Here is a 72,089-nt window from a genome sequence, read left to right as displayed (position 1 = left end):
AGAGGAGAGCAGACAAGTCAGTGTCTGAAGTTGCATTCAGTGAGATGCTGCAGCAGCCATGTGGAACTGAGAGGAATTCTGTGAGAGGATCAGCAGCAGCCATGTGGAAGTGAAAGGAGTGCAGGTCAGTGTGTGTTGCATGTGGTACAGAAGCCAGACAAGGAGCTTGGACACTACTGAGAGTGCCTAGAGCAAAGCAAGGAGCTTGCACACAGCCTAGAATCCCCAAGGGACACCAGTCCTCTGTGATAGTGCAACTGGATTGGGACAGTCAGCAGCGCACCTTCCAGCACAGTATAGGTTAGAAAGAGGAGCAGAACTCAGAGCACACTTGGAGGAATTACAGACAGAGTCAGGGAGGTGAAGCAGGTACCACCATTTGCAATACCCTGTGATATGTTTATACTACTTAAAGACATTGCCTCTGTAACAAAAGTAACCACCAAGCATATTGTGCCCAGTAAAACTACTGTGAAAGTTTATTGAACCCTGTCTCTTGGAACATCCTTATTTCGGGGTACACCACATAACATCCCAGGAGACAGAGAACAGTGTATCCCACAAGCACCACTTATTTCACTGGTTCTGCGGCCCGAGGAGCAGGAGAGAGAAAGTGCGCCACCGTGACCAAAGGGCGTGAATACCAACTTCAGCTCAGAGAGCCCCGCCCACCGCGACTCGCCGCCCGCGTTACCACACATAGTGATGTATTCTGCAGATTATTACACCACTGACCTCTCTGGAGAGCTGCAGAACATTGCTCTGTCCTCTCTACCTCCTGACAGATACATAGTTATGTATTCTGCAGATTATTACACCACTGACCTCTCTGGAGATCTGCAGAACATTGCTCCTCTACCTCCTGACAGATACATAGTGATATATTCTGCAGATTATTACACCACTAACCTCTCTAGAGATCTGCAGAACATTGCTCCCCTACCTCCTGACAGATACATAGTGATATATTCTGCAGATTATTACACCACTGACCTCTCTAGAGATCTGCAGAACATTGCTCTGTCCTCTCTACCTGTTGATAGATACATAGTGATATATTCTGCAGATTATTACACCAATGACCTCTCTAGAGATCTGCAGAACATTGCTCTCTCTACCTCCTGACAGATAAATAGTGATATATTCTGCAGATTATTACACCACTGACCTCTCTGGAGATCTGCAGAACTTTGCTCCTCTACCTCCTGACAGATACACAGTGATATATTCTGCAGATTATTACACCACTGACCTCTCTAGAGATCTGCAGAACATTGCTCCTCTACCTCCTGACAGATATATAGTGATATATTCTGCAGATTATTACACCACTGACCTCTCTGGAGATCTGCAGAACATTGCTCCTCTACCTCCTGACAGATACATGAAAAAGGAACGGGGAGTGGGAAAAGTAGTGTGTTTTGTAATTGCAAAAAAAAATAAAAAATACTTTATTATTAAATTTATATTAAAACAATGTTAGATGAAAAATGATGTTGCGCCAAAGTCCCCTAAATTGACGCACTATGACAAATTATGTCTGATTTAGATTGCTCCGGATTGTAAAGGATATATATGTGTCTAACCTCCCCCTTATTTAGTAATAGAGAGGAAACTATAATAGTCCCTAAACCAGAAATTGGGTTGTTAAATAATTGCAAATAACTGTCCCCCTCAGTGTCAATGATGAGACAGTCTGATTGCACATGAACCCAGAGGTTCCTTCAACGGGCTGTAAGTGAAGCCCAGCGGTGGGGAAACCCATGTATTAATGTGACTGTAATGGGTTACATGTACATGTGTCTTATATGAATAGACACAGCACAGCAGAGTTGCAACTGCTGCATTCTAGGAGCTGAACAGGAGGAGGGAATAGACTGGGCCACAGTCTGTAATGGGCGGCTGGTCCGCTGAATTGCCTTGGTAGTGATCTAAAGTATCTGTAAAATTCCTATCAGGCAGTATAATCACTTCACCACAGCTGATGTACACTAACAACCTAGCTGTCAGGGTTTACAACAATTTATGTGGGCTAGCAAATAGGCTGCGGTCAGCTGAGTATATATGACTGCACACAGCAGCAAAGAAGCCCCCTGTCAAAGACAAACACTGTGTGTGTGTTGTCTTATTTGTCAAAGCTCGATGTAGCAGAGCCGTTACTGCTACATTCAGGTCTCCAGCCCTGCAAGGAGACCTGACAGGCCAGCCACGCTCCCGGGCAAACGATCACACAGGCAGCGCGCCTGGACAGCGTTCTCCAGCTCCACACAACAGTGAGTACTCTGCCTGACAGGCAGTGAGGATATTGTACCACTGTTTGTTTGTCTGTGCAAGATAAGGCTGCCTGGTGAGTCGCATATATGTGGGGAGGGCTGCAAGGAGCCGAGCTGCTGTCAGCTGTTTGAGTACGATCCTGTCTCAAACTTAGCTCAGCTCCGTGCCCTCATGCACAAAGAGCTGCTCAGGCAGCCCGGCGTGCAGTATTGCCGTGCTTGTTCCCTAACTGTAGCAGATATTCTGCCGATTTGAACATTAAACTGCTATTTAGCAGTACGGAGCAAAGTATTTGGCATCTAACATTGGTGATATTTAAAAGACACCCGACGCGCGTTTCGCCGGTACTTCCGGCTTCTTCCAGGGGCCTGTCAGGTCTCCTTGCAGGGCTGGAGACCTGAATGTAGCAGTAACGGCTCTGCTACATCGAGCTTTGACAAATAAGACAACACACACACAGTGTTTGTCTTTGACAGGGGGCTTCTTTGCTGCTGTGTGCAGTCATATATACTCAGCTGACCGCAGCCTATTTGCTAGCCCACATAAATTGTTGTAAACCCTGACAGCTAGGTTGTTAGTGTACATCAGCTGGGGGGAAGTGATTATACTGCCTGATAGGAATTTTACAGATACTTTAGATCACTACCAAGGCAATTCAGCGGACCAGCCTCCCATTACAGACTGTGGCCCAGTCTATTCCCTCCTCCTGTTCAGCTCCTAGAATGCAGCAGTTGCAACTCTGCTGTGCTGTGTCTATTCATATAAGACACATGTACATGTAACCCATTACAGTCACATTAATACATGGGTTTCTCCACCGCTGGGCTTCACTTACAGCCCGTTGAAGGAACCTCTGGGTTCATGTGCAATCAGACTGTCTCATCATTGACACTGAGGGGGACAGTTATTTGCAATTATTTAACAACCCAATTTCTGGTTTAGGGACTATTATAGTTTCCTCTCTATTACTAAATAAGGGGGAGGTTAGACACATATATATCCTTTACAATCCGGAGCAATCTAATTCAGACATAATTTGTCATAGTGCGTCAATTTAGGGGACTTTGGCGCAACATCATTTTTCATCTAACATTGTTTTAATATAAATTTAATAATAAAGTATTTTTTATTTTTTTTTGCAATTACAAAACACACTACTTTTCCCACTCCCCGTTCCTTTTTCATATATCGACAATTGGTGGTGTACACCTAGTGTGAATTACTCTAGCATATTATATATAAAATTGTAAGAGGGTAATACCTATTTAAATATATCACTCCTGACAGATACACAGTGATATATTCTGCAGATTATTACACCATTGACCTCTCTAGAGATCTGCAGAACATTGCTCCTCTACCTCCTGACAGATAGATAGTGATATATTCTGCAGATTATTACACCACTGACCTCTCTGGAGATCTGCAGAACATTGCTCCTCTACCTCCTGACAGATACATAGTGATATATTCTGCACATTATTACACCACTGACCTCTCTGGAGATCTGCAGAACATTGCTCTCTCCTCTCTACCTCCTGACAGATACACAGTGATATATTCTGCAGATTATTACACCACTGACCTCTCTAGGGATCTGCAGAACATTGCTCCTCTACCTCCTGACAGATAAATAGTGATATATTCTGCAGATTATTACACCACTGACCTCTCTAGAGATCTGCAGAACATTGCTCTGTCCTCTCTACCTGTTGATAGATACATAGTGATATGTTCTGAAGATTATTGCACCACTGACCTCCCTAGACATCTGCCGAACATTGCGCTGTCCTCTCTACCTGTTGACAGATACATAGTGATATATTCTGCAGATTATTACACCACCGACCTCTCTAGAGATCTGCAGAATATTGCTCTGTCCTCTCTACCTGTTGACAGATACATAGTGATATATTCTGCAGATTATTACACCACTGACCTCTCTAGAGATCTGCAGAACATTGCTCCTCTACCTCCTGACAGATACATAGTGATATATTCTGCAGATTATTACACCACTGATTTCTCTAGAAATCTGCAGAACATTCCTCTCTCCTCTCTACCTCCTGCCAGATATATAGTGATATATTCTGCAGATTATTACACCACTGATCTCTCTAAAGATCTGCAGAACATTCCTCTCTCCTCTCTACCTCCTGCCAGATACATAATGATATATTCTGCAGATTATTACACCACTGACTTCTCTGGAGATCTGCAGAACATTGCTCCTCTACCTCCTGACAGATACATAGTTATGTATTCTGCAGAATATTACACCACTGACCTCTCTGGAGATCTGCAGAACATTATTCCTCTACCGCCTGACAGATAAATAGTGATATATTCTGCAGATTATTACACCACTGACCTCTCTGGAGATCTGCAGAACATTGCTCCTCTACCTCCTGACAGATACATAGTGATATATTCTGCAGATTATTACACCACTGACCTCTCTGGAGATCTGCAGAACATTGCTCTGTCCTCTCTACCTCCTGACAGATACATAGTGATATATTCTGCAGATTATTACACCACTGACCTCTCTGGAGATCTGCAGAACATTGCTCTGTCCTCTCTACCTCCTGACAGATACATAGTGATATATTCTGCAGATTATTACACCACTGACCTCTCTGGAGAGCTGCAGAACATTGCTCTGTCCTCTCTACCTCCTGACAGATACATAGTGATATATTCTGCAGATTATTACACCACTGACCTCTCTGGAGATCTGCAGAACATTGCTCTGTCCTCTCTACCTCCTGACAGATACATAGTGATATATTCTGCAGATTATTACACCACTGACATCTCTGGAGATCTGCAGAACATTGCTCCTCTACCTCCTGACAGATACATAGTGATATATTCTGCAGATTATTACACCACTGACCTCTCTGGAGATCTGCAGAACTTTGCTCTGTCCTCTCTACCTACTGACAGATACACAGTGATATATTCTGCAGATTATGACACCACTGACCTCTCTAGAGATCTGCAGAACATTGCTCCTCTACCTCCTGACAGATACACAGTGATATATTCTGCAGATTATTATACCACTGACCTCTCTAGAGATCTGCAGAACATTGCTCCTCTACCTCCTGACAGATACATAGTGATATATTCTGCAGATTATTACACCAATGACCTCTCTAGAGATCTGCAGAACATTGCTCCTCTACCTCCTGACAGATATATAGTGATATATTCTGCAGATTATTACACCACTGACCTCTCTGGAGATCTGCAGAACATCGCTCCTCTACCTCCTGACAGATACACAGTGATATATTCTGCAGATTATTACACCACTGACCTCTCTAGAGATCTGCAGAACATTGCTCCTCTACCTCCTGACAGATACATAGTGATATATTCTGCGGATTATTACACCACTGACCTCTCTAGAGATCTGCAGAACATTGCTCCTCTACCTCCTGACAGATAAATAGTGATATATTCTGCAGATTATTACACCACTGACCTCTCTGGAGATCTGCAGAACATTGCTCTGTCCTCTCTACCTGTTAATAGATACATAGTGATATATTCTGCAGATTATTACACCACTGACCTCTCTGGAGATCTGCAGAATATTGCTCTGTCCTCCCTACCTGTTAATAGATACATAGTGATATATTCTGCAGATTATTACACAACTGACTTCTCTAGGGATCTGCAGAACATTGCTCCTCTACCTCCTGACAGATACACAGTGATATATTCTGCAGATTATTACACCAATGACCTTTCTGGAGATCTGCAGAATGTTGCTCTGTCCTCTCTACCTGCTGATAGATACTTATTGATATATTCTGCAGATTATTACACCTATGACTTTTCCACACCCTTATGATCCCTGTAGATAAAAGGCTCCCTGGATAAATTCCCCAATATATATGTAACACCTGCAGAGAAAGCATTGTGTATAGAGGATGCTGCAGTTAATGTCAAGCAGGGACTCACATCAACAGACATTAGCACCTCTTCTTCTGAAGTGCAGTGGACTACATGTCCCAGCAACACTTGCTTATCTATACCCCTGCAGCCTAGGAGAGGAGCAGGAGAGGGGAGCACTGATTGGCTGAGCAGGGGCTTGTGGGACAAGGCTGGGCAGGGAGGAGAGACAGTGGCCATTTTTGGGAGAGACACATAGTCAGGAGATAGGGAGACTGTGAGTGCATTGCAGAGAGTAGAGAGTCCTGCACTGGGGCACACAGCACAGAGACCCAGAGACAGTCCTGACAGCCCAGCAGCTCACTGTATGAGAGGAAGAAATGCTGCAGCAGCATCCCCTCTGCAAAACAGCCTGATTCCAGGGAGGTTCCCTGCTCTGCAGCACTGGAGGATTTTGCCTGCCACTCCATTGTCTTCCACGCGTCTGAACGCTGCGGCCCCGAGCTGGATCCCGGGGAAATATCATCTTTGCTGTAAGAAGTAGTGAGTACAAATTGCTGGAACTTATTGTGCTGATATTGAGGACTTAGTGAGAGAACTGTTCTTGAGAGGAATTAAGTGCACCAACGGTTACAGAAAAGCGCACCAACGTCCGCGGCAACAGGGCCCCAACGTTTGGACTGTGTTCATTGCATTACTGCAGCCATTAGTAACATTCTAATGTGACAGTAACAGTATAAGTGCGTGCCGGCTATTACCAGCAGTATAAGTGCGTGCCGGCTATTACCAGCAGTATAAGTGCGTGCCGGCTATTACCAGCAGTATAAGTGCGTGCCGGCTATTACCAGCAGTATAAGTGCGTGCCGGCTATTACCAGCAGTATAAGTGCGTGCCGGCTATTACCAGCAGTATAAGTGCGTGCCGGCTATTACCAGCAGTATAAGTGCGTGCCGGCTATTACCAGCAGTATAAGCGCGTGCCGGCTATCACCAGCAGTATAAGCGCGTGCCGGCTATCACCAGCGGTATAAGCGCGTGCCGGCTATCACCAGCGGTATAAGCGCGTGCCGGCTATCACCAGCGGTATAAGCGCGTGTCGGCTATCGCCAGCGGTATAAGCGTGTGCCGGCTATCACCAGCGGTATAAGCGTGTGCCGGCTATCACCAGCAGTATAAGCGAATGCCGGCTATCACCAGCGGTATAAGCGAGTGCCGGCTATCACCAGCGTTATAAGCGCGTGCCGGCTATCGCCAGCAGTATAAGCGCATGTCGGCTATCGCCAGCGGTATAAGCGCGTGCCGGCTATCACCAGCAGTATAAGCGAGTGCCGGCTATCACCAGCAGTATAAGCGCGTGCCGGCTATCACCAGCAGCATAAGCGCGTGCCGGCTATCACCAGCAGCATAAGCGCGTGCCGGCTATCACCAGCAGCATAAGCGCGTGCCGGCTATCACCAGCAGCATAAGCGCGTGCCGGCTATCACCAGCAGTATAAGCGTGTGCCGACTATCACCAGCAGTATAAGCGCGTGCCCAAGGGCATAGCTAAAGGCTCACGGGCCCCGATGCAAAAATTCTTACTGGGCCCCCCCCCCCCCGCAAACTTCTCATGGCCGACGGTCCGCAGCTTTCAGCTGCATCGCTGGGTCTCCTAAGTGACCCAACAATGCAGCACTAGCAGCCGGGGGCGTCACTAAGGCTGGGTTCACACACCCTATTTACGGACGTAATTCGGGCATTTTAGCATTGAATTACGTCCGAAAATGCGGCTCAAAAGCGTTGGCAAACATCTGCCCATTCATTTGAATGGGTCTTACGATGTTCTGTGCAGACGGTCATTTTTTTTTACGCGCCGCTGTCAAAAGGCGGCGCGTAAAAAAGACGCCCGCGTCAAAGAAGTGCCTGTCACTTCTTCATATGTAAATGGAGCCGTTTTCCATGGACTCCATAGAAAAACAGCTCCAATTACGTCCGTAATGGACGCAGCGAAAGACGCCTGCACATGCCATTACGGCTGAAATTACGGTGCTGTTTTCTCCTGAAAACAGCACCGTAATTTCAGCCGTAACAGACGCTGCCGTGTGAACATACCCTCAGGGCTTAAAATGTCAGGGAAATGGCCCCAATACATATGTGTCCGCCCAAAAAAAAGTGTGTATATGAGACAGCATAGCATATCTATAGCACTACGACCCTATAAACTATGGATAGGATTAGATACAGTGGCTCAGCAGACAGTATCACACATAATAGGATTAGATACAGTGGCCCAGCAGACAGTATCACACATGATAGGATTAGATACATTGGCTCAGCAGACAGTACCACACATGATAGGATTAGATACAGTGGCTCAGCAGACAGTACCACACATGATAGGATTAGATACAGTGGCTCAGAAGGCAGTATCACACATGATCGGATTAGATATAGGGCCCAGCAGACAGTATCACACAAGATACGATTAGATACAGGGCCCAGCAGACAGTATCACACATGATTGGATTAGATACACAGCTCAGCAGACAGTATCACACATGATTGGATTAGATACAGGGCCCAGCTCGCTGACATTGCGTTTCCAGCGCTGGACCCAGGATAGGTAAGAATAATAATTTTGCTTCTTTATGTGTTACTGATTATTTTTGTGTTTGTGTTTTTTTTACAGGTTCGGTTGTTGGACTTCGGATTTGAGGACTTCAATGACGGCGTTTTTTTTATTCTCAATAAAATGGTTAATGAGGGTTGTTTTTTTATTTCAATAAAATATTTTTTCTATGTGCTTGTATCTTTTTAAACTTTATTATCACCACCTTAGTAATGGCCGCTGGCTGATTGACAACCTCCATTACTAAGGCGAGGCTTAATGTTAGCAGGTGCAGAGGCTACACTAACCCCCATTATTACCCCGGTACCCACCACCACCAGGAGTACTGGGAAGAGCCGGGTACGAACCAGTACCCGACCATCTGTAGTGACGAGCAGGCACCGGGGTGGCCGCAGGTTGGTAGCATTAGGCTGGGGAAGGCCAAAAACAGTGGCCCTTCTCACCCTTGTAATGCTGCCTGCTGCTGCTGTGTTGTATCTGGCTGGTTATGAAAATTCGGGGGGACCCCACATCATTCTTTCCAATTATTTATTTATTTTTATTTTTTTAAATGACGTGGGGTCCCCCCCATTTTTCATAACCAGCCAGATACAATAAAGCAGCAGCAGCCTAGCATCACCAGGGTAGGAAGGGCCACTGTTTTTGGCCTTTCCCCTCCTGATACTACCAGCCTGCGGCCGCCCCAGTGGCCGACCATCACTACAGATGGTCAGGTACTGGATCGTACCCGGCTCTTCCCAGCACCCCTAATAAAGGGGGTTAGTGTTAGCCTCTGCATCGGCTAACACTAAGCCGCGCTTTAGCAATGGATGCTGTCAATCAGCCGGCGGCCATTACTAAGGCGGTAGTAATATAGTTAAAAAAAAACCACAAAGACATAGAAAAAATATTTTATTGAAATAAAAAAAAAACCCCACACAGCCCTCATTAACCATTTTATTGATAATAAAAAAAAAGTTGTCATCGAAGTAGTCCAACGACCGAACCTGTAAGAAAACACACAAGAAAAACGATTAGTAACACGTGTTAGGCTTAGATACAGGGTCCAGCAGACAGTAATCTTATACAGTATAAGATTACTGTGTGCTGGGGCCCTGTATCTAAACCTACAGTGTGGTAGGCTTAGATACAGGGCCCATAAGACAGGATCACACATGGGCCATGTATCTAAGCCTACTATGTGATTGGCTTATATACAGGGCAAATCAGACAGGATCACACATGGGCCATGTATCTAAGCCTACCATGTGATTGGCTTAGTTCCATGGCCCAGCAGACAGGATCACACAATCTGTGATCCTGTCTCATGGGCCCCCTAAGCCTGCTACATCGTAGGCTTAGGGGTTGTGCAGTCCCTAAACATTGATGGCCTATCCTCAGGATAGGCCATCAATAGCTGATGTGTCTCCCGGGACCCGCCAATCAGCTGTTTTGAAGGGGCCGCAGCACTCGTACGAGAACTGCTTCCCCTTCATTTCACTACTCGCTCACACTGTGAATCGCCGACACGGATTCACAGTGTGACCGGAATGAAGTGACAGGAATGAAGGGGAGCAGCTCTCGTACGAGTGCTGCGGCCCCTTCAAAACAGCTGATTGGCGGGTCCCGGGAGTCGGACCCCGCCAGTCAGAGCTAACCGTACCTTCCTCTTCGGCCGCGGCGGGAGTTCTGTCGTCTCAATGCTGTGCGCGGCGCATAGCGCTGTGACGTCATGCGCTGCGCACAGCGCTTGACGTCAGGACCTCCGCTGCGATCCGGAACCAGGAAGGTAAGTAAAGTATGTTACTATAGTAACGGGCCCGCGGCCCGAGTTACTATAGTAACTTTTTATTGATGTGGTGCGGGGGGCCATGGGCCCCCCTGGCTTTGGGGCCCGGTCGCAATTGCGACCGCTGCGACCCCTATAGCTACGCCAGTGCGCGTGCCGGCTATCACCAGCAGTATAAGCGCGTGCCGGCTATCACCAGCAGTATAAGTGTGGGTGAGTGAACATTATCCTGTGTGGGTCACTGATATACTGTATATGTTTGGTGAAGACAGTATCCTAACCATTTGTTATCCCCATAACCAGAGGCGTAGCTATGTTCTCCAGCACCCGGGGCAAAGATTCAGTTTGGCGCCCCCCCACCAACCTCTTTCCCGACATCTCCTTCCCCCTCGCCGTGTTTGTTTTCTCTACCAATCGCGAGCATAAAAACATTTGTACATTTTACAAGCAATATGGTTCTATACACAACACCAGAACCAAGCTCACTACATATATAAAACACCAGCACAAATACAGCTCAATTTAGTGCAACCCCTGCCGTATAGGTGTGTACGGCGTAAAACTACAGCTCCCAGCATGGCCCAAACAATGATAAGGATATGCTGGGAGATGCCGTTTCACAAAAAATAAATCCTATCATAATCATCTCACTGCAGATCATACAGCGACTACAGTACTGATTAGAGGCAGAATAAACACTTACATTAAGTGACTCACCGGTGACATCTCAGATTCTAGTTCTTTTTCTCCATCCGGTCCAGACCTCTATGATGACTTCTCCCGATCACAGCCCATTTCTGCAGTTTGCCGCTCACATGTCTTCAGCTTCTCACTTTTCCAACATTTCTGCACCTATAAATAAATATAAAGTTATCATTATACCACACACTACGCCCCTAAATATAATAGAGCCATACACTGCACCTCTAATTATAATAGCACCATACACCGTGTCACACACACACACACACACACACACACACTGTGCCCCCTGTAGATAGTGCCTGCCATAGAGCCCCCTGTAGATAGTGCCTGCCATAGAGCCCCCTGTAGATAGTGCCTGCCATAGAGCCCCTGTAGATAGTGCCCCCATATAGACCACCCCTGTATATAGTGTCCCACAAATAACTCCCCCTATAGTGCTCTACAGATAGCTCACCCCTGTATATAGCCCCCTGTAGATATAGCCCACCCCTGTATATAGTACTCTACAGATAGCCCAACCATGTATGTAGCCCCCCCTGTAGATATAGCCCACCCCTGTATATAGTGCTCCACATATAGTCCACCCCTGTATATAGTGTTTCACAGATAGCCCCCCTTGTACATATAGTCCACCCTTGTATATAGTGCTCCACTAGATAGTCCACCCCTGTATATAGTGCTCCACAGATAGCCCACCCTTGTATATAGTATATACAGGGGTGGGCTATCTGTGGAGCACTATATACAGGGGTGGGCTTTCTGTGGACCACTATAGGGGGAGCTATTTGTGGGATACTATATACAGGGGTGGGCTATATCTACAGGAGGACTATATACAGGGGTGGGCTATATCTACAGGGGGACTATATCTACAGGGGGACCATATCTACAGGGGGACCATATCTACAGGGCTGGGCTATACACAGGGGTGGGCTATACACAGGGGTGGGCTATATCTACAGGGGTGGGCTATATCTACAGGGGGACTATATCTACAGGGGGACCATATCTACAGGGGTGGGCTATCTACAGGGGGACCATATCTACAGGGGGACCATATCTACAGGGGGACCATATCTACAGGGGGACCATATCTACAGGGGGACCATATCTACAGGGGGACCATATCTACAGGGCGACCATATCTACAGGGCTGGGCTTTATCTACAGGGGTGGGCTATATCTACAGGGGTGGGCTATATCTACAGGGGTGGGCTATATCTACAGGGGGACTATATCTACAGGGGGACCATATCTACAGGGCTGGGCTATACACAGGGGTGGGCTATATCTACAGGGGTGGGCTATATCTACAGGGGTGGGCTATATCTAAAGGGGTGGGGCTATATCTAAAGGGGTGGGGCTATATCTACAGGGGTGGGCTATATCTACAGGGGGCTATATACTATATAGCCCCCCTGTAGCTATAGCCCACCCCTGTATATGGTGCTCCATAGATAGTCCACCCCAGTATATAGCCCCCCCTGTAGATATAGTCCCCCTGTATATAGCCCACCCCCTGTAGATATAGTCCACCTGTATATAGCCCATCCCCTGTAGATATGGTCCCCCTGTAGATAGCCCACCCCAGTATATAGCCCCCCTGTAGATATAGTCCACCTGTATATAGCCCACCCCCTGTAGATATGGTCCCCCTGTAGATAGCCCACCCCAGTATATAGCCCCCCTGTAGATATAGCCCACCCCCTGTAGATATAGCCCCCTGTAGATATAGTCCCCCTGTAGATATAGTCCCCCCGCAGATAGAGACACACACGTCTATTACAGTTAAAAAAAAATAATAAAATATTCAAACTCACCTTATTCCCGCTCCCACGCCGTCCGGCAGCCAGGGGGTTGAACACAGCATCTATGAAAGGCGCTGATTGGCTGGGAAGGATGACTTTCCCTGTCAGTCAGTCAGCGTCTTTCATCGACGGAAGCTTCACTGGTACAAAAGGTACCAGTTGCTTCATTCGTGGAAAGGCGCTGAATGGCCGGGCACGGAACGTGCCCGGTCATTCATTGCTTCTAATTGTACCTGTGTCCTTGCGACACAGGTACAATTATAGTGCAGGAGGAGGTGGCGCTGGCGCCCCCCTCTGAGCTGCGCCCGGGACACGTGCCCCGCCTGCCCCCCCTAGCTACGCCCCTGCCCATAACATTTCTGGGAATATTGATATGTGTTGTACCAGCCAGGCCTGGCATATAGCCCATGCCCACCACTAGGGGGTCAATCACACAGAACTGTAACTGTTATGTCATTTGTGCTTTATTTCTTTATTTGCATCATTCTTATTTAGATCGCCCTTGTTTACCTTTCCCTAAATAAAACGGTTGAGTAGTTTCACCATAACCGCTTGTGAGTGTGTACTGAGCAAATGTGGGGGTTTCCTGCGTCGACCCCTGGCAGAAGAGGAAGACCCTCCTGCTTTCGTATAGAGCTCCTAGCAAGATTTGGGTGGAGGTACTGCGCCATAGTGAGGTGATAACTACAATACACCCTGCCTACAGAGGTCGGCCCAAAGGGGTGTTACACATATATTGTAATTGACAGATTTTGACATGATATTGATCACTTTTTAGCCCAACGTTTAGTTGATCTGTCCCAATCTCCACAGTAAAGTGTCCATAGGTCTCCACTAGACCGACAGGGGTAAAAATAAAGTGTCCTTTTGGCCTAAGTCAGGCTGGTATACGTTATTCCATACAACGGAATCCCTCAAGAAATTTACAATGCGTGGTATATGTTTTTAAGCATGGAAGACTATGGGTGACGTATACCACTATATAGTATACGTCACAGGCCTCCGTTTCATGTATACGTCATAGGATTTACAATAGATTTTCATGACATGTATATGTTAAATTGATCCGTCGATGGGAGTCAGATGCCTGTGACAGATGCCTAACCGTGTCATCCCTCACCTATAGGCTATTATGGCATCCGTTTAACGTATATGTCTTGAAAGGGGTCATGAGAGATAATGACGCATACATTTAACGTACGCTATTGTAGTCTATGCTTGGCAGATGCCACTGTTTAGTATCGGTCACTGTCTATGTTTAACGTATATGTCGGGAGCTGTTCCTGGCATATACATTAAGTGGAGGCTAAAAACGTGATGTGATGGGGACTTATAGACTTTTCTAGACTGATATTCGTTGGAAACACAGTAAAATGTGACTTCTCGTGATCTAGTCCCCTGCAGGCCGTCTTCATCTCCGATAAAGGAGTTTCTAAGTACATTCTTTTCTCTGACAATTAGCTGAAACAAAATAAAACATAATACTGTCCTCACTGTATGTCTTATATTCCCTGTATACAGTCCTCACTATATGTCTTATATTCCCTGTATACAGTCCTCACTATATGTCTTATATTCCCTGTATATTGTCCTCACTATATGTACTAAATTCCCAGTATCCTGTCCTCACTGTATCTCCTATATTCCCTGTATACTGTCCTCACTACATGTACTATATTCCCAGTATACTTTCCTCACTGTATCTCCTATATTCACTGTATACTGTACTCACTATATGTATTTTTGCCATGTATACTGTCCTCACTATACATACTAAATTCCCACTATCCTGTCCCCACTGTATGTCCTATATTTCCAGTATATTGTTCTTACTGTATGTACTATATTCTCTGTATATTCTCCTCACTGTATATAGTATAATCTCTGTATATTATCCTTACTGTATGTTCTATATTCCCAGTATACTGTCCTCCCTGGATGTCCTATATTCCCTGTATACTTTCCTCACACTATGTACTTTTTTCCCAGTATACTGTCCTCACTGTATGTATTATATTCCCTGTATACTGTCCTCACTATATGTATTATATTCCCTGTATACTGTCCTCACTATATGTATTATATTCCCAGTATACTGTCCTCCCTGGATGTCCTATATTCCTTGTATACTTTCCTCACGCTATGTACTTTTCTCCCAGTATACTGTCCTCGCTATATGTATTATATTCCCAGTATACTGTCCTCACTATATGTAGTAAATTCGCAGTATCCTGTCCCCACTGTATGTCCTATATTGCCTCTATACTGTCCTCACTACATGTACTATATTCCCAGTATACTTTCCTCACAGTATGTCCTATATTTTCTGTATACTGTCTGCACTGTATGTCCTATATTCCCTGTATACTGTCTTCATTATATGTACTAAATTCCCAGTATCCTGACATTACTGTATGTACTATATTCCTTGTATACTGTCCTCACTACATGTACTAAATTCCCAGTATACTTTCCTCAAGTATGTCCTATATTTTCTGTATACTATCCTCACTGTATGTCATATATTCCCAGTATTCTGTCCTCACTGTATGTCCTATATTCCCTGTATACTAGGCTCATTGTATGTCCTATATTCCCTGTATGCTGTCCTTACTGTATGTACTATATACTCTGTATATTATATTCTCTGTATGTCTTATATACCCTATATACTGTCCTCACTATATGTACCATATTCTCTGTATACTGTCCTCACTGTATGTCCTATATTCCCAGTATACTGTCCTCACTATATGTACTATATTCTCTGTATACTGTCCTCACTGTATGTCCTATACTCCCAGTATACTGTCCTCACTATATGTACTATATTTCCAGTATACTGTCCTCACTATATGTACTATATGCCTGTATACTGTCCTTACTGTATGTCCTATATACTTTGTATATTGCCCCCACTGTATGTCCTATATTCCCTGTATACTGTCCTCACGCTATGTACTTTTTCCCAGTATACTGTCCTCACTGTATGTCTTATATTCTCCGTATATTGTCCTCACTGTATGTCTTATATTCCCTGTATTCTGTCCTCACTGTATGTCCTATATTCCCTGTATACTGTCCTCACTACATGTACTATATTCCCAGTATACTTTCCTCACAGTATGTCCTACATTTTCTGTATACTATCCTCACTGTATGTCCTATATTCCCAGTATACTGTCCTCACTGTATGTCCTATATTCCCTGTATACTAGGCTCATTGTATGTCCTATATTCCCAGCATACTGTCCTCACTGTATGTCCTATATTCCCTGTATACTAGGCATATTGTATGTCCTATATTCCATGTATATTGTCCTCACTGTATGTCCTATATTCCCTGTATACTGTCCTCACTGTATGTCCTTAATACTGTCCTCACTATATGTATTATACTCCCAGTATACTTTCCTCACAGTATGTCCTACATTTTCTGTATACTATCCTCACTGTATGTCCTATATTCCCAGTATACTGTCCTCACTGTATGTCCTATATTCCCTGTATACTAGGCTCATTGCATGTCCTATATTCCCAGCATACTGTCCTCACTGTATGTCCTATATTCCCTGTATACTAGGCTCATTGTATGTCCTATATTCCATGTATATTGTCCTCATTTAATGTCCTATATGCCTTGTATACTGTCCTCACTGTATGTCCTATATTCCCTGTATATTGTCCTCACTGTATGTACTATATTATACTCCCAGTATATTGTCCTCATTTAATGTCCTATATGCCTTGTATACTGTCCTCACTGTATGTCTTATATTCCCTGTATACTAGCCTCATCGTATGTCCTATATTCCCTGTATACAGTCCTCACTATATGTACTATATTCCCTGTATACTGTTCTCACTATATGTACTATATTCCCTGTATACTGTCCTCACTGTATGTCCTATATTCCCTGTATACTGTTCTCACTGTCTGTCCTACATTCCCTGTATACAGTCCTCACTATATGTACTATATTCCCTGTATAATGTCCTCACTGTATGTCCTATATTCCCTGTATACTGTTCTCACTGTCTATCCGAGGGGTCTCAAACTCGGCCGGGTAAGTGGGCCGCATATAGAAAAAATGGGAAGTTGACGGGCCGCATTACTTTCAAATTTGATACAATACAAAATTGTCAATCAATTAGTTATTTGATCTACTATAACACTATATTACTATCATAATAATACTACATTACTATAATAATAGTACATTACTATAATAATAATACTACATTACTATAATAATACCGCTAGGTTTAAAATTTTTAGATATTTCTCCACGTGCTTATTTCAACAATTCAGTTTTCCAGTTTGTTTGGCAGACACATGTCAAGATTGGGCAGTCCCTTTTTAGACCGTGCCACAGTGCCCTCTGTAGATAATGCCACAGTGCCCTCTGTAGATAATGCCACAGTGCCCTCTGTAGATAATGCCACAGTGCCCTCTGTAGATAACGCCACAGTGCCCTCTGTAGATAACGCCACAGTGCCCTCTGTAGATAACGCCACAGTGCCCTCTGTAGATAACGCCACAGTGCCCTCTGTAGATAACGCCACAGTGCCCTCTGTAGATAACGCCACAGTGCCCTCTGTAGATAACGCCACAGTGCCCTCTGTAGATAACGCCACAGTGCCCTCTGTAGATAACGTCACAGTGCCCTCTGTAGATAACGCCACAGTGCCCTCTGTAGATAACGCCACAGTGCCCTCTGTAGATAACGCCACAGTGCCCTCTGTAGATAACGCCACAGTGCCCTCTGTAGATAACGCCACAGTGCCGTCTGTAGATAACGCCACAGTGCCGTCTGTAGATAACGCCACAGTGCCGTCTGTAGATAACGCCACAGTGCCGTCTGTAGATAATGCCACAGTGCCGTCTGTAGATACTGGACAGCGATGTCAGAGGCTTCCCCAGAGTCCCGGAGCAGAGCCTATACTAGCGTTTTGCCCGGGACTCCAGCTCTGGGGAAGCCCCAGACATACTAACGCTCTGCCCGGGACTCTGCATATATGGACAGCGATGTCAGGGAATTCCGCAGAGTCCCGGAGCAGAGGCTATACTAGCGCTCTGCGTGGGACTCTGGCTTTGGGGAAGCCCCAGACATCGCTGTCCATATGTGGACATCGATGTCAGGGAATTCCACAGAATCCCGGAGCAGAGCCTGCACTAGCGGCTCTGTGTCCCACGGGCCGCAGATGACAGCGTCAGGGGCCACATGCGGGCCGCTTGCTTGAAACCCCTGCTTTAGAGGGTAATTTATTTATTTTTTAACTTAAAAATAAACCTTTGTTTTACATCCCCTTAGGGGACTTGACCCAGCAATCATTGCATCGCTTGCATGATACTATTGCACTACTAATGTACTGAAGTATATCGTGATCCCTGCCGGAGGCAAGTCTTAATAGGAGTGCAGAGATGGCAGACCTGGGGCCCCTCATTAGGGCCCCAGGTTGCCATGCCAATCATCGGCAGCCTGCGATCACGCCGTTGAGTTGGGCGATGGACTATTAGAGGGGGTCACCCCTGTTCTTAACACCTCAGATGCCACAGTCGCTATTGTGAGCCCAGAGCTAAGCAAAGCTGGACAGAGGGCGGTCATGATGGTTCTGGGCCTGCAAGGGGTCAAGTAGAGGGGCATTGTGATTATAGATTGGTGGGTGGGTTTAAGTTAGGAACGTTACTGGGGGGCTGGGGGTATTGGGGGTGGAGTTAGGGAATATATATATATATATATATAGGTAGTAGGCAAGGAAGCCATTTTATGGCTTGAAAAAGTTTGTGAGGAGGTGTGTGCAGCCAGTGTCAGGGTAGCCATCAGTTTTTGTGTCAGTTTAGGGCCTAGACTATAGATGGAGGGCTTAGAGCAGTTGCTGGAGAGGATTAGGGTACAGGCAGTGGAGAAGGGGCTAGGGTGGGTGCAGGAGCAGTTAGGGGCCCTTGTGGGTGTCCCCCCAGGGCTCTGCTTTCCAGGCCGCCTGAGCGCCTCAGCCCTACATCGCCGGTTCCACGGCGCAGACGGAGTGTGACCCCCCCCTTACCTGCTGTGGAGGTTCCGGAGGCCGGGAGCAGTGGCGTGGACGGTCCGAGGCCGGTGGGAGAGATGGCGGCAGTTTCCGGTGTGTGGGTGAGGGCAGCAGGAAGGAGCGGTCGGGCCCCTGGCATCCAGAGCAGCGTGCGGTGGGCAGTCGGCCTGTGTGACCGCAGTCGAATGAAGAGGCCGATAGAGCAACATGGGCCCGGTCGGCAAGAAAGGCTTCCTTCATTGGCGGTTCAGCAGACGGAGGCGTCTTCTTCTGCCTCCAGCGCGGCAAGCTCACCTGGAGAGCCCGCCTGGAGCTCTTCCAGGGGACCCGAGGCAGGTCAGGATGGTGCGGCTGCAGGGGTGAGTGTTCATGGCGCTCCCGCGGTGCCATCTGCTGGATGGGAGGCATGAGACAATATTACACCAGAGGCGTAGCTAGGTTCTCCAGTACCCGGGGCAAAGATTCAGTTTGGCGCCCCCCCCCCAACCTCTTTCCCGACATCTCCTTCCCCCTCGCAATGTTTGTTTTCTCTACCAGTCGACGTGTCATTTATTTTCCACATTTCTTTTTATGTAACTCGAGCATAAAAACATTTGTACATTTTACAAGCAATATAGTTCTATACACAACACCAGAATAGTGCTCAGTACATAAATACAGCCCCAGAACCAAGCTCAGTACATATATAAAGCACCAGCACAAATACAGCTCAATTTAGTGGAACCCCTGACGTATAGGTTCACACTAAATTGTTTCCAGCTCCCAGCATGGTCCGAACAATGGTAAGGATATGGGAGATGCTGTTTCACAAAAAAAAAAAAATCACACCACCCATCATCTCGCTGCAAATCATACAGTGACTACAGTGCTGATTAGAGGCAGAATGAACATTTACATTAAGTGACTCGCCGGTGACGTCTCAGATTCTAGATCTTTTTCTCCATCCGGTCCAGACCTCTATGATGACTTCTCCCGGCCACAACCCATTTCTGCAGTTTGCTTCTCAGATGTCTTCAGCTTCTCACTTTTCCTACATTTCTACACCTATAAACAAAGATAAAGTTCTCATTATACCACACACTACGCCCCTAAATATAATAGCGCCATACACTGCACCTCTAATTATAATAGCACCATACACCATGTCCCACACACACACACTGTGCCCCCTGTAGATGGTGCCTGCCATAGAGCACCCTGTAGATAGTGCCCCCCATAGAGCCCCCTGTAGATAGTGCCCCCATATAGCCCACCTCTGTATAGTGTCCCACATATAGCTCCCCCTATAGTGCTCTACAGATAGCCCACCCCTGTATATAGTGCTCCACGTATAGCCCAACCCTGTATATAGCCCCCCTGTAGATATAGCCCACCCCTGTATATAGTGCTCCACAGATAGCCCCCTGTAGATATAGCCTCCTGTAGATATAGCCCACCCTGTGTATAGTGCTCCACAGATAGCCCACACCAGTATATAGCCCCCCCTGTAGATAAATCCACACCCGTAGATAATGCCACACACTTTTTTATTACGATAAAATAACAAACTATTCAAACTCACCTTAATCCCGTTCCCACGCCGTCCGGCAGCAATGGAGACCTGCTCTCTTCTGCGCAGGTCTCCTGGGGTTGAACGCTTCTCTGCCAATCAGCGCCTTTCAACGATGCAAGCGGCGCAAAGTATCGAGCAGCTTCACTTGTAGAAAGGCGCTGGCTGAATGGCCGGCAGTGGTGGATTAAGTAGACCATAGGCCATGGGCTGTTCCACAAACTTGGGCCCCCCTTCCCTACCGCCGCTCTGCCGTGTCTATAGTGAACACCACCTTTTTGTGTGAGCATTGACAAATGGTTGTTACGATTCCCCTTGTTAAAGGGCTGTGTCCCTACATACTGACAGTCTCCAACCATCGCTGACAGTATCACACGGTGTAGGGACACCTCCTTCTGACAATGGGAATGGTAACACGCATTTGTCTATTAGCTCTGGGTACACAGAAATATGTAGAATACAAGAATTACCTGCAACAGACATGTCAGGAGAGGAGATCCCCTATAGATCCAGTGACGTCTTCTCTGATGGGTGCCGTTTTCTTTTCTTCTCCATCTGGCACAGACCGTTATGGCGACTTCTCCTGATTAGACATCTTTGCCCATCACTTCTGCAGCCATTTCCAGCCCCTATAGAAACACACAAATTTAGACACCAAGGCCCAGGACCATACATTAAAGGGGTGGTGCGGGCACAGACCGTTTTTTATACTGATGACCTATCCACGTGCCTGGACAACCCCTTTTACTCATACTAATAAAATTGGACCACAGACTAGATTATAGAATACCTACAGACCCCAGACCTTCTAAGCTATTGCAGTCCCCAGACCAGACCCCCTAAACAAATACAGACCCCCATCACAAGCACCCTGAATAAATACAGACCTCAGACCGGACCCCTAAATACGGACACCAGACCTGACCCCCTACACTAATAATAACCCCAGACCTGACTCCCTTAATACAGACCTCAGACCAGACCCCCTAAACTAATACAGACCCCTAAATAAAAACCCCAAAACTAATACAGACCCCTAAATACAGACCCCATAAACAAATACAGATCACACCCCCAAATACAGACCCCCTAAATACCGACACAGACCTCAAACTAAAACAGACCCCCTAAATACCGACCCCAGATCACTTAAACTAACACAGACCCCTAAATATACAGACCCTAAATCCCTTAATCTGATACAGACCCCAGACCAGACCCCCTAAATACAGACCCCTTAAACTAATAGACACCAAACCTCCTAAATACAGTCCCCAAACCAGGCCCCCTAAATACAGACCCCACACCAGACCCCCTAAATACAGACCCCACACCAGCCCCCCTAAATACAGACCCCACACCAGACCCCTAAATACAGTCCCCACACCAGACCCCTAAATACAGTCCCATTAAACAAATCAATCCCCTTATACTTACATAGTCAGTCTTCTCTGTGGATTCGCTGTTGCTGCTGAAGTCCTGCGGTCATGTGACCAGCAGGTCTCTAAGCAATAGTAAGAACTTCAGAGATGAGGTCATGTGACCAGCAGGTCTCTAAGCAATAGTAAGAACTTCAGAGATGAGGTCATGTGACCAGCAGGTCTCTAAGCAATAGTAAGAACTTCAGAGATGAGGTCATGTGACCTTATGTCTAAAGGTCCTTTTGCAGGACATACACAATGCTGTTTCATCGCGTTTTTTTGCCGCGATTTGCGGCAAAATCGCGTCAAAACTACAATGTACCATGATAATCCGCCATTGATGGCCGGGCACATGCCCCCCCCCCCCCTGCCATCCCCAGCTACGCTCCTGATTACACCCTGTAGTAAAAAAAACGCTTTGTGAAAAAAAAAGCTCATGTCACTTCCTTTTTGGAGCCGTTTTTCATTGTGTCAATAAAACAGCTTAAAAAAACATCCGCATTTTACAGCCGATTTTACTTTAGCGTGTGAACATACCCTCAGAGTAAACACTGTTGATTTTCGAAAACTGATTTAATTGCGTATTATAGTAACCGCAGAGTGGATGAAATTTTAACAAATATGCTGAGAAACCGTTTCATAAATTGACCTGCGGTGCGTTTTTTTAATCCGCATCCTGTCACTTTATGCTGCGGAATCGCTGCTCTTCTCTTTCAGGTTTTTTCCATTGAATTTAATGGGGGGTAAAACTCGCAACAAATAGGCAAATGTTGTGATTTTTGCAATGGAAAAGCTGCGATTCCGCCTGCAAAAATCACGAATCTGAAAAAAGTGTTTATTTTTCTAGCATTATTTCCGCAGTGGAGATTCCAAACGAAAAACTGCACCACAATTCTGTGCAGTTTTTCTGGCGAAATTCCCTGCGGCTCCCATGGCGGATACGCTGTGTACTTTTACGCAGCGTATCCCCCCTGTGTGCCCTTACCCTATACGTTACATACATCCACTATTCAGGAGGGGAGGCCTCGCAGCAATTCATTAATAATGTGAGAGGCCAATGTGGTTACTGTTGTGATACCGCCATAAATAGGGAAACCGCCGCTTATCTTCTATCAATCACATTATCTCCCCCGTCCAGTATGATGAAGACACTAACAGAACATTAAAACGTGGATATTGGGCGAATCTTTATCTTTACAATTAACTCGCTGACAGAAATAAAAAGACTTAAAGCGCTGCCGTTTCAAAGAAACCAAATCACCCCATAAGGCCCCATGCACATGACCGTATTTTTGTCCACACGTAAATACTGGCATAAATACGGGTCCTTGGTCACACGTATTCAACCCGTATTCCACCCGTATTTACGGGCACGTTTTTGGCTGCAAAATTGCACTGCACTAATCGGCAGCCCCTTCTCTCTATCAGTGCAGGATAGAGAGAAGGTACAGCCCTTTCCGTAATAAAAGTAAAAGAAATTCATACTTACTTGGCCGTTGTCTTGGTGACGCGTCCCTTTCTTGACATCCAGTCCGACCTCCCTGGATGACGCGGCAGTCCATGTGACCACTGCAGCCAGTTACTGCCGATCGTTTAACTCTTTCAGCACCCTGGACAGTGACTATTTACTGACGTCCCCTAGCAACGCTCCCGTAATTACGGGTGCACACACGTAGTCACCCGTAATTACGGGAGCCCCATAGACTTCTATTGGCTGCCCGTGCCGTAATTACGGCCTGAAATAGGACATGTTCTATGTTTTTCTACAGCACGGGCACCTTCCCGTAAGCATACGGGAAGGTACCCGTGACCAATAGAAGTCTATGGGCCGTAATTACGGGAGTTTTTACGGTCATGTGCATGGGGCCTAAATCTGTAATGTCAATATTTTTCTGTGTGTATAAAAGCAGAGGATTGGAGCAGCACTGTGAACAAATGCCTGACTAGGCTGGTGCAAAGCTTCAAAAATAAAGGCGTGACCTCTCCTTATGTGTTAGATATCCAAAAAAGAGAACGTGAAGCAGCACTCAAATAAAGTGACTTGAAAATGCCTTCATAGAGGAGATGAAACGTTGTGGTTCCATGTTGGATGAATAAATTCACTTTATTTGAGTGCTGCTTCACGTTCTCTTTTTTGGATATATATATATAAAATGTATAACATATAACCGCTTGTTGCTTTATTAAAACAAACACAAAAACTGTCATTGGTTTGGTCCGAGCCTACCCTTGTAGTTTACCTAGTGGTACAAACCAGTTGGCAGCTTCTGATTGGACGCTTTGAATGATCCCATCCTCAGAGCTCCTCTGCACCAGCCGTCTCCATGGAACTGCAGGTGTCAGTTGAGCGGATAATAGACAGTGAGAGACTTGAGATCTGTGTAAGAGACGATGTTTAGGGATGGTCTTAGGTGTGTGTGACCTGTACGAGGGCACGGGGCGCTGCACCCTCCCAGCATGTAGGGGGCAACACTGGGCTCTGCCCCTATTCTGTCCTCTCCTCCTCGTTACACAAGAGCCGAGGAGCAAGAGCCGAGGAGGAAGCTCCGTCACAGCCCGTCCTGCAAGAAACCTGTGATCCTGTCAGCAAGAAGAGATGTAAGTGTGTATGTGTCTCTGTGTTTGTGTGTGTATATGTTCCAGTATGTGTGTGTGTGTATATATGTCTCTATGTGAGTGTGTATATATGTTTGCCTCTGTGTGTGTATATATGTGTGGGTATAGTTATCAGAGTGTGATATCTGTGGTGTTACATAGGACTGCAGGTGACATCTACTACATTATCTGCACAGTGTATATATGGGTATGTATGTGAATGTGTGTTTGTGTTTGTATATATGTTCCTGTGTGTGTGTGTCTGTGTGTATATATATATTTGCCTGTTTGTCTAAATATGTCCCTCCTATGTATGTGCAGTATATATGTTCCAGTATGTGTCTATATATGTGGTTAATTTTGTGGAGGGCGGCAATAGAGAATCCCGCACAGGGCGCCATCCAACCTAAGGCCGGCCCTGACGGTGTTTATATATAAGTGAGCGCAAATATGGCAGCTAAGAGCTTTTATAATGTGACATCTAGTCATGAAATCCATGAAATCTGGACAGAACCGGAGGAAAGTCTCTCAGCTTATGTGAAGCAGTAAATGACTCTACAACTTGTAATGTTTATACAAGGACCTTCCCAAGAAACGTTCCTCATCCTCTGTTGTAATATTATAGAATGAGCGGACCTGACGTTCTATCTGGTAATGATTGTTACTTCACGGTCCAGTCACTAGTACAGCTGTAAGGAAGGCGAGGACTACAGGCAGGAGAAGAACACAGAGACATAAGACACTAAGGGGGGGGGGGGCATTTATCAACTCTTCTACGCCAGGCGTAGAAAAGTCGCAAAAGGGATTAAAAGTCGCATTTTTGATGCAAATTGCAATTTTTGCCCTTTTTTTTGCGCCACTTTCCACACTTTTGTAGAAATGGGGCGTGGTCATGGGGAAAGGGGCGTGGCCACTGAGCCAACAAATTTATTAGGATTCTCCCAGAAAAGTGGCATAAATTATAGTGGAAATCTACGCCAGCTCCTCGCTAACGTATATTTCACTCCATGGGGCATAGCAAGGTAGAGGCCCGCGCTGGACCTCGCAGATCTGGCACAGTTTAGAGTTTTCTGTAAAAGCAGAATGAGCCATTACAGAAGAGAGAAAGCAGAATACATTGGGACCCTAAAGAGGTCAGGAGCTTTAAATTGTTTGGGTTTTCCGGAAAAAATCATCTTCTGTGCGTGAATATAACCTTAAAGAACCAGTTCCTGTTGTTCAACCCCTTAACTGCTTCCCGCAAAATGTTGTGTCAGATATGTCATAGTGCGAGGGGTGATGTATGGAGCGCTCACGCGCTGTGCGTGCACCATACGCTGCGGCTGTCAGCCGTGTATTACAGATGACACCCGGGACTAACGGCCAGAAACAGTGATCGCGCTGATTTCTGGCTGTTTAACCCCTCAAATGCTGTGGTCAATCACGACGGCAGCATCTGAGGTGTTAAAAAGAGGGGGCGGCCCCCTCTGACAGCTCGTCACCCCCACCCGCAATGAGATCGCTGGGTCACTATGGTTGTCATGGCAGCCCAGGGCCTAATGAAGGCCCCCAAGACTGCCTTCACTCTGCCTCTCCTAAGTCCTGCATGTGGCAGGGCTTAAAGTGTAGCTAAACGTTTAAGAAACTTCTGACATGTCATAGTGACATGTCAGAGGTTTTGATTGGTGGGGGTCCGAGCACTGAGACCCCCACTAATCGCTAGAATGAAGCTTCTGAAGTTCTCGTGTGAGCGCTCAGCCGCTTCGTGTCTGTTCGGCTTTTTCCTGAAACCAATGTATCGGAGAAAGTCTAAGAGCCCGTACCGAGCGCTTCAGCTCCGTACTTTTAGCGATAGGTGGGGTCTCGGTGCTTGGACCTCCACCAATCAAAACTTCTGACATGTTACTATGACATGTCAGAAGTTTGTTAAACGTTTAGCTGCACTTTAACAGAAGCCTGTGGAAATGACAATATACTAGTACATTAGTATTGCAGTGTATTGTACCAGCGATCTAACAATCGCTGCTTCATGTCCCCTAGCAAAAAAAAGGGAAATATCGTTTTTAGTAAGGAAAAAAGAACAAATTAAAAGTAAAAAAAAACACCTTTTCCCAGTTTTCCTCTAAAGTAATGTAAAAAATAAAAAAAAGTTAACAAAATTGGTATAGCTGTTTCTGAACTATTCAAATATAGCGTTATTTAACGTGCATGGTGAACCCAAAAATATTTAAAACCCCAAAATTGCTGTTTTTTGGTCAACTTAGCTCTTAAAAAAAATGTAATAAAAAGTGATCAAAAAATTGCATGTACCAAAAAATGGTACCTATAAAAACTAGAGCTCGTCCCACAAAAAATACGCATCACACCGCTCAATCGATGAAAAAATAAAAACCGTATGGCTCTTAGAATGTGGCTACACCAATAAAAAAATGTTACCAAAAAGTTTTTTTCTTTGAAAGTAGTATCATTAAAGAAAACCTATATAAACTGGTATCTCCGCAATCGTATTGAGCCACAGCATGTAGTTCCCTTTTCATTTTTACCGCACGGTGAAATCTGTAAGAACGAAACCCAAAAAGCCATGAAGGGATCGCAGTTTTTTCCAATTTCAGCACGCAAATAATTTTTTTCCCGTTTACCAGTGCATTGTATGGTACTTTAGATGCTACTAATAGAAACTACAACTCCTCCCGTAAAAAATAAGCCCTCAAAGTCTATTAAAATGGCTTCGGCCTGAAGAGGTTATACAAGCCATTTTTCATTTGTCACTCACCTTCCTAGAGTCATAACTTTTTTATTTTTACGTCAATGGAGTGGTGTGTGAAGGATTATTTTTTTGCGAGAGGAGTTGTAGTTTTTTAGGCACCATTTAAAGTACCATGTAATGGTTGAATTTGAGAAAACTGAGCTTCCTCCATGTTTTTTGGGTTTAGTTTTTACTGTACACACTTACCTTCTCTTAAAGGAACAGTGTCATCACCCAAAATTTTTTTCATATGTTCAAGATGTTAGTGCTTTATTAAAAACGTTTATATTTATTTGTGTGTTTGTGTTTTACTTTTTCTTATTTTTACACTTTTTCTTCCCTATGGGGGCTGCCATTTTTTGTTCCATTTCTGTCTGTGTCGATTAACGACACATACAGACATGGAATACGGCAGCCACAGTCCCATAGGGACTGCGAACGGCTCCCATCCCATTGACTTCAGTGTACGGCGTCTGTGTGGGAACTGCGCATGCGCCGCTCCCACACAGTCCAATTCGAAATTGGCGCCGTCCGGCGCCATTTTCCTGTGGACCGGAAGTCGCGGCCGGACAGTAATATTACTACTTCCGGTCGCGGCTTCCGGATTTGTGCACTTGGACCAGCGGCAGCAAACGGAGCGGACGGGCCGGAGGGAGCCGCGGCGGCAGGAGCAGGTAAGAGATTTCAATGTATGTTCGTGTTTGTGTGTGTTTACTACTGTATGTAAACCTACTACACTGTGTGTTAGCTCAAAAAATGGCGACACACAGTGTAGGAGGTTACACCGTTCAAACCCCTCGTTTATCCCGGCACTAGCCAGGATAAAGGAGGGGGGGATGCTGAGAGCTCACTAGAGCGAGGGCTTTTAACCCAATGTTGCAATGCTGCAATTTTGGAAATAGCTCCATCTAGTGACCAAAAATGGGTAGTATTATAAATTAGAATTAATTTATAATATTTCCTGACTATTTCCTGACTCGTGAAAAAAATAAAAAATTTTTTAACAATGTTTAATCACCCACACACTAAATGTTTAATTTTTTAAAAAAAAAACATGTTTTTCTGGCAACACATTCCCTTTAAGGGAAAAGTAGATTTAACATCTACTTTTACCTTAACCCCTTCCCGACATTTGCCGTACATGTACGTCATGGAAAGTACTGACTTCCCGCATCTTGCCGTACATGTACGCCAAATGTTTGGGACCGGCTCAGAAGCTGAGCCGGTCCCATCATCACCGGATCTCAGCTGTATCTTACAGCTGACATCCGGCTGTAACGGCGGGGACCGAAATTAGCTTCGATCCCCGCCATTAACCCCTTAAATGCAGCGCTCAAACGCGATCGCTGCACTTAAGGTGTTTGCAGCTCATCGGAACCCCAGTAATGAAATTGCCGGGGTTCCGGTGGCTGCAATGGCAACCGGAGGCCTAATACTGGCCTCCCGGTCTGCCTAGCACCGAAGCCGGTCAAGATCCGCCCGGCGGCGGAGCCTGATCGGCTTCCGTAGCTGTCGGCAAGATGGCGCCGGGTCAGGAGCTGATCCGGCGTCATCAGCGGTGGAAGTCAGCTGTACTGTACAGCTGACATCCACCTGTAACGGCAGGAACCGGAGCTAGCTCCGATCCTTGCCATTAACCCCTTCGATGCAGCAATCGAAAGCGATTGCTGCATCGTAGCGGTTACTAGCAGATCGCCAGCCCTGACAGGCAATCGGGACTGGCGACTGCTGTTATGGCAACAGGAGACACAATGGTCTCCTGCTCTGCCATTATGGAAGCCGATTTAGGCCCCGCCGGGAGGCGAAGCCTAATCGGCTTGCTGTCAGTGAATGACTGACAGATCTAATACATTGCACTACATAGGTAGTGCAATGTATTAGAAAAAAAAAAATCTGACCGTTGGACCTTCAAGTCCCCTAGTGGGACTTGAGAAAAAGTGTAAAAAAAGTATAAAAAAGTGTAAAAAAAAGTGCACAAAATAAAAGTTTGAAAACAATAAAAGTTTCAAGTAATCAAATAAAACACAATCCCCCTTTTACTCTTATCAAGTCCTTTATTATAGAAAAATAATAATAAACCATATGTATTTGGTATCGCCACGACCGTAACGACCGGAGGTATCAAAATATTATATTATTTATTGCACGCGGTGAACAGCGTAAAAAAAAACGTAAAAAACGTTACCAGAGTTTCTGTTTTTTGGTCACTTTGCCCTACAAATATTAGAATAAAAAGTGATCAAAAAGTCGCACGTATCCAAAAATGGTACCTATAAAAACTATAGCTCGTCCCGCAAAAAACAAGCCCTCATACACCTCCGTCGACAAAAAAATTAAAAAGTTATGGTTCTCACAACTTGGCGACAGAAAAAATACATTCTTTTTACAAAAGTAATTTTATTGTGCAAAAAGTTGTAAAACATGAAAAAGTTCTATAAATTAGGTATCGCCAGAATCGTACGGACCCGCAGAATAAAGTTAACATGTAATTTATAATGCGTGGTGAACGCTGTATAAAAAAAAAACGAAAACAGCTGTGCCAGAATTGCATTTTTTTGTTTACCTGGCATCCCAAAAAATAGGATAAAAGGTGATCAAAAAGTCACATGTACCCCAAAATGGTACCAATAATAACTACAGCTCGTCCCGCAACAAACCAGCCCTCATACCGCTACGTCTATGAAAAATAAAATTAGTTATGGCTCCAATAAGTCAGGAAATAAAAAAATATGCAGTTGTGCCCGAGGGGAACATTTCTTCTGTTTGAAGAGGCGATTTTTCAAGGACCTAAAATTAGGGAACCAGGAAGGGGAGGGCCCAAACATATCCGCTGGAAGCGACGGTGCCCGTATTATACCAGGACAACAATTCACAGCAAAATTCCCCAAACTGCAAAGGTGCCGAGTGCGGACCAAAAGGGGGATAAGAAATGACACCATTTATCAGTGCGACACCGGCCGGTGCGGAAAGGATTGCTTCACAGCGTAACACACATCTATGGATTATTTTATTGTTTTTTTTTACCCCGTTATTATACCACCTGACTATGCCCCTTATATACTCCGCCCGGCTTACATATGCCCTACATTATAAACGGAAACACCAATAAGACTCCAAACAAAACTACTACCAAGCAAAATCCACGCTCCAAAAGCCAAATGGCATTTCCTCCCATCTGAACCCTACAGCGTGCCCAAACAGCAGTTTCCTTCCACATATATGGCACCGTCATACCCGGGAGAACCCTTTTAGCAATTTTTGGGGTGTGTGTCTCCAGTGGCATAAGCTGGGCACGACATATTTGCCACTGAATGGCATATCTAGGGAAAAATATAAATTTTTAATTTGCACCATCCACAGCGCATTCATTTATGGAAAAGATCTGTGGGGTGAAAATGCTCACTACACCCCTTAATAAATGCCTTGAGGGGTGCAGTTTCCATAATGGGGTCACTTCCCAGGGGTTTATTTTTATTATTTCACATCTGAGCCTCTGCAGTTGTGAACCAATACTTGGTAAATCGCCAAATTAGGCCTCAATTTTACATGGTACGCTTTCACTCCTGAGCCTGGTCGACTGTCCAGGCAAGAGATTAGGGCCACATGTAGGGTGTTTCTAAAACCAGGAAACCCAGCATAATAATTAGAGAGCTGTCTCGTTATGGTGGCACAAGCTGGGCAGCACATATTGTCCACATATCTGTGGAAAAAATCCCATTTTCACTCTGCAACATCGAGTTCACACTAATTTCTACAAAACACCTGCAGGGTTAACATGCTCACTACACCCGTAGGTAAATGCATTGAGGGGTGTAGTTTCCAAAATGGGGTCACTTCTGGGGGGTTTCCACTGTTTTGGGCCCACAGGCGCCCAGAAACCAATCCAGAAACATCTGCACTCCAAATGGCGGTCCTTCCCTTCTGAGCCCTGCCGTGTGCCCAAACAGCAGTTTATGACCACATATGGGGTATTGCCGTACTCGGTAGAAATTGCTTTACAAATGTTGGGTTCTTTTTTTCCTTTATTTGTTGCGAAAATGAAAAAATTTGCGCTAAAGCTACGTCTTATTGAAGAAAAAGGATTGTTTTTATTTTCACTGCCCAATTCTAATAAAATCTATGAAACATCTGTGGGGTCAAAATGCTCACTACGCCCCTAGATGAATTCCTCAAGAGGTGTAGTTTCCTAAATGGTGTCACTTTTTGGGCGTTTTCATTGTTTTTTCCCCTCAGGGGCTTTGCAAATGTGACATGGCCGCCGCAGACCATTCCTGCTCGATGTGATCTCCAAAAGCCAAATAGCGCTCTTTCCCTTCTAAGCCAAGCCGTGTCTCCAAACAGCCGTTTATTACCACATGTGGGGTATTGTTTTACTCGGGAGAAATTGCTTTACAAATTTTGTGGTGCTTTTTCTCCTTCAGTCCTTGTGGAAATGAGTAAAAATAAGCTAAACCTACATTTTCTTTGAAAAAATTTAGATTGTCATTTTCAGGGCCTATTTCCAATAATTTCTGCAAAAAACCTGTTGGGTCAAAACGCTCACTATACCCCTAGATAATTTCCTCAATGGGCGCAGTTTCCGAAATGGGGTCACTTGTGGGGGGTTTCCACTGTTTTGTCCCCTCAGGGGCTTTGTAAATGTGACATGGCCTCCGCAAACCATTCCTGCTAAACTTGAGCTCCAAAAGCCAAATAGCGCTCTTTCCCTTCTCAGCCTCGCCGTGTCTCCAAACAACCCGTTATTACCACATGTGGGGTATTGTTTTACTCGGGAGAAATTGCTTTACAAATTTTACGGTGCTTTTTCTCCTTTAGTCTTTGTGAAAATGAGAAAAAAAATCGCTAAAACTACATTTTCTTTGAAGAAATGTTGATTTTAATTTTCACGGCCTACTTCTAATAATTTCTGTAAAAAAGCTGTGCGGTCAAAATGCTCACTGTACCCCTAGATAATTTCCTTGAGGTGTGTAGTTTCCCAGATGGGGTCACTTTTGGGGGATTTTGACTGTTTTGGCACCGCAAGAGCCCTTCAAACCTGACATGGTGCCTAAAATTTATTCTAACAAAAATAAGGCCCCAAAATCCACTAGGTGTTCCTTTGCTTCTGAGGCCGGTGCTTCAGTCTATTAGCACGCTACGGCCACATGTGGGATATTTCCTAAAACTGCATAAACTGGGCAACAAATATTGAGTTGCATTTCTCTGGTAAAACCTTCTGTGTTATAAAAAAAATTGTACTAAAAATTTATTTCTGCAAAAAAATATGAAATTTGTCAAATTCACCTCTACATTGCTTTAATTCCTGTGATATGTGTAAAGGGTTAAGACATTTTCTAAATGCTGTTTTGAATACTTTGAGGGGTGAAGTTTTTAAAATGGGGTGACTTTTTGGGGGTTTCTAATATATAAGGCCCTCAAAGCCACTTCACAACTGAACTGGCCCCTGTAAAAATGGCCTTTTGAAATTTTCTTGAAAATGTGAGAAATTGCTGCTAAAGTTCTAAGCCTTGTGAGGTCATAGAAAAATAAAAGGATGTTCAAAAAACAATGCCAATCTAAAGTAGACATATGGGGGATGTTAATTAGCAACAATTTTGGGTGGTATAACTGCCTGTCTTACAAGCAGATACATTTAAATTGAGAAAAATGCTAATTTTTGCAATTTTTCGCTACATTTTGGTGTTTTTCACAATTAAATACTGAACATATCGAGCAAATTTTGCCAGTAACATAAAGTCCAATGTGTCACGAGAAAACAATCTCAGAATCGCTTGGATAGGTGAAAGCATTCCGGAGTTATTACCACATAAAGTGACACATGTCAGATTTGAAAAATGAGGCTCTGTCAGGAAGGTCAAAAGTGGCTAAAGAGGGAAGGGGTTAAAGAGGCTCTGTCACCAGATTTTGCAACCCCTATCTGCTATTGCAGCAGATCGGCGCTGCAATGTAGATTACAGTAACGTTTTTATTTTTAAAAAACAAGCATTTTTGGCCAAGTTATGACCATTTTTGTATTTATGCAAATGAGGCTTGCAAAAGTACAACTGGGCGTGTATTATGTGTGTACATCGGGGCGTTTTTACTTCTTTTACTAGCTGGGTGTTGGGAATGGGAGTGTATGATGCTGACGAATCAGCATCATCCACTTCTCTTCAGAACGCCCATCTTCTGGCAGTGCAGACACAGCATGTTCTCGAGAGATCACGCTGTGACGTCACTCACTTCCTGCCCCAAGTCCTGCAACGTGTCGGACGAGCGAGGACACATCGGCACCAGAGGCTACAGTTGATTCTGCAGCAGCATCGGCGTTTGCAGGTAAGTCGATGTAGCTACTTACCTGCAAACGCTAATGCTGCTGCAGAATAAACTGTAGCCTCTGGTGCCGATGTGGCCGACACGATGCAGGACCTGGGGCAGGAAGTGACGTCACAGCGTGATCTCTCGAGAACACGATGTGTCTGCACTGCCAGAAGCTGGGTGGTAACGAAGAGAAGTGGATGATGCTGATTCGTCAGCATCATACACTCCCATTCCCAACGCCCAGCTAGTAAAAGAAGTAAACACGCCCCGATGTAACACACATAATACACGCCCAGAAGTAACACATAATACACGCCCAGTTGTACTTTTACTGTAAACACGCCCAGTTGGACTTTAGAAAGCCTCATTTGCATAAATACAAAAATGGTCATAACTTGGCCAAAAATGCTCGTTTTTTAAAAATAAAACGTTACTGTAATCTACATTGCAGCGCCGATCTGCTGCAATAGCAGATAGGGGTTGCAAAATCTGGTGACAGAGCCTCTTTAACTCCTTAACGCCGAAGGACGGATATATCCGTCCTCAGCAGCTGCTAGTTCGCGCAGGAGGACGGATATGTCCGTCCTGTGATGGCGCGGGTACTGAGACTGTACCCACGCGATCAGCGGCAGGAGCCCGGTTGTTATACACAGCCTGGCTCCTGCTGCAACTGCCGGAATTGAAGCGCACGCCGATTCCGGCAGTTTAACCCATTAAATGCCGCTGTCAATAGTGACAGCGGCATCTAATGTGTTTGACAGAGGGAGGGAGCTCCCTCTGTCACCCGATCGGCGCCCCCGCAAACAAATCGCGGGTCGCCCTCGGGTTTCCATGACAGCCGGGGGTTTAACAAAGACCCCCAGGTCTGCCTTCAGCATCTGCCTGTTAGGCGATGCCAGAGGCATGACCTAATAGGTTGCCTGTCAGTTTTACACTGACAGGCAATAATGCTTCGGTATACTAAGTATACCAAAGCATTATATATGCGATCGGCACATCGCATAGTGAAGTGTCCTGATGGGACTTTAAAAAAAAATTACAGTCAAAGTCAAATAAAACTACTTTTTTGGCCCAAAAAGTGGTTTTATTTAGTAAAACTGTCAAAACAAATCACACATACACATATATGGTATCCCCGCGATCGTAACAACTTGACCAATAAAATGAACACATTAGTTAAACCGCCGAATGAACGGCGTCCAAAGAAAACGCAAAAAACAACGGCAAAATTCTCTCTTTTCTCCCATTCCTCCCATAAAAAATAAAATAAAAGTTAATCTATAAGTCCTATGTACCCCAAAATAGTACTAATGAAAACTACACATTGGCCCGCAAAAATCAAGCCCACATAAGACCACATCGACGGAAAAATAAAAACGTTACGTCTCTTGGAATGCGGCGATGCAAAAACAAGTAATTTTTTTCTAAAAGGGTTTTTATTGTGCAAACATAGGAAAACATATAAAACCTTTACATATTTGGTATCCCCGTAATCGTGCCGACCCATAGAATAAAGTTAACATGTTATTTACGCTGCATAGTAAACGGTGTAAATTTATAACGTGAAAATCAATGCTGGAATAGCTGCTTATTTTCAATTCTCTACTAAAATAAAGTTAATAAAAGTTAATCAATATATTATAAGCATCTAAAAATGGTGCAATTACAAAATACAACTCGTCCCGCAAAAAACAAGCCCTTGTAGGGCTATATAGACGGAATACAAAAACAGTTACGACTCTTGGAATGCGACCGTGAAAAAACAAAAAATAATCCTTGGTCATTAACGTGCAAAATGGCCCGGTCATTAAGGGGTTAAAGGGGTTGTCCGAGATACCAATTTTTTTTCAAAAACTGTGTCATACATTACCCCTTATACAGACAACCTAAATAAAGCATTATTTTTTTTAAAAATTCTACTTCGCACATTTCTGCTTTGAGTTTAGCACGGCTTGTTTACATGCAGTTCAGCTCTGGTTTGTTGATCTTTCCTTGTGAGGAAACTTTTTTCCCGTGCACGCCCCTTGCAGGCTGCAATGAGCGTGCACGTACCTTCCAAGAGTTCACGTGAGCTGTCCCTGCTCCTCCCGCTGACATCCTTCACTGGACTTGTCTTCTTGCTGACATTCTTGAAGGATGGTGACCGTTCTCCCCCCATTATGTTTTCACATTTATGTTTTCTTTCTCTTTTCAGGTCTATAAATCTCTTCGTGTCTCCCTCACCCTCGCCCACCCTCACCCTCGCCCACCCTCACCCTCGTCCACCCCCACCCTCGTCCACCCTCACCCTCGTCCACCCTCACCCTCGCCCACCCTCTTCTATCTCATGTCTCTCTCCACTAAGGCCATGTTCACACACAGTTTTTTTGCAGGAAGAATATCTGCCTCAAAATTCCGTCTTGAAGTTTGCGGCAGATTTACCTCTCCCTGCACGTTGATTTTTGCGTCATTTTTCCCGGAGTTTTTTGTGCGCTGTTTGCGGCTTTGTTTGCGTTTTTGTTTGCCGCTTTGTTCGGGGCGTTTTTCGCTTAGTTTATCTTGGCGTTTTTTGCTTGTTTGTTTGCGTCTTTTTTTGCAATATTTTTTGCTGTGTTTTCCGTTGCGTTTATCGTAGCCTTTTTCACGTCGTTTATCGTTTCTTTTTTTGTGTCGTTGTTTGCGGCTATTTTTGCTGCTTTTTTCATTGCGTCTTTCGTGGCGTTTTCCCAGTTGTTTTTCGCGGCGTTCTTTGCCTCTTTGTTTGCAGTCTTTTTCGCAGCGTTTTCCGTGGCGTTTATCGTAGCCTTTTTGGCGTCGTTTTTCGCGTCTGTTTTTTGTGGCATTTTTCGCCCGCGGCAATTGAGCGCCGCGGGCATAAAACAACGCGAAATACGCTTTCTCTGCCTCCCATTAAAGTCAATGGGAGGTCAGAGGCGTAAATGCCCGAAGATAGAGCATGTCGCTTCTTTTTCCCGCAAGGCAGTTTTACTGCTCGTGGGAAAAAGACGCCGACGCCTCCCATTGAAATCAATGGTACGCATTTTCGGGCCGTTTTTGACGAGTTTTGCAACGCTGTTTCCGCTTAAAAAAAACTCGTCAAAATACTCTGTGTGAACTTAGCCTAATGCTGCCTCCGTTATTGTACTTCATGTACCATTCCTCCTCCTGCACTTTGTGTTGTGAGGAGGAGTCATTTTATTACATAGATGACACACTACCCCTCCCCCCACCTGTACCTAGCGCTATTGTAACTTATCGGAGTAGTGGAATCCCACTATGGTCGGGGATTCCGCTCCTGCACGCTTTGCTTGGACATAGACCTAGGCAGAGACATGAAGCAATCCGTTGTGGACCGGAATCATAGTGGCGCTGTCTACCTAAGGGCGGATTTATACGAACGCCATATACGTCCGTGCAACCCGCGTGTTTTTCACACGTGTGGCACGGACCTATGCAAGTCTATGGAGCAGTGCAGACTGTCATTGATTTTTGCGCAGCGTGATTCCGCTGCGTATAACTCACGACATGTTCTATATTCCGGCGTTTTGCGCGAATCACGCACCCATTGAAGTCAATGGGCGCGTGAAAACCACGCATTGCCGCACGGAAGCACCTCCGTGCGAACTGGCTGTTTTGCACAACAGCTGTCAAAAGGATGAATGTAAACAGAAAAGCACCACGTGCTTTTCTGTTTACAAACATCCAAATGGCGTGTCATAATGATGGCGGCTGCGCAAAAACCACGCATATGACGCTGCCTCACGGAGCAGGTAAGTGGCTTTTGCGCAGGCAAAATGCCACGTGTTTTGCCTGCGCAAAAACGCCACGTTCGTCTGAATCAGGCCTTCTACACATTTTTAGGCAAGTTAGTTCAGACATTGATGGGAACTCCGCTGCGGACGATAGGCAGCGGTGCAGAAATTTCAGGCCGCAGCATGCGCTGTCTGTTGCGGAGAAGTGGAATGGCACAAAGTATTTCAGCCTTTGCAATGCAAAAACCGAAATCAGTGGCAGGTCCGCTGTGTTTTCTGCAACGTCTGAATTACCTGTCAAAACTGCAAATATTGGTGCAGATTCGTTGCGTACTTTCCCCTAAATCTGCAACAACATTTGAACCATAAAAACTCTGCCACGTCTGAACGTGCCCTAAGGGTAGATTCAGACGAACGTTGCGTTTTTGCGCGCGCAAACAACGCTGCGTTTTGCGCGCGCAAAAACCATTTGACAGCTGCGTGTATCATCCGTGTCTGATGCGCGGCTGCGTGATTTTCGCGCAGCCGCCATCATAAAGATGAGGCTTGTCGACACCCGTCACTGTCCAAGGTGCTGAAAGAGCTAACTCTTTCAGCACCCTCGACAGTGAATGCCGAACACAATATCGAAAAACCTGTTGAAAAAAAGAATAAGTTCGTACTTACCGAGAACTTCCCGGCCATTGCCTTGGTGACGCGTCCTTGGTGACGCGTCCTTGGTGACGCGCCTCTCGACATCGGCCCCCACCTCCCTGGATGACGCGCCAGTCCATGTGACCGCTGCAGCCTGTGCTTGGCCTGTGATTGGCTGGAGCTGTCACTTGGCCTGAATTGTCATCCCGGGAGGTCAGACTGGAGGAAGAAGCCGGGAGTTCTCGGTAAGTCAGAACTTAGTTTTTTTTTTTTACAGGTTCATGTTTATTGGGATCGGAAGTCACTGTCCATGGTGCTGAAACAGTTTAACTTTTTCAGCACCATGGACAGTGACTATCTACTGACGTCGCGTACCGATAATTATTTTGCCGGGTTCGGCCAAAACGAGTTCGGCCGAACCCGGTGAAGTTCGGTTCACTTGTCCGGCTTCGCTAATCGCAAAGACACTCCGTTTGGATGTTCGGAAACAGAAAAGCACGTGGTGCTTTTCTGTTTACATGAATCCTTTTGACAGCTGTTGCGCAAACACGCAGTTCGCACGGAAGTGCTTCCGTGCAACCTGCGTGGTTTTCACGCACCCATTGACTTCAATGGGTGCGTGATGCGCGAAATACGCAGAGTTATTGAACCTGTCGCGCTTTTTGCGCAGCAGACAAACGCTGCGCAAAAAGCACGGACTGTCTGTACTGCCCCATAGACTTGTATTGGTCCATGCGTGCAGCGTGAAAACCACGCGGCCCGCACGGACCGAATACACGCTCGTATGAATCCCCCCTAATAATAACAGCCAGCGCTGTGGCCACCACAGTATTAGCGATGGTCAGCTACTGGATGTTACCCAGGTATGCTATTCCCGGTGCCCCTGGTGGCGGAGGGTAACAGGGTCATAGTGATGGTTAGTGTTCGTCCAGCCCCGTCTTATGCCTCATGCACACTTGCGTGTAAGATTGACGCCCGTGAGAAACGCGTATGAATGGGGTCAGTTTGTGTGCGTTCTGCATCAGTGTGCTTAGCAAGTGGCATGCGTTATTCACGCACTCAGAAAGGCCATTTTTTTGTTACAACAAATTGCAGCATAAATCACGCAGCAAACACGCTTGTTTGGTTCATGGTTTTCACGCATGCGTCTACTTTAATGTGAGTGTAGGTGCATGATAACGCGCCAATAGAGGACATGCAGTATGTTTCACGCAGCGGACTCTCGCTGCGTGAAAACGGCCCCATTGAAATAAATGGGTCGCGTGTGCTATGCGTGGTTTCGACGATCAGCACACGGACGAGATTCACCCTGGTGTGAATGGGGCCTTAGGCACGATTTACACAAGTGTGAATCACGTCCGTGTGCTGTGCTTTGAAAAAACGCACAACGCACGCGACCCGTTTATTTCAATGGGGCCGTTGACACATGCGTGACTTTTCACGCAGCGAGAGTCCGCTGCGTGAAACATACTGCATGTCCTCTATTGGTGCGTTATCATGCACCTACACTCACATTGAAGTCAATGCATGCGTGAAAACCACGCACCGCACACGTGTTTGGTGCGTGATTTACACAGCAATTTGTTGTAAAAAAGAAGAAAAAAATGGGCTGGCTTTGTGAGTGCGTGAATAACACATGACAATCGAAAAGCACACTGATGCATAAGGGCGGATTTACACGAGCGTGTGCGTTTTGCGCACACAAATACGGTGGCGTTTTGCGTGCGCAAAATGCACTTGACCGCTCCGTGTCATGTTCATACGGATGCGCGGCTGCGGTTTTCGCGCAGCCGTCATCATTATGACACTCCGTTTGGATGTTTGTAAACAGAAAAGCACGTGGTGCTTTTCTGTTTACATTCATTATTTTACTGCTGTTGCGCGAATTACGCGCATCACACGGAAGTGCTTCCATGGGGTGCGCCTGATTTTCACGCACCTATTGACTTCAATGGGTGCGTGATGCTCGAAAAACGCAGAAATATAAAACATGTCGCGAGTTTTACGCAGCGGACTCATGCTGCGTAAAATTCACGGACTGTCTGCACTGCCCCATAGACTTGCATAGGTCCGTGCCACAAGCGTGAAAAGCACGCGGGTTGCACGGACGTATAGCACGTTCGTGTTAATCCGCCCTAACGCAAACACACGGATGGGATTGACGCAAGATTTTCACGCGCGGAAAATACACACGCTAGTGTGCATGAAGCCTTACTAATGGACGCTGTTAGACAGAGGCCATTAATAATGCACTAGTAATACATTTTTAAATAAATGAGAAGGACATAGAAAAAATATTGTAATAAAATAACACACACAACACTGGTTAACGATTTTATTACAAATAAAAAAGGTGTCATTGAAGTCGTCCTTGAACTTGATGTAGTACCAAGGACCCAACCTGTAAAAAACACCTAATAACTAAGAAAAGAGGGATGCTTAGATACACTGCTCATGTGTGATACTGTTAGACCATGTATCTAAGCCTACAACAAGGTAGCCTTAGTAACATTACCCAAGCAGACAGTGTCACACATGGGCCATGTATCTAAGAATACCACATGTTAGGCTTAGATACAGGGCCCCAAAACACGAATCTTAGGGTATGTTCACACGGCAGCGTCCGTAACGGCCGAAATTAAGGGGCTGTTTTCAGGAGAAAACAGCCCCGTCATTTCAGCCGTAACGGCATGTGCAGGCGCTTGAACGCCGCGTCCATTACGGACGTAACTGTAGCTGGTTTTCCATGTAGTCCATGGAAAACGGCTCCATTTACGTCTGAAGAAGTGACATGACACTTCTTTGGCGCGGGCGTCTATTTACGCGCCGTCTTTTGACAGCGACGCGTAAATATACGCCTCGTGTGAACAGACAAACGTCAGCCCATTGTTTTCAATGGGCAGATGTTTGCCAACGCTTTCAAGCCGTAATTTCGGACGTAATTCGGGGGTTAATACGCCCGAATTACGTCCGTAAATAGGCCGTGTGAACATACCCTTATACAGGAATAAAAAGAATGTCATCTGGGGTCCTGTATCTAAGCCTACATTGTGTTAGGCTTAGATACAGGCTCCATGTGTGACACTGTTTGTTAGACCCCGTATCTAAGCCTAACAATGTAGGCTTAGATACAGGACCCCAGAAGATCTTATCCAGTTCAGGACCGGGCTATTTTGCGCCTTCAGGACCAGACACCGTTTAGCCCTTTTTAGCACGTGTTAGTTAAATGGCTATAACGTTTTTATTTGTTGGGCTAACGACGTTATTTTTGCTACGTTTTTTTCCGTAGACAATGGAGGTTTATTTTTTTATCGTTTTTATACCCACCTTTTTGCCATTTTAGAATTTTCATTCATAAAGTTTGAAAATAATAGTAAAAAAATAAGCTTTTTACGTTTCAGCTATTTTTTTTTTGGTAATAACATAGTTTTACCCTAAAATAGACCTTTTTTTTGTGATCGTCATTGTTAACCGTAAATTGTAATATATTATATGTCTATATTAGGGTAATTGGGTCAGCGCTAGCGTTACAACAATGATTGGCGGTGGGGAACAGTATTTTTTTGGGGTGTGTATTTTATGTGTATTTATTATTTAATTTTTTTTGTACTTTACTATTTTTTTATTATTATGGTCTGTCCCTCAAAGGTCAAAAAAGACCTTTGGGGAACATTATATATTTTTTTTCTTTCTTTTACACCATCTTTTCCACTGTAACTGGAGTTGCACAACAGCCCCAGTTACAGGGGAAATCAGCCCTCTCATAGTGACGATTGTCACTAACTGGGCTGTGCTGGGTCTAGTAAGACTAACGGCACCCGGCGATCATGTGACCAGTCACATGATCACCGGGAGGAATAGAGACAGCGCCGCTGCTGCTGCTGTCTCTATTCCTATACACAGCGTTCATTGAAACACCACACACACTAACAATGCCCCCTGTAGATAGTGCCAGTGACAATGCCCCCTGTAGATAGCGCCAGTCACAATGCCCTCTGTAAATAATGACCGTCACAATAACCTCTGTGGATAGCACCAGTCACAATACCCTCTGTAAATAGTGGCAGTCACACTGCCCCCTGTAGATCGCGCCAGTCAAAATGCCCCCTGTAGATATTGCCCAGTGTAAATAGAGTGCCCTGTAGATATTGCCCCAATGCTGCCCACAGAAAAAAAAGCCAGTGCAATAGTAATCAGTTGTATCTGCGTCCTAAGGACACGGATACAATTGGGTAAAAAGTCCTGTTTCACCCCGGTTCTCTGAACCAGCTGTAATTTTAACAACCAGTTCGGGAAAACCGGGGCGAACTGGTCCCCCTTCAGCCTCGGGACCTGGGCAAGTGCCCACATTGCACTCATTGTAATCCGCTCCTGCATATATGGCTCTGACACTTCTCGGCATCCACTATGTATGAGCGGCGCTGAAATGATGACGAGATGGAGGGGAGAAGAAGAGCGGTGAGGTGAGTATGTGTTTCTTTATGTTATGGGAGACGTGGGAGGGATGCTATGGTGCATGGTGTGGTCATTGCTGCACAATTTTACCGCACGGCCCAGCAGAAAAATGCAACACATTTATTAAAATGCTTTTGCCTCTTAATAAATGTGTCGCACTTTACGTTCATTTTTTTTTCTATTAAGACTTGAGTATAAAACACCAGTGTTAATAAATTGCCCCCTTTATGATTAGTATCAGCGACTGGTAAGTATCAGGATAGATTGTAGTTGTAGGATCACACGCTGCAGTAACATCTTATTTCATGGATTTCTTACAGACATCGGCGTTATATGGAAATCGATAACATTTACCAGGAATTTATTCTCACACCTCCTCCTTCTTTTCAGGTGTCTATTTCCAAGTTCAGAGAATCAAGATGGTGAATGCTCCACAGGTCGGTTCACACGGAAACCGCAACGGAATCAGCGCCAAAAAAATGCCCCAAATCACTTTCCTGGAGCGGTTTCCGCCTCTGACCCCTCATTGAAATCAATGGGTGGCAGAAAAAAACGCGGAACTGATTAATTTGATTAATTTATAGGACTTTGTGGCTGGCGTTGGAGCCGTTTAGGTATTGTGATTGTCATGGGGCAGTTGGGTAAAGGTATGTTTTTAGTCTTGTGTGAGGCTGATAAAGTGTAACTAAACTTTTAACATATCAAAGTGACATAGCAGAAGTTTTGATCAGTGGGGGTCAGAGCACTGAGACCCCCCCCCCCCCCCCCCCGACTGCTACAGCGAAGCGGCAGAAGCGCTTGGGTGAGTGCTGTGCCGCATGGTTTCTGATTGGCTTTTCACGGAAAACTGAGTGAGCGTTGTACGGACTAAATGTAAACTCTCAGTCTGTACACCGTTTGCTCAACTTTCCGAGGGAAGACGATCAGAAACAAAGCAGTACATCGCTCACCCTGCCGCTTCTGCTGCTTCATTTTAGCAATAAGTGGGGGTCTCAGTGCTAGGACTCCCACCGATCAAAACTTCTGGCATGTCACTATGTTTAGTAACAATTTAAGGCCCCATGCACATGACTGTAAAAAAACAGAACTGCCTGGTTCTATTGGCCGCAGAAACCTTTCCGTATCGCTACGGATAGCTGTCTGTGCCGTAGAACCGTGCCGTGAATTATGGAGCATGTCCTACTTTTCGTTTTTTATGGGCCGTGCTCCCATACTTTGTATGAGAGCACGGCCCGAAACTGTGGCCCGCGGCCATCGGCAGCTGGCCGTGCCCACAATCACAGGCCGTGATTATGGGCACAGCCGTGTGAATGGGGCCGAAATGTTGATAAAATTCCTATAGAAAGTATTATGACTAAGTAAAGTAGCTGTGATAGAAATAATTCATACAGTTCTGGTAATAAAGTGATTTTGAGTTGGATTTCCCCGGTCAGATGCGGTTTGGTTGCTGTTTGCAGAAGAGTTTTCTTCTGGAGTTCTTGTTCTTGGAGGATATTCTTGAGGACATTTGGACGTTCTAACAGTCAGTTGTCTACCTCTGGCCATAGAGTAGTGTTTCATCTCTTACAGACGAGTGTGCAGCTTAAAGGGGTTTTTCCATCTTAGACATTTATGGCGGGTCCAGCTCTGATGTATGCCATAAATGTCTAAGATGGGAAGAACTCCTATAAAATGCTCCATTTGTGGCAGGGTAAGGAAGGAAACTCTACTTGCCGTCAGATCCACCAAATTAAAGGTAGCGATGAATGGGGTGATAAATGTTGCAGCCAGACGCCCCTTACATCCCGGCTAGTAACAAGATATCATCATTATTTGAGGTGTTCCTGATGTAGAAATCCCTATGTGTAATGACAATGACGTTATCGAGCCCAGTATATTTTGTTTGTCAGTATGTTACACAATCGTTCTGGTTATCAGCAGTGTCCATGAAAGTCTCCCCTGAAATAAGGCTCATTTTTGTAGGGTTTGTGTGGGCAGGGTTTTAATATTTTTGCTGTGAGTGGCGCAGTTTAGTTGACGCGTCTCCTTTTCTTCTCTAGTGATTTGGCCAGAAGTCACAAGTCAGTGTCCGGCTATTTTCTCTACTAGTGATATCACTTTGTGTCATAACTTGGCGCATGTGAGGTCTCTATTGAATGTGTAATATTTTTCCTGATGGATGATATTAGATATACGGTGTCCTCTCTAGGCCACACTTAGGCCCATGTTATAAATGAGATGTAAATGGTCCACTGAATAGATTGTAGAATGGTTTTCTGTTATACAGATGTGAAGGAGAGCGCTATTTCTTCTAGACATCTGATCTTTGGTGTGATTGGTGAATAATTTAGGGGCTGTGGTCAGAGACAATTCCATGATACTTGTGGCTTATAGTCAGGGTGGGGTGGTCGGTGCGACCTCTTGGATAGGAAGACTTGAGGTGGGATCTCTAGTTTGGCTCCGCAGAATGTACCCCAGAACGGATTTAATTGCCCCTTAAAAATGATTTGAGCTTTATCAGAAACCAGGCACACTAACATCTCTTTACTGATCCAGTACATCTATAGCATATACCAGGAACGTATTATAGCACCTCTTTCTTTTCTAGATGTCTATAAGTGAAGAGAAGCAAAATATAGAATCCTCCAGTCAGCGGCAATGGAGGAATCAGAGGACTGGTAATTAATATTATTATTAATTACTGATAATTATCAGGCTGGTTTCTAGCTCTGGATTACTCAGAGGTGTAATTCCCAAGTGACGGCTAAGATTTGAACAGCGAAGCTACTGCAGTCCTAGTACTTGTAGCAGACGCTGAAATAGTAAATTAGAATCACTCGGAAACAACCGCCGATTCCCGGGTGCATACCGTCTTCTACAGCGCTGTGACTGCGCATGAGCAGTAGCGCACGCTAAAATACAGGTTTAGAATAAGCACTTGGGAACAGTCGCCGGTTCCCGGGTACATACCGTCCTCTACAGCGATTTGACTGCGCATGAGCAGTAGCGCACACTGAAATACAGGTTTAGAATAAGCACTTGGGAACAGTCGCCGGTTCCCGAGTACATACAGTCTTCTACAGCGATGTGACTGAGCATGAGCAGTAGCGCACGCTGAAATACAGGTTTAGAATAAGCACTTGGGAACAGTCGCCGGTTCCCGGGTACATACCGTCTTCTACAGCGATGTGACTGCGCATGAGCAGTAGCGCACGCTGAAATACAGGTTTAGAATAAGCTCTTGGGAACAGTCGCCGGTTCCCGGGTACATACAGTCTTCTACAGCGATGTGACTGCGCATGAGCAGTAGCGCACGCTGAAATACAGGTTTAGAATAAGCACTTGGGAACAGTCGCCAGTTCCCGGGTACATACCGTCTTCTACAGCGATGTGACTGCGCATGAGCAGTAGCGCACGCTGAAATACAGGTTTAGAATAAGCACTTGGGAACAGTCGCCGGTTCCCGGGTACATACAGTCTTCTACAGCGATGTGACTGCGCATGAGCAGTAGCGCACGCTGAAATACAGGTTTAGAATAAGCACTTGGGAACAGTTGCCGGTTCCCGAGTACATACCGTCCTCTACAGCGATGTGACTGCGCATGAGCAGTAGCGCACGCTGAAATACAGGTTTAGAATAAGCACTTGAGAACAGTCGCCGGTTCCCGGGTACATACCGTCCTCTACAGCGATGTGACTGCGCATGAGCAGTAGCGCACACTGAAATACAGGTTTAGAATAAGCACTTGGGAACAGTCGCCAGTTCCCGGGTACATACCGTCTTCTACAGCGCTGTGACTGCGCATGAGCAGTAGCGCACGCTAAAATACAGGTTTAGAATAAGCACTTGGGAACAGTCGCCGGTTCCCGGGTACATACCGTCCTCTACAGCGATTTGACTGCGCATGAGCAGTAGCGCACACTGAAATACAGGTTTAGAATAAGCACTTGGGAACAGTCGCCGGTTCCCGAGTACATACAGTCTTCTACAGCGATGTGACTGAGCATGAGCAGTAGCGCACGCTGAAATACAGGTTTAGAATAAGCACTTGGGAACAGTCGCCGGTTCCCGGGTACATACCGTCTTCTACAGCGATGTGACTGCGCATGAGCAGTAGCGCACGCTGAAATACAGGTTTAGAATAAGCACTTGGGAACAGTCGCCGGTTCCCGGGTACATACCGTCCTCTACAGCGATGTGACTGCGCATGAGCAGTAGCGCACACTGAAATACAGGTTTAGAATAAGCACTTGGGAACAGTCGCCAGTTCCCGGGTACATACAGTCCTCTACAGCGATGTGACTGCGCATGAGCAGTAGCGCACGCTGAAATACAGGTTTAGAATAAGCACTTGGGAACAGTCGCCAGTTCCCGGGTACATACCGTCTTCTACAGCGATGTGACTGCGCATGAGCAGTAGCACATGCTGAAATACAGGTTTAGAATAAGCACTTGGGAACAGTCGCCGGTTCCCGGGTACATACAGTCATATATACTGTATATAAAGTACTGTTCAGTTATATGTATATATAGGATGTGTCCTCACTGTATATACTGTACTCCCTCTTTACTGTCCTCATATATACTCTATATAATGTACTGTTCAGTTATATGTATATATGGGACGTGTCCTCACTGTATATACTGTACTCCCTCTTTACTGTCCTCATATATACTATATATAAAGTACTGTTCAGTTATATGTATATATGGGACAGGGTCCGCTCTCTAATCAGGATTTTTAAGGTGCTATGGATAAAACATTATCCCCTACTATACCTTTTCCTGTAATATTATAATAAATATTGGATTTCTCTCTTTCTAAACAGACTCCGCTCCCACTGGACAACATGCAGGGCTCCCATGTTACGTCATCGCCATAGAAACTGTTCGGTTTCCAACCATCGTAGAACGGACAACTAACCGGCAACTGAAAGCTCCTCCCAATGTATTAATGTCACTTCTGTATGGACAGGTAAGATTTGTCTATCCCCTTCAATGGGTTTTCCCATGAAGGACATTAATGACATCTCCACAGGATATGTCATAAATGTCAGATAGATGGGAGTCCCACCTCTGTGACCGGCGCCTATCTCCAGAACGAGGCCCCCTAAACAGTGGCGGATTAAGTAGGCCATAGGCCCTGGGCTGTTACCCAAACATGGGGCCCCCCTACTCCTCCGCCGCCCTGCCACTACCTTTTTGTGCAAGCATTAACAGATGGATGTTACGATTCCCCTTGTCAAAGGGCTGCGTCCCTACATACTGACAGTATCACACTGTGCAGGGACACATCCTCCTGACAAGGGGAATGGTAACACGCAATTGTCTATCAGTCCTGAACTGCACAAAGATATTTTGTGAAATACAAGGATTTCCTATAAAAAACATGTCAGGAGAGGAGACAGATTCTCTATAAATCTAGTGACTCACAGAAGGTAAAGTAAAGCACCACACACACAGCCCCCGTAGAAAGCGCCACACACAGCACCTGTCGATAGCGCCACAAACACAGCCCCTGTAGATAGCATCACACACACAGCCCCTGTAGATAGCTTCACACACATCCCCCCTCCCCTTGTATATAGTGCCACACAGCCCCCTCTCCCCTTGTATATAGTGCCACATATCCCCGCTCCCCTTGTATGTAGTGCTACACAGCAATCACCCCCCTGTATATTGCCACATATATTGCCTCCAAAACAAAACATTGTACTTACCTTGCCCCGTTCCCGCGACGGACGGTGCGCTGCACTGTCTCCAGGCAGAACGCATGCTCATATCAGCGTGATGCAGTTACGTCATCACGGCGGCCTGCCCAGGGAGTCTTCCCAGCACCTTATAGGCTGCAGTCCTAACTTGGCCTGAAGCCTATATCATTAATTCATATCTGCGTCCTGAGGATGCAGATACAAGTGAATGTGGCTGTCGCTAGTATCGGGGCCCCCTCCAGTGCTAGGCGCCAATGGGCTTGAGGGGGCCCGTGCAGCCCAGCCAATAAATGTTATGGGCTTGGCAGCCATGGGCCCCCTGGGAGCCTTGGTCGGCTGCCCGAGCCTTCCTAACGATGATCCGCCGCGGCCCCCAAACCCAGTTATAGCTTTTTGTGCTCATGCTGCTTCCTGGTCACTTCTTGATGACATGGTCGGAAGTTACAGAAACAGCGGTGAGTGCCTCGAATTTCTACCTTCTATACATATATATATATTGATGTGCTCAGGACATCACCCTAGGATCCCCCCTTACTAGTAATAAAGGCCGTGCACCTGCATTTGGGATTTCAGATCCTCGCTGTCTTTTTGGATTATTTATCAGTTTGTTTTCTGTGTTTTTACAGATAGTGCCAGAAACCCAACTATGGATTTTAGAGCCAGAGAACAGTCATGGCTGGTTAAAGATGACTCCGCAGCCACAGGTGTTGGCAGTCAGAGAAATATTAGGGAGCCACAGAACTCCTTCAAAAGCCTTGTAAACCGAGCATTCCTAGCAAATTATCTCCAACGGAACCTTATACCGAGGGGGTTACACATACAAGTTTTCCCATCATTTCCAACTGAAGATGTGAATATTCCATCTAAATGGGAGGAGAACTGCAGTGCGTGTTCATTTAAAGTGATGGAGCTTCTTATTGGACTCAATAACACATCATTAGAAAACAGGGATAACGAGCTGGAAAAGATCCAGCAAAAATTAAAAGCAGAGATGTCTAAAGAGGACTTAGAAACATTTAAAACACAATTGGATCAACAATGCCTCGTCTGGAGAAAAGAAATGGAGAGCAGAAAAACAAAGAAATTGATATGTGATAATAATGATTTTCAACAGAAGAAAATATATTGATGGAATGGGAGACAAAATGGTGAATCACTGAGTCTTTCCTCTTCTATGTGATCTTTGTCATCACAGAGCGGTCACCATGATATGACATTATGTAGTAGCGTGAGGTCTACACGTGACTTACCAAGATACAAAAGAAAACAGAACTAAAATCAGTCGTCCAACAGTAGGAGAAAAATGAATAAGGGATTGGAACAAAATCCAAGACATCACAAGAAGGTCATTAACATTTCTATGCATCAATTATCTATAGGTGACATCACACTGTTGGACAAAGTCTTGACCTTTTCTCCCGCCTCCTGTTTTGATCTTTTCTCAGCAGTAAAAGATCTGCAATTTTTTGCACAATCTTTGATCTTTAAGAAATGGTATTTTAAAGAGGAAGGCGATTTATTTGTGACAGTTGAGGAACGAGAAACATTGCGAATATTTGAGAAACTCCTTCACCAAGAAGGGGGAATATCCCAACTCATGGCTTGGAGGCACTTTACTCTATCATTTTTAGGTAGGGCTAATCTATTAAAAATGGTTGTCTTCCCTAAATTGTTATACTTACTACAATCCTTGCCGATATACTTGAGACCAGTTGACGTTAGGCGGCTGAATACTATCTTTTGAGGCTACATTTGGAACCAAAAGAGACCAAGAGTGAGCCTATGCATATTGCAGCAACATCATGAAAATGGAGGGATTAATTTTCCACAGATTCACTTATACAATATGGCAGCTCAACTACGAGTGATTGGAGATGGGATAACCGGCAGCTCCTGCTTTTCTGATTCTACATTGGACCAACAATTTTCAAAACCCATTTCCTTAACATGCCTCTTACACACTCCCTACTCGGCTCTATCACCTGATGAACGGGCTAACCCCCTAGTCATGTCCTCCTGGAAACATGGACCAAGGTCAGGCAACACTTAGGTTTAAACCCTAGATTTTTCCTACTTCTTCCTTGGGTCCATAACTTTGACTTCCAAAATGCCAACCCCCATGTGGTTTTTCGTGGATGGGTTGGGGGGGAGGGGTTGACATGTATTAATCAGATAACTAACATGCTCACTCGTCGTCCATACTCATTTAATGAACTACGTATACAATATGATTTTTTGGGCCAACACCCATTTTATTACATGCAGGCCTGTAGCTATGCTCACAAGGTCATTAGACACTTACAAGACCAAGACTGGGATGACTTCTTCTGTCACTAAACTCCATCTCATCAATGCCGAAAAAGACTAATCACTACCTATTATAACGTTTTAAGACAGCCATTGGACTACACTAAATCGAGATCAGGCGTATCTTACTGGGTTGACCACTTAGATCAAACAACTCATGACGATGTCCTATCATCTGTAACTATGGCTGCCAAATACCTCCCATCAGCCATGTCCTGGGAGATGTCTTTTACAATAGCCCATAGGGCTGACGTGTCCGCTTATAGGGGCTTTCTCATGGGTAACTCCTCTGACCATTCATGTTTAAAGTGTGGAGCACCGCAATTAGAATGTCTCTGGTTATACCCAACTATTGTTGACTTTTGGCGAAAGATACAATATTTTGTGTCGAACACCCTGTCCATACCATGCCACTCAACCCAAAAGTGGGGTCTCTTTGGGATATTGCCACCTTCCATGCTCTTTATCCCGAAACATCACAAACAACTGTTATACTATGTCTCTGCGGCTGCTAGGAAGGCCATTCTCCAGGTTTGGATAAATAATACACACCCCACACATCGTATTTCCCTAGAAAAAATATCTTCTATTTTCCGAATGGATTGGGTGGAAACCTCCCATCGAAAAGAGCACAAAACTGAAGCCTTTTTTAAGTTGTGGGAGAACTTTATACCTCTCTTACCACTTCATATAAAACAAAAACTGATTGCATGCTTTGTCTCCACAACTTGGTATCTGGAGCATCAGCTGTCTGGCGTGACACCAATCATGATCTGATTCCTTAAATATCTGTATTGAATTGTGGTAACGATGGGGATACACGTGTCCATCCTCTTCCCCCCCTCCCCCTCTATACTTCCCTTCCCCCTTCTTTATGGTTTATTTAGTGTGTTTCATCTCCTATGAATATTGACACTTTTTCAATTTGTCTTTGGGCTAAAATCTCTAATTCTGTCCTCGCTCCAACTAGGATAATTTGAAGTAATTTATACAAATTGTAGATTATATAATATGCAAAATAATGATATGTGTTCAGAGATGCTATTGCCATGGGAAATATTGTTGAATTGTTGTTCGCTTGTTTGTTATGTTTGGAAAAATAAAAAATACATCAATTTAAAAAAAAACTAAATAAAAAAAAACTCTGCTTGTTGTAGAAGGTTAACATACAATTCTTTATTATCCTTTAGAGCAAAGATGATCCACATTCTACAAGATGGTATGGATGCCGGAGTCCTCTCCAAGTCCCTAATGGAGGCACTGATTGTGACTGAGCCAACAATACAGACGCCTTTTCTACTACCCAAAATTCATAAGGACCCTCCAGGTAGGCCAATTATATTGTGTACCGGGGGGTTAACTCAGAAGGTGTGCAAATGGGTCGACCACCATTTAAAACCATTAGTGGAATGTCTACCTTCGTATCTGTGCGACTCTGCAGATTTGTTGTTTAAAATTGAAGAGATTCATTTAGATGACAGACATATTTTGGTAACTTGTGACATTGAGTCACTATATATCGGCATCCAGCCTTCGGATGGGTTGCATGCAGTGGCCACCTTTTTGCATATGAGCAATATAGGAAAGACTTTTCAGAATTGTTGCTAACCCTATCGGACATTGTTCTCAAACACAATTTTTATCACGTTCAATGGGTCCTTCTACCTGCAACTCCAGGGCACGGCAATGGGGGCAGCCTGTGCACCCACATACGCCAACCTGTTCCTGGGGCTGTGGGAGAGGGACCTATTCCTGCCAGATCATGAGATATCAATGAACCAGCTCCTTTTCTGGGCCCGTTCATTGATGACATCTTCATGATCTGGCAGGGGACTTCGGATGAATTAATGGAATTCATCAGTGTATTTAACTATAATACACGTAACATTAAATTAACATGCAAGTGGAATCACGTTGAGATAGATTTTTTTGGACATACTAACTAAAAGGAACCATAATGGTTGTCTCCAGACAGATTTGCATCGTAAAGAGACATCAACAAACTCATTTCTTCACGCCACGTCTTCACATCCCCGCCACACCATCGAAGCTATACCAACTGGACGATTACTGCGTGTTAAGAAAATTTGTTCAACTCATGAAGATTTGAAATTCCGCACGACTGAGTTAAGAAAGAGACTTGCTCAACAGGGCTGCAGCCGCTGCCGCAATGTTAATAAAGCCCATTGACGACCACGTGCACAGCTCCCCCTCGTGCACAGCTCCCCCTCGTGCACAGCTATTACAAACTGTAACTAAAAATAAGGAATTTCTCCTAAGGTAAGATTTACGAACACGTATCATTTGGTCAGAAATGAGGGACACCTCAAACACATTTTGGCCGATGCTCCTCAATGATCCAATTCTACAGAAATTACTACCAAATTATCTTGCTGTTGCACCATGTAGAGTGCGTTCTTTACGTGACGCAATAGTTCACAGTTACCGAACAGTGGAAAAACCGGGTAAATGTTTTGGAAAAATTGGTCCTAAGTGGGGTTGTAACCCTTGCGGCGATTGTATTAGTTGCCCTAATATTGAACGCTCTCAAGGTTTTGTTGACTCAAGTGGGTTGAAAAATGTTAAGATCACATGGCCAATTACATGTGGCACTACAGGTGTGATCTATCATGCAACTTACCCTTGCCCTAAAATGTATATTGGCATGAGAACCCGAGAATTGCGCTTTCGCGTAAGAAAACATGTTAGAGACATTGAAAATGCCAAAACAGTAGAGTATATGGAACAGCTGAAGACGATTCCACAACATTTTCACCTACATCATGCATGTAACTCTAGACTTGTGAGAGTGAAGGGAATAGATCACATCAATACTGATATGCGAGGACGAGATGTAAACAGAGTCTTTTGCAATCAGAATGCAAGTGGATATGGAGGCTTAAGACAACACAACCAAGGGGTCTCAATGAGAACATTGGTGTTGCTGCATTTCTCTGACTGCTACCAAAGCTTTTAGTCGGGTATTTTGATTTTATGTTCTTATTTTGATTTTAATCTACATTTCTTTATTTATGTATACAGATTAGATATATGGTTTACGCTGCCTGTGTTGACTATATCAACTGTGCAATTTTCGGGTTGTCATGATCTTCATCCTCAACAATGATGCCCTACTGATGATCTTCACAAACAATAGAAAAGCCGGCTCTGTCTGCAGATCACTGCATATTATATTCTGCACCTTTGAGGCTTGTTGTATTAGATATATCGACATGTAACTAAAATCTGCTTTGTGCATGGCACTTGTAGTCCATTTTATTTTTTGATGCATAATACACACGTTGTTTTTTTCTTCTTTTTTCATCGCACACGCCTATTCACACTATTTTATTTTTCGTTTTTTATTTCTTTTATTTTGTCACCATACATTTATTACCTTTTCACTCTTTTACTTACACATGTTCTATATAAACAACACTTTATTGTGTTTAATATCATTTCTTACCTGTCACTTACCTACTATGTTCAGGTTGTGCACTGGATTATTCCTTTTGGCACGTATATATTGGTCTTTTTTCACACATTATAATTGATAATAATGTTCCACACTTGATTACTCCCTACACGTTGACGCTCTTCATCACACATCACTTTGTGGCCATATATTTATATGTATTTGTATGATACATGTGCGATATATCTGTATAACTATCTTGTCTCTCTGTATTTTGGGTTTAGACTTGCAGACATGAAGTGTATCGCTATTGGACTGCCCGTACAGGGTTAATATCCTTCTGAATGCTTTTCATGCCTTCAATCACTGGTTGCATTCTGATTGGTTGTGACTGACCGGCCTCCGATTCGTCACCCATGACACGCTGGGTTGCTGACACACGTGACCGCGTCAGGTGACGCGCTGATGTGTTTCCGCCCCAGTGTCTCGTTGTTGCAGTTTCTGGAGTCTGGCCATGTACTCGACCACATATTGCCACCAATAGTAAACAGTGAGTGCACTGATCTGATTTATGGGCATATATATATATATATATCACCTGGATATATTTAAGTACCATTGGCTAGCGTTCATTTAAATACTGTGTGTGTACTATCAGCGCCACCCCCTGATGAAGACATTTAGCGCTGAAACGTGCGTCTGGGTGGGCACTCCCTGTGTTGGTGCTCCTGAACAACCTTATTATGGGTATGTTCTATCCCTCCATACTTGTTTAATAGTTGATTCATTTTTGCTCTTACTTATGCGCTGACTGCTTTTTTGCACTGTATAGTTGTTTATTCCATACCATTTGGTATTTATATATGACCTACATTACGCAGGTCTGTGCAGCCATGGGGTCTTATCTAATTATTATTTTCTTTGTGAGTCACACAATGAGCTGTCCTTTTCTTCTGTAGAGTCTTGTGGAGTCTTTTTAATTTAATTGTATTGACATGTAGCTTTTCATTGTTATTCCAATAAATTTTTTTCCATGTTCTACACTTTTTTTGGTAGCATCAATTTCTTTGTAGGTTATATATTTGTAGTTTTTTGTCTCAAAATATTTTTCTTGTTTCCTGACAACACGTAGACCCCAGTTAGCAGCTAGAAGATTCCTGCATATACCTAGAAGATGACCACCTTCAACATCTAGAAGACACCAACCAGCACAGAGAAGGAGATCCTGGCTACAAGAACATTCCTACAAACATCTAGAAGAAGAGACACATTGTAAATACTGGTGTGTCCATCCTAGCAGAAAACCCATGACGTCTGAACAGTGAGGAGAGAACTTATATGTTACTTCTGACTATATGATCGCAGGGTAAAGGAGCAGAAAATGCTGAGAAATAGGGAGAGGCTTAGTAATAGTCAGTGCGCAGGATGCTCCATATGTGGTGATAGTCATGAGATGGTCACAGCTAGAGAAATACTCAATTCATTATTCATTTATAAATGATATCATATTAAAACATGTACTGAGACTACTATAGAAAAGAGGCAGGGATATTATCATCATCATCATCATCATCGGTATTGTTGTTAAGCTGAACGTAGAGAAAAAGTATTCACTGGCCGACCCCCAGATCTATTGTAGAAAGAGTCCTGTTGAGACACTATCATGTAATGGAAGTTGGCACTTGAGTTGTACGCTACTAAAGAAGGAGAAAACATGAGGGTATAATGGTTCCACTACGTATGTGATATGACCTTTCTAGATTCGTTTTCTGCCTCAAAAAACCCTATTGAAATCAATGAGAGACGGAAAAATGCTGTGAACGGCCGCGACCGTTTTTGACGCGTTTTTAAGCGGTTTTAGGCAAAGAAAAAATGCTTGCGTTTTTTTTTTCCTTTGCCTGTTGAAGAAGGAGATAAAAATAACGCTTTAAAATGGGCATAAAGAACCACGTAGGAAAACGCATCAAAAACTGTGTCAAAAAACGTGTGTGGTAAAAAAAAAACACTTAAAAAAAGGCGGAGCTGATTTTTCCAGGCAGAATTTTTTGCCTGCAAAATACTCCACATGAACAGAACCTTAAAAGCAAACAGGCTGGGAGGGTAAAACACTGACTGCATATTAAAAAGGCCAATTTCTCCCGGTTGAGGGCTGCACAAGAGGAAATAGACTGGGAGCAACTATTGTCAAATAAATATACAGACACTACATGGGAATGCTTTACATGTACTTTAAGTAATTACACTGTACAATATAACCTTATAAGTAACAAGTATTAAAAAAACCTAAAATGAAACTAAAAAAAGCTTGCTTCTAATGTTAAAAAGACAATAAATGACAAGATAAGAGGACTTATAACAAATACAAATCTGAAGGGGCAGCATTAGTCTTTAAAGATCACACACACACACACGCACACACACACCTACATACTTCCATACACACACACGACATACACACACACACACGATATACACACACACACATACATACACACACACACACATACATACACACACACACACACATACATACTTCCATACACACACACATACATACTTCCATACACACACACATATACACACACACACACCCCCATACACACCCCCATACACACCCACACACACCTACATACTTCCATACACACACACCTACATACTTCAATACTTGCACACACACCTACATACTTCCATACACACACCTACATACCTCCACACACACACACACACACACACACACACACACACACACACACACCTACATACTTCCATACACACACACCTACATACTTCCATACACACATGACACACACACGACACACACACACACACACACGACATACACATACATACACGCATACATACTTCCATACACACACACATATACACACACACACACACACACACACCCATAAACACCCCCATACACACACACACCTACATACTTCCATACACACACACCTACATACTTCCATACACACACACACACCTACATACTTCCATACACACACGACACACACACACGACACACACACACGACATACACACACACATACATACATAGTTCCATACACACACACATACATACTTCCATACACACACACATATACACACACACCCATACACACCCCCACAGCCACACACACCCCCATACACACACCCACATACACACACACCCACACACACACACCTACATACTTCCATACACACACACCTACATACTTCCATACACACACGACACACACACACACGACATACACACACACACACATACATACTTCCATACACACACACACATACATACTTCCATACACACACACACACACATATACACACACACACCCCCATACACACACACCTACATACTTTCATACACGCACACACCTACATACTTTCATACACGCACACACCTACATACTTCCATACACGCACACACCTACATACTTCCATACACGCACACACCTACATAATTCCATACACACACACACCTACATACTTCCATACACACACACCTACCTACATACTTACATACACACACGACACACACACACGACATACACACACATACATACACACACACACACACACATACATACTTCCATACACACACACACATATACACACACACACACACCCATACACACCCCCATACACACACACACACACACACACACACCTACATACTTCCATACACACACACACCTACATACTTCCATACACACACACACCTACATACTTCCATACACACACACAGGGTTACAGCTTTTCCAGAAGCGGAATCCCCAGCCAGAGCATTTTCCGATGCTTTGGCTGAAATTTCCGGCATCTTAAAGTCCCCAACATCGCTGTTTATATATGGACAGTGACATAAAGGTCTTTCTCAAGAGAGGAGTCCTCGACATGACCATTTGCTGCAAAGCGCTTGGTTAGGGGGTTAGGCATTAGGGTTAAGGGGTTGGGATTTAGGGGATAGGGTTTTTTCAAGAGCGGAATCCCCGGCCAGAGCATTGCCTTGGATTCTCGCATTACAAAGCCCTTGACGCCACACTCCATATATGAATACTGACGTCAAGTTCTTTCTCAAGCCAGGAAGGAGTCCACCGCCAGAGTGCTTGCTGTAAAGCTCTCGGTTAGGGGATAGAGGGTTAGAGTTGGGGTTACGGTGAGGTGGTTTGAGTTAGGGTTGGGGTTATAGTTAGGGGGTTAGGAATAGTGTTAGGGTTAGGGGCTTAGGGTGCTTGGGTTAAGGGGTTTGGGTTCTAGGTTTAGGGGTTAGGATTGGGGGATAGGATTAGGATTTAGAGTTTAGTGGTTAGGGTCAGAAATAGGGTTAGGTTTAGGGTTGGAGTTAGAGTTAGAAGGTTAGGGTAAGAGGGCTAGGTTTAAGGTTAGGAGCAGAATCCCCAGCCATAGTGTTTCCGACGCTCTGGCTGAGGAATCCGGCATCTTATAGCCCCTGCCGTCACTGTCCATTTATGGACATTGACTTCAGGGGCTCATTCTAGGAGTGGAATCCCCGGCAAGAGTTTTGCCGACGCTCTGTCAAGGGATTCTCGCATTACAGAGCACTTAACGTTACTCTCCATATATCAACAGGGATGCCAAAGTCTTTCTCAAAATGGGAATCCCCGGCCAGAGTACTTGCTGTAAAGTTCTTGGTTTGGGGCTACATTTAGGGATAGGGTTTTAGGGGTTAGGGTTAGAGCTTTTCCAGGAGCGAAATCCCCGGCCAGAGCATTGCTGACGCTCTGGTTGGGGATTCCAGCATCTTAAAGCCCCTAATGTTACTGTACATGTATGGACAGGGACGTCAGGGGCTTCCTCTAGGAGCGTAATCCCCAGCCAGAGTGTTGCCTACGTTGGGGTTATTTTTTAAGTTAGTGGGTTAGGAAGTTAGTGTGTTAGGGGTTGTGGATAGGGGGTTGGGGTTAGGATTAGAGTCAGGGTTAAGGTAAAAGGGTTAAGGGGTTAGGGTGCTAGGGTTAAGGGGTTAGGTTTTGGGGATTAGGGTTTGTGTTAGGGTTTAGAGGATAGTGTTAGAAATAGGGTTGGGGCAAGGGTTGGGGTAGGATTGGGGTTAGGGGTTGGGTTTAGGTTTTGGGTTAGCGGGTTAGGAAATTAGAATGTTAGGAGTTGGGGTTAGGAACAGGGTTAGAATCGGTGTAGGGTTGGGGTTAGGGGTTAAGGTTCGAAAAGGGTTAGGAATACGGTGAGGGTAGTGGGTTGGGGTTAGGAATAGGTTTGGGGTTAAGGGATAGGGTTTAGAGGTTAGGGGCTATGGTTGCGGGTTAGGGTTAGGAATATGGTTAAGTTTAAATGGGTAGGGTGTTAGGGTTAAAGAGGCTCTGTCACCAGATTTTGCAACCCCTATCTGCTATTGCAGCAGATCGGCGCTGCAATGTAGATTACAGTAACGTTTTTATTTTTAAAAAACGAGCATTTTTGGCCAAGTTATGACCATTTTCGTATTTATGCAAATGAGGCTTGCAAAAGTACAACTGGGCGTGTTGAAAAGTAAAAGTACAACTGGGCGTGTATTATGTGCGTACATCGGGGCGTGTTTACTACTTTTACTAGCTGGGCGTTCTGATGAGAAGTATCATCCACTTCTCTTCAGAACGCCCAGCTTCTGGCAGTGCAGACACAGCCGTGTTCTCCAGAGATCACGCTGTGACGTCACTCACAGGTCCTGCATCGTGTCAGACGAGCGGGGACACATCGGCACCAGAGGCTACAGATGATTCTGCAGCAGCATCGGCGTTTGCAGGTAAATCGATGTAGCTACTTACCTGCAAATGCTGATGCTGCTGCAGAATCAACTGTAGCCTCTGGTGCCGACACGATGCAGGACCTGTGAGTGACGTCACAGATCTGCACTGCCAGAAGCTGGGCGTTCTGAAGAGAAGTGGATGATACTTCTCATCAGAATGCCCAGCTAGTAAAAGAAGTAAACACGCCCAGATGTAAGACACATAATACACGCCCAGTTGTACTTTTACTTTTCAACACGCCCAGTTGTACTTTTGCAAGCCTCATTTGCATAAATATACGAAAATGGTCATAACTTGGCCAAAAATGCTCGTTTTTTAAAAATAAAAACGTTACTGTAATCTACATTGCAGCGCCTATCTGCTGCAATAGCAGATAGGGGTTGCAAAATCTGGTGACAGAGCCTCTTTAAGGGGTGGGGGTTAGGGAGTTGGAGTTAGGATGCTAGGGTTAGGGGATAGGGTTAGGGTTTAGAGGTTAGTTGTTAGCGTGAGGAATAGGGTTGGTGTTAGGATTTAGAGGTTAGGGGCTAGGGTTGGGGATTAGGATTATGGTTAGGGTTACAGTGTTAGGGGGTTTGGGTGCAATTTTAAAGGGGTTAGGATAAGGGTTAGGGTTTAGCAGTTAGGGTTGGGGATTAGGGGTAGGAATAGGGTTAGTGGTTAGGGTTAGAAGATCAGGGTTGGGATTTAGGGTAAGAGTTAGGGTAAGAATTATGGGGTTAGGGTGCTAGGGTTAAGTGGTAAGGTTTAGTGGGTTAGGGGATAGGGTTAGTTGTTAGGGTTTAGAGGTTTGTGTGGTTAGGGTTGGGGTGTTAGAGTTTGGGTTAAGGGGTTAGGGGCTATGGTTAGAGTTAAGGGATAGGATTAGGGCTTTTCCTGACGCTCTGGTTAGGGATTCTTAAAGCCCCTAATGTTACTGTTTATATATGGACTGCGACATCAGGGGCTCCCTCTTGGAGAGGAATCCCGGGCCAGAGTGTTGACTACGCTCTGGCCGGGGATGCTCGCATTACAAATCCCTTAATGTCACTCTCCATATATGAACAGGGATGTCAAGGTCTTCCTCAAGACAGTCCCAGGAGTCCCTGGACAGAGCCCTTGCTGTAAAGCGATTTGTGAGGGTGTTAGGGTTGGGGTTAAGAATAGAGTAAGAGGGTAGGGTTTGGGTTAGGGGGTTAGTAAAAGGGTTGGCGTTAGCAGATAGGGTTTAGAGTTCAGGGTCGGGGTTAGGAATATTTTTAAAGGTTAGGGGTTAGAGGTTGGGGTTAGGGTTAGAGTTTTAGGACGTTGGGGTATGGGTTAGGATGTTAGGGCTAAGGGGTTGGGGTTAGGGGATTATGCTTAGGGAATAGGGTTAGGTTTATAGTTAAGATGTTGGGTTAGGGGTAGGGTTAGATGTTAGGGTTTGGGCAAAGGTTTAGGGGGTTAGGAATAGGGTTAGGGTTTAGAGGCTAGTGGTTGGGGGTTAGGATTAGTGGTTTAGGGTTAGCGTTTGGATTAGAATTCAGGATGGAATTCGGGTTAGGAGTTAGGGCTCCTCCAGGAGCGAAATCCCCAGCCAGAGCCATAATGGGTTAGGAATAGGGTTAGGGGGTTAGGATGTTAGCGTTTGGGGTTAGGGTTAGGAATAGGGTTAGAGTGAAAGGATGGGGTTGAATTTAGGGAGTTAGGGGCTAGGGTTTAGAGATTAGGTTTGGGGGGTTTGGAATAGGGTTGGGTATGGAATGAGGCGAAGGGGTTAGAGTGTTAGGGTTTAGGAATAGGGTAGGGGGTTAGGGCTAGGGGTTATGAAAAGGTTAAGGTGAGGGGTTAAGGAGTTAGAGTTAGGGTTTTTAGGTTAGGAGTGGGGGTTAGGAATAGGGTGAGGGTATGTGGTTAGGGGTAGGGTTTTGGATAGGGGGTTGGGGTAGGGTTATAAATTAGAGTTGGGTGGTTAGAGTTAGGAATACGTTTGAGGTAAAAGGGTTAGGGGGTTGAGGGCTAGGGTGCTAGGGTTAGGGTTTGGGGATTAGGGGGTAGGGTTTGTGTTAGAGTTTAGAGGTTAGGGTTTAGGAATAGGGTGAGAGTGTTATGGTTGGGCTTAGGTTTAGGGGGTTATGGTTTTAGGGCGAAGGTTAGGGGGTAGGGTTACAGGGTTGCGGTTAGGGTTAGCAGGTTAGGGTTAGAAAGTTAAGGAGTTAACGTTATGTGTTAGGGTTTGTATTAGGGGGGTTAGTATTAGTGGATAGGGTTGGAGTGAAGGTGTTAGGGGTTGGGGTTAGGGGGATAAATTTGGGTTAGTGTTAGGGGAATAGGGTTTGGGTGATTGGCTTAAGGAGTTAGGGGTTGAGGTTAGGCAATAGGGTTGGGGTTAAGGTTAAGAATAGGTTTAGAGGCTTAGGGTAAAAACTAGTGTTAGACTTAGGGGGTTAGGTGGCTAGGGTTAAGGGGTTAGGGGTTTGAGTTATGGGATTAGGGTTAGAGTGTTAGGGTTTTTGGTTTAGGGGGTTTGGGGTGTTAGGTTTAGGGGGTTAGGAATAGTGTGAGGGTAAGTGGTTAGGTGTAGTTTTGGTTTTAGGAATAGGGTCGGAGTTAGGGAATAGGCTTTAGGGGTTAGGGTTGGAGGTTAGGAATAGGGTTAAGGCTAAAGGGTTAGAAGGTTGGAGTTTGGATTAACGGGTTAGAGTTAGGGGATACGGTTAGGGGGTTTGGAATAGGGTTAGTAAAGTTTAGAGGTTAGGGATGGGGGTTAGGGTTAGGGTTGTAGTTAGGGGTTTAGGATTAGAGTTTGGGTTAGAACTAGGGGTAGGGTTAGTGGGTTAGGGCTTTTCCGAGAGCAAGATTCCTGGCCAGAGCCATAATTGGTTAGGAATAGGGGTTGGGGTTAGTATTATGGGCTTAGGAATAGGGTGAGGGGTTAGGGTTGAGGTAAGTGCTGTAGTGAGGGGCTAGGGTTAGAGTTTAGATTTTGGGATTAAGAATAGTGTTAGGATTTTGAGGGGGGTAAATGTTGAGGTTAGGCGTTTAGGTTAGGGAGTTAGTGTTTTGATGTTAGGGTTGAGGGTTAGGATTAGGTTTGGGGTTATCAATAAGGTGAGAGAAAGTCATTAGTGGGTAGGGTTTTGGCTAAGGTTTTGGGATTAGGTATAGAATTAGGCGACATGGTAACGGGTAAGGGTTGGGGGTTAGAGTTAGTAATAGAGTTAAAGGGTTAGGGTGCTAGGGTTAAGGGGTTGGATTTAGAGTTTAATTGTTTAGGGGTTTGGGTTAGGATTAGGGGTTAGGGTATAGAGGTTAGTGGATTAGGAGTATTAATAGAGTTAACGGTTAGAGTATTAGGGTTGGGGTGTTGGGGGTTAGGTTTAGTTCTTAGGGCTAGGGGGGGCTAGGGTTTGGGTTAAAGTTAGGAGATAGGGTTGGGGGTTAGGAATAAAGTTGGAAGGTTAAGGTTAGGTTAGAGGGTTAGGATTTAGGGTGAGTTAGAATTAGGGTGATAGGGTTTGGGGGTTAGCATTAGGGGCTAGGGTTAGAGTTAGGGATTTTCCAGAAGCTAAATCTCTGGCCAGGGCGTTGCTGATGCTTTGGTTGGAGATTCCGGCATCTTAAAGCCCCTAATATTACTTTTTTTTTATGTGAACAGTAACCTCAGGGGCTCCCTCTAGGAGCGGAATCCCTAGCCAGAGTGTTGCCTACACTCTAGCCGGGTATTCTCGCATTACAAATCCCTTCATGTAACTCTCTATCAATGAACAGTGATGTCAAGGTCTTTCTCAAGACAGGAGTACCTGGCCAGAGCGCATGCTGTAAAGCGCTTGGGTGAGTGGATTAGGGTTGGGGATAGGGTTGGGTTGTTAGGGTTGGAGTTAGGAGTTTAGGGTTAGAATTATGGATACGGTTAGTGGGTTAGGGAATTAGGGGTTACGGTTAGGGCTTTTCCAGGAGTGAAATCCCTGGCCAGAGCCATAATGGCTTAGGAATAGGGTTAAGGTGTTAGGGGTTGGAGTTAGGATTCGGGGGTTCTAATACGGTTAGGTTGATGGGGTAGGGTTGGGGTAAGTGTGGTTAGGGAGTTAGGGGCTAGGATTTAGAGGTTAGGTTGAGGGTTAGGAATAGGGTTGGGGTTACGAATGGGGTGAGGGGGTTAGAGTATTAGGGGTTAGTAATAGGGTAGGGGGTAAGGGCTAGGGGTTATGAATTGGGTTAAGGTAAGGGTGATGGTGTAGGGTTGGGGTAAGTGTTGGGGTTAGGCGGTTAGGGTTAGGGAGTTAGGGTTTTGAGGTTAGAGTTGGGTTTAGGAATAGGGTGAAGGTTAGTGGTTAGGGGGTAGGGTAGTGGATAGGGGGTTAGGGGTAGGGATTAGGAATAGAGTCAGGGGTTAGGGTTTAGAGGTTAGGGGGTAGAGTTAGGAATAGGGTTAAGGTTAAAGGGTTAGGTTTAGGGGGTTGGGTTTAGGGTGCTAGGGTTAAGTTGTTTGGGGATTAGGGGATAGGGTTTGTGTTAGGGTTTAGAGGTTAGTGGTTAGAAATAGTGTTAGGGAGAGAGTGTTAGGGTTGGATTTAGGTGTCAGGGGGTTGGTGTTAGGGGATTAAGAATAGGGTTAGGGGGGTAGGGTTGGGGTTAGGATTTAGATATCAAGGGTTAAGGTTGGGGGTTAGGAATTGGGTTAGGAATAGTTTGAGTGTAGGGGGTGGGGGTTAGGAATGGGGTTGTGGTTAAGGGATAGGGTTTAGAGGATATGGGCTAGTGTTGGGGGTTAGGAATAGGGTTAGGGAGTTAGAGGTTGGGGCTAGGGTTAGAGTGGTAGGGGGTTGGGGTGCTATTTTAAAGGGGTTTGGGTTAGGCGGTTAGGATTAGGGGTTAGTTGTTGGGGTTGAGGGTAGGAACAGGGTTAGGCTGGGGGTTAGGGTTAGTTGTTAAGTGCCATATATGAGGTTGGAGTTGGGATAGGGATTATAGTAAGGGGATACGGATATGGAATAAGTTTAGAGGTTAATGGTTAGGGTAGGGTTGGGGTTAGGAGTTTAGGGTTAGAGATTGGTTTAGAATTAGGGATACGGTCAGTGGGTTAGGGAATGAGGGGTTAAGGCTTTTCCAGGAGTTAGGGTGTTAGGGGTTTGGGTTAGGATTAATGAGTTCAGAATAGGGTTAGGTTGATGGGGTAATGTTGTGGTAAGTGTTGTGGTTAGGGAGTTACGGGCTATGGTTTAGAAGTTAGGTTGAGGGTTTAGGAATAGTGCTAGGGTTGGAGTTAGGAATGGGGTGAGGGGGTTAGAGTGTTAGGGGTTAGTAATAGGTTAACTAGGGGTTATGAATAGGGTTAAGGTGAGGGTGATGGTGTAGGGTTGGAGTAAGGGTTGGAGTTAGGCGGTTAGGTTTAGGGAGTTAGAGTTTTGAGGTTAGGGTTGGGGGTTAGGAATAGGGGTAGGGTTGGGGTTAGGATTTAGATATCGGATTATGGTTGGGGGTTAGAAATTGTGTTAGGCGGTTAGGAATAGTGTGAGTGTAGGGGGTGGGGGTTAGGAATGGGGTTGTGGTTAAGAGATATGGTTTAGAGGATAGGGGCTAGTCTTAGGGGTTAGGAATAGGGTTAGGGAGTTAGAGGTTGGGGCTAGGGATAGAATGGTAGGGGTTTGGGGATAGGTTGCTATTTTAAAGGGGTTTGGGTTAGGGGGTTAGAAGTTAGTTGTTAGGGTGGGGGTTGAGGTTAGTTGTTAGGGGGCCATATATGTAAGGGGGTTAGGAGATAGGGATTAGAGTAAGGGGATAGGTTAGGTTTAAGTTTAGAGGTTAGTGGTTAGGGTTGTGGTTAGGGTTGGGTTGTTAGGGTTGGAGTTAGGAGTTTAGGGTTAGAGATTGCGTTAGAATTAGGGATAAGGTCAGTGGGTTAGGGAATTAGGGGTTAGGGCTTTTCCAGGAGTGAAATCCTTGGTCATAGCCATAATGGTTTAGGAATAGGGTTAGGGTGTTAATGGTTGGGATTAGGATTAGGGGGTTCAGAATAGGGTTAGGTTGAGGGGGTAGGGTTGGGGTAAGTGTTGTGATCAGGGAGTTAGGGGCTAGGGTTTAGAGGTTAGGTTGAGGGGTTAGGAATAGTGTTAGGGTTGGAGTTAGGAATGGGGTGAGTGGGTTAGAGTATTAGGGGTTAGTAATAGGGTAGGGGTACGGGCTAGGGGTTATGAATATGGTTAAGGTGATGGTGTAGGGTTGGGGTAAATGTTGGAGTTAGGCGGTTAGGGAGTTAGAGTTAGGGTTTTGAGGTTAGGGTTAGGAATAGGTTTAGGGTTTGGGTTAGAAATAGGGTGAAGGTTAGGGGGTAGGGTAGTAAATAGGGGGTTGGCGTTAGGATTAGGGGTTAGGAATAGAGTCAGGGCATAGGTTTAGGATTTAGAGGTTAGAGGGTAGAATTAGGAATAGGGTTAAGTTTAAAGGGTTAGGTTTAGGGGGTTGAGAATTGGGTTTGGGGCGCTAGAGTTAAGGGGTTAGGGTTTGTAGATTAGGGGATAGGTGGTGTGTGTTAGGGTTTAGAGGTTAGTGGTTAGAAATAGGGTTAGGGGAAAGGGTGAGAGTGTTGGGGTTAGGTGTTAGGGTATTGGGATTAGGGGGTCAAGAACAGGGTTAGTGAGGGGGTAGGATTGGGGTTAGGATTTAGAGATCAGGGGTTAAGGTTGGGGGTTGGGAATTGGGTTAGGGGGTTAGGAATAGTCTGAGGGTAGGGGGTTGGGTTTAGAGGGTTAGGAATGGGGTTGTGGATAAGCGATAGGGTTTATAGGATACGGGCTAGTGTTGGGAGTTAGGAATAGAGTTAGGGAGTTACAGTTTGGGGCTAGGGTTAGGGTGTTGGGTTGGGGCTAGGGTGCTATTTTAAAGGGGTATTGGTTAGCGGGTTAGGATTAGGTGTTGGGGTTCAGAGGTTAGTGGTAAGGGTTGGGGGTTAAGGGTAGGGTTAGGGTGGGGGTTAGGGTTAGTTGTTAGGGGGCTATATATGTACAGTAACGTCAGGTGCTCCCTCTAGAAGCGAAATCCAAAAGTTTTGTCAATGCTCTGGCCGGGGAATCTCGCATTACAAAGCCCTTCTCACATCACTCTCCATATATGAACATTGACGTCAAGGTCTTTCTCAAGACAGGCGTCCCCGGCGAGAGCGCTTTCTGTAAAGAACTTGGTTAGTGTTAGGGTTAGAGGGTTTGGGTTAGGGGTTTAGGAGTTGGGGTTAAAGGGGTTGGAGTTAAGGTTAGGGACTCGGGAGTAAGAGGGTTAGGAGTTTAGGGTTGTAGTTAGGGGGTTAGAGGGTGAGGGTTTAGGTGGTTAGAGATTTAAGGGGTTAGAGGGTAGAGGTTATGGGTTAGAGGGTTAGTGTTAGGGGGTTATAGGGTTAGTGGTTGAGTTTAGGGTTACAGCTTTTCCAGAAGCGGAATCCCCAGCCAGAGCATTTCCGACGCTCTGGCTGAGAATTCCGGCATCTTAAATTCCCCAATATCACTGTTTATATATGGACAATGATGTCAGGGGCTTGCATTACAAGGCACTTACCGTCACACTCCATATATGAAGAGTGACATCAAGGTCTTTCTCAAGACAGGAGTCCTTGACCTGAGCGTTTGCTGTAAAGTTCTTGGTTAGCGTTTTAGGGGGTTAGGCATTAGGGTTAGGCTTTTAGGGGTTAGGGATAGAGCTTTTCCAGGAGAGAAATCCCTGGCCAGAGCATTGCTGACGCTCTTTTTGGGGATTCCGGCATCTTAAAGCCCCTAACGTTACTGTACATGTATGGACAGTGACTTCAGGGGCTTCCTCTAGGAGCGTAATCCAGAGCCAGAGTGTTGCCTACCTTCTGGCCGGGGATTTTCGCATTAATAATCCCTTCATGTCACTCTCCATATGTGAACAGTGATGTCAATGTCTTTGTCTTGCTGTAAAGCGCTTGGGTGAGGGGGTTGGGGTTAGGAATATGGTTGGCGTTAGGGGATAGGGATTAGAGGTTAGGGTTGCGGGTTAGGAATAGGGTTAAGGTTACAGTGTTAGGGTTAGAGGTTTAGGGGGTTGGGTTAGGGAGTTAGGGTTGAGGGGTTTGGGTTAGGGGATTAGGGGATAGGGTTAGAGTCTAGAGGTTAGGGTTCGGGGTTAGAAATAGGGTAAGGGTTAGAGTATTCTGGTTATGTTTAGGGTGTTGGGGTTAGGGGTAGGGTTGAGGTTAGGTGTTAGGGAGTTAGGGGGTTAAGGTTTGGGTTATTGTTAGAATAAGGGGATACAGTTAGGAATAGATTTAGGGTTTAGAGGTTAGTGATTAGGGTTGGGGGTTAGAGTTGGGTTGTTAGTGTTGGGGTTATGGATTTAGGGTTAGGGATAGGGTGAGGGGGTAGGGTTAGGGTAAGAGTTGGGGTTAGGGGCTAGGGTATAGAGATTAGGGTTAGGAATATTGTTATGGTTGTAGGGTTGGGGTTAGAAATGGGGTCAAGGGGTTCGAGTGTTAGGGAAGAGTGTTAGTTAGTTAGTGTTAGTTAGAGTGTTACGTTAAGAATAGGGTAGGGGGTTTTGTATAGGGTTAAGCTGAGGGGGTGGGGTTGGGGTTAGGCTGTTAGAGAGTTAGGGTTTTGAGTTTAGGGTTGGGTATTTTAGTTAGGAATAGGGTCAGGATTGGGATTAGGAATAGGGTGAGGGTAAGTGGTTAGGAGGTAGGTTGTTAGAATAAGGGGATACAGTTAGGAATAGATTTAGGGTTTAGAGGTTAGTGATTAGGGTTGGGGGTTAGAGTTGGGTTGTTAGTGTTGGGGTTATGGATTTAGGGTTAGGGATAGGAATTAGGGTGTTAGGGTGCCAAGGTTAATGGGTAAGGGTTAGCGGATAGTTAAGTTTAAGGGTTTAGAGGTTAGTGGTTAGGGCTGTGGGGTTAGCGTTGTGGTGTTAGGGTTTGGGTTTAGGGGCTATGGTTAGAGTTAGGGAATAGAATTAGGGCTATTCCAGGAGTGAAATCCCCTGCCAGGGCATTGCTGAAGCTCTCGTTAGGGATCCCGGCATGTTAAAACCCCTTACTTTACTGTTTATATATGGACAGTGACATCAGGGTCTCCCTCTTGGAGCAGAATCCCTGGCCAGATTGTTGCCTACGCTCTGACCAGGGTTTCTCACATTACAAATCCCTTAATGTCACTCTCCATATATGAACAGTGACGCCAAGGTCTTTCTCAAGAAAGAAGTGCCTGGACAGAGCCCTTGCTGTAAAGCTCTTGGGTAAGGGGGTCAGTGTTCGGGTTAAGAATAGGGTGAGGGTAAGGGATAGAGTTTGGTTTAGAGCGTTAGGAAAAAGGTTGGCGTTAGGGGATAGGGACTAGAGTTTAGGGTTTTTGGGTTGGGGTTTAGGAATAGGGTTAAGGTTAAAGGGTTAGGGTGTTATGTGGCTGGGGTTAGGGTAATATTGTTAGGGGGTATGGGTTAAGATATTAAGGTTAAGGTTTTGGGATTAGGGGATAGACTTAGAGTCTAGGGGTTAGTGGTTAGGGTTGGGGGTTAGGAATTGGGTTAGGGGGTAAGGGTTAGAGCGTTGGGGTTAGGTTTATGGTTAGGGTGTTGGGGTTAGGAATAGGGTTAGGGTTTAAAGGTTAGTGGTTAAGGTCCGGGTTGTTAGGGTTAGGGGTTTTCGTTTATAGTTTGGGATAGAATTAGGGTTAGGGAGTTGGGGGTAAGGGCTTTTCCAGGAGCGAAATTCTCAGCCAGAGCCATAATGGGTTAGGAATAAGGTTAGGGGGTTTGGGTCTTAGCATTTGGGGTTAGGATTAGTAATAGGGTTAGGATGAGGTTGTAGGGTTGGGGTTAGGGAGTTAGAGTTAGGGGCTAGGGTTTAGAGGTTAGGTTTGAAATAGTTTTGGAGTTAGGAATGAGGAGAAGGGGTTAGAGTGGTAGGGTTTAGGAATAGGGTAGGCGGTTAGGGCTAGGGGTTATGAATAGGGTTAACGTGAGGGTGAGTAGGGTAGGGTTGGGTAAGGGTTAGGGAGTTAGAGTTAGGGTTTTGAGGTTAGAATTGGGGGTTAGAATTAGGGTGAGGGTAAGTGGTTAGGTGGTAGGGTTTTGGATAGTGGGTTGGGGTCAGGGATAGGGTTTATAGGTTAGTGTTGGGGCTTAGAGTTAGGAATATGTTTAAGGTCAAAGGGTTAGGCGTTGAGGATAAGGGTGATAGGGTTAAGGAGTTAGGGTTTGGGGATTAGGGGATAGGATTTGTGTTAGAGTTTAGAAGTTAGGTGTTAGAAATAGGGTTAGGGTGAGAGTGTTATGGTTGGGCTTAGGGGGCTATGGTTTTAGGGGGAAAGTGTTAGGGGTTGGGGATATAAATTTGTGTTAGTGTTTGTGGGTTAGGGTTAGTGGTTTAGGGAGTTAGGGGTTGAGTTTAGGCAATAGGGTTAGGGTTGGGGTTAGGGTTAAGAAAAGGGTTTAGAGGCTTAGGGTAAAAGATAGGGTTAGAATTAAGTGGGTTAGGTGGCTAGGGTTAAGGGGTTAGGGGTTTGAGTTATGGGATTAGGTTTAGAGTTTTAGGGTTTTTGGTTTAGGGGGTTGGGGTGTTAGGTTTAGGGGTTAGGAATAGTGTGAGGGTAAGTGGTTAGGGCTAGGATTAGTTTTAGGAATAGGGTTGGTGTTAGGGGAATGGGTTTAGAGGTTAGGGTTGGGGGTTAGGAATAGGGTTAAGGCTAAGGGGTTGGGTTGGGATTAGAGTTAGAGGGTTAGGGGGTTGGAGTTTGGATTAATGGTTTAGAGTTAGGTGATACGGTTAGGGGGTTAGGAAAATGGTTAGGGTTTAGAGGTTAGGGATGGGGGTTAGGGTTGGGTTGTTAGGTTTGGTTTTAGGAATAGGGTTTGTGTTAGGAGATAGGGTTTAGAGGTTGGGGTTAGGGTTCGGGGTTAGGAATAGGGTTAAGGCAAAAGGGATAGGGGGTTGGGGTTGGAGTTTGGATTAACGGGTTAGAGTTAAGGGATACGGTTAGGGGTTTAGGAGTAGGACTAGAGTTAGAGTTTTTGGTTTAGGGGGTTAGTTATAGGGTGAAGTTTAGCGAGTAGGGTTGAAGTTAGGGGTAGCAGGTTAGAGTTAGAAAGTTAGGGAGTTAACATTATGGGTTTGGGTTAGAGGTTTAGTATTAGGAGATAGGGTTAGATTTGGAGTTAAGGTGTTAGGGGTTGGGTTTAGGGGGTTATGTTTGTATTAGTGTTAGGGTCTGAGTTAGCGGTTTAGAGAGTTAGGGGTTGAGGTTAGGGGTAGGCGATAGGGTTGTGAGGTTAGGGTTAAGAATAGGGTTAGAGGGTTAGGGTAAGTGTTAGAATTAGGGTTCTGGGGTTAGGGGTTTGGTTATGGGGTTAGGGCTAGGGAATTAGGGTTAGAGTGTTAGGGTTTTTGCATTAGGTGGTTGGGGTGTTAGGTTTAGGGGGTTAGGAATAGGACGAGGGTAAGTGGTTAGGGCTAGGATTAGTTTTAGGAATAGGGTTGGTGTTAGGGGAATGGGTTTAGAGGTTAGGGTTGGGGGTTAGGAATAGGGTTAAGGCTAAGGGGTTGGGTTGGGATTAGAGTTAGAGGGTTAGGGGGTTGGAGTTTGGATTAATGGTTTAGAGTTAGGTGATACGGTTAGGGGGTTAGGAAAATGGTTAGGGTTTAGAGGTTAGGGATGGGGGTTAGGGTTGGGTTGTTAGGGTTGTAGTTAGGGATTTATGGTTAGAGTTTGGTTTAGAATTATGGTTAGGGTATAGTGGGTTAAGGCTTTTCGGGGAACAAAATCCCCGGCCAGAGCCGTAATTGGTTAGGAATAGGGTTAGGGTGTTATGGGTTGGGGTTAGTATTATGGGTTTAAGAATAGTGTTAGGGTTTAGGGTTGGGGTTAGGGAGTTAAGGTATTGAGATTAGGGTTTGGGGTTAGGAATAGGTTGAGGGTAAGTGGTTAGGGTTTTGGAAAGGGGGTTGGGGTTAGAAATAGGGTTAGGGGATATGGTTAGGGTTAAGAGGTTAGGGTTGGGGGTTAGAGTTAGGCATAGGGTTAAGGTCAAAGGGTTAGGTTTGGGGTTTAGGGTTAGAGTTTGGGATAGAATTACGGTTAGAGAGTTGGGGGTTAAGGCTTTTCCAGGAGCAAAATCCCCAGCCAGAGCCATAATGGGTTAGGAATAGGGTTAGGGGGTTAGGGTGTTAGCGTTTGGGGTTAGGAAAAGGTTAGGATGAGGGGGGTAGGATTGGGGTTAGAGTTAGGGGCTAGGATTTAGAAGTTAGGTTTGGGGATTTAGAATAGAGTTAGGGTTTTAGTGTTAGGGTTAGGAATTGGGAGAAGGGTTTAGATTGTTAGGGGTTAGAAATAGGGTAGGGGATTATGAATAGGGTTAACGTGAGGGTGAGTGGGTAGTGTTGTGGTAAAGGTCGGGGTTAGGGAGTTAGAGTTAAGGTTTTGAGGTTAGGGTTTG

At 45.1% G+C, this 72,089-nt stretch overlaps 1 protein-coding gene and 1 long non-coding RNA gene across 11 annotated transcripts; one reads left to right on the top strand and one right to left on the bottom strand.

Moving 5' to 3' along the window:
• Nucleotides 1-19,705: 19,705 nt before the first annotated feature.
• On the bottom strand, nt 19,706-22,149 carry LOC142728946 (uncharacterized). Its single transcript, XR_012877881.1, has 3 exons — nt 22,087-22,149; nt 21,120-21,278; nt 19,706-20,144 (listed from the first exon to the last, which is right to left on the bottom strand). It is a non-coding gene; the product is annotated as an uncharacterized LOC142728946 (long non-coding RNA).
• Nucleotides 22,150-42,896: 20,747 nt separating this feature from the next.
• LOC142728938 (uncharacterized) lies at nt 42,897-58,523 on the top strand. 10 transcript variants are annotated; one of them, XM_075849181.1, is made up of 7 exons: nt 42,900-42,946; nt 45,097-45,166; nt 47,319-47,464; nt 48,827-49,831; nt 51,698-51,834; nt 52,479-52,787; nt 55,055-58,523. In XM_075849181.1, exon 7 carries the CDS (start codon nt 56,722-56,724, stop codon nt 57,748-57,750), a length of 1,029 nt encoding a protein of 342 aa, XP_075705296.1. In that variant the 5' UTR covers nt 42,900-42,946; nt 45,097-45,166; nt 47,319-47,464; nt 48,827-49,831; nt 51,698-51,834; nt 52,479-52,787; nt 55,055-56,721; the 3' UTR covers nt 57,751-58,523. The 10 variants fall into 9 exon arrangements, with proteins under 10 accessions (XP_075705298.1, XP_075705294.1, XP_075705300.1 ...); XM_075849184.1 differs by having other exon boundaries at nt 42,906-42,946; XM_075849180.1 differs by lacking the exon at nt 45,097-45,166 and having other exon boundaries at nt 42,906-43,156.
• Nucleotides 58,524-72,089: the final 13,566 nt, after the last annotated feature.

Source organism: Rhinoderma darwinii, unplaced genomic scaffold (genome assembly GCF_050947455.1).
Source record: "Rhinoderma darwinii isolate aRhiDar2 unplaced genomic scaffold, aRhiDar2.hap1 Scaffold_70, whole genome shotgun sequence".
In the NCBI taxonomy this organism is placed as follows: domain Eukaryota; kingdom Metazoa; phylum Chordata; class Amphibia; order Anura; family Rhinodermatidae; genus Rhinoderma; species Rhinoderma darwinii.
The sequence above is the reverse complement of the archived record's forward strand: the minus strand, read 5'-3'. Positions and strand labels throughout refer to the sequence as shown.

Bases quoted from the DNA above. Each gene is read 5' to 3' on its own strand.
- LOC142728938 (XM_075849182.1), top strand. From the start codon at position 56,722: ATGACACACACACGACACACACACACACACACACGACATACACATACA.